Genomic DNA, 69,483 nt, shown 5'->3' with positions numbered 1-69,483 from the left:
ACATCAACAAATTCATCTTTATTGATCTTCGTATTCTTGGTTCAATACCAACTCATCTTTATATGAGAGTATGTTGATATAGGAGAGGAGATGCAAAACAAGGATCGTTCTAATAAATTAACGAGAATAAACCATTTTTTACCATTTTTTACCCATAGTATACGGGTCGTATACTATTATGATTTAAACAATGCACGACATGTCTGTAAAAAATACAACTGATTAGTCGGTCAAATAATGGCCAATAATCCGTTCATTATCTGTTGTTGTCTAAACAATATGACACGCAACGAATTTGACAACCGGTCAAATCACACACTATAAAGTGTAAACTTATCGTGTGTTGTAGTTTGGAAAGATAACCGAATAGAGATCTGAATTAGGCGTGTATTGTTTAAATCTGAATCAGGTTCTCAAACAAACACTACTAAAGATGATCCGAATCAGGTTGTTAATTTTAATGAAGCAATGAAGATTGAATATGCAACCATAGACCATGGTCTCAGACTCTCTCCCCCTCTTTTTCCCTCTCTGATGTCTAAGTTTGATCATATTTGACTTCATCTACATGTGTTTTGAAATAGGCTTTGTTCTTCGTTTTTTGGATCGTTCTAATAGATTAAAGAGAATAAACCATTTTTTACCCTAAAAATATGGGCCGTATACTATTACACGGCCCGTATACACCATGTGAAAAAAAATTACCAGATCATTTTTTACCCTGTTAATACGGGTCGTATACTATTATGCGGCCGTATACAACATGTGAAAAAAAATTACCAGATCGTATACAATGTATACGATGGTTGTATACGGGCCGTATAATATTATACGGCCCGTATACTATGGGTAAAAAATGGTAAAAAATGGTTTGTTCTCTTTAATCTATTAGAACGATCCTTGTTTTGAGAACCCTGATTCTGATTTAAACAATGCAATTATTCCTCTCAATTGAATAGACAGGCACTTGCTTCATAGGACTCACTTGAATCGTCTCGGAAGTACTGAACAACAGAAATAACAGCTTCGGTTTCATCAACCGGCTTTGAACGAGTCTAGAACACTCGTAATCCTCAACCGGCTTTGAAACTAGGCGGAATCTACGAAGAAACTGTTGGAATTTGTGGATTTCGGTTGGTTCAGAAACTTAACAAGAGAAGCAACTAAAAAAGCGGTGAACGGTATTTAACGTACACATCGCATTCGAAGATCCTTGCATTAGACACAATTTGTTGGAATTTATGGATTTCGGTTGGTTCAGATCTCTATTCGGTCATCTTTCCTCTCAATTGAATAGACAGACACTTGCTTCATAGGACTCACTTAAATCGTCTTGGAAGTACTGAATCAACAGAAGGATGAATCAGCAGGCATGCCTTGAAGTACTGAATCAACATAAATAACTGAGAACCTGATTCTGATTTAAACAATGCACGACATGTCTGTAAAAAAATACAACTGATTACTCGGTCGAATAATGGCCAATAAGAAACAAATCATTAAAAATACAACTGTTTACTCGCCATTCTCTTGCACCTTCAACTATGTTGGTTCGGTTTAGTTATTTTCCGTCTGTTTCAGTTATGATTCAATAAATAATATCTGATTGAGAAGCACTAAAACGGGTGCGGTTGTCCAATTCCAGATCAGTAATGTAAGGAGAAGCGTTGAGATAACGGACATCCATCGAATACATCTTTCAAATTTTCAAAATTCAAATCAAACTAACACAAAGTATCTCGATATGGTTGGTGTAAAAGCTCACATTTTACTACATTGACCATGTCTTTTGACAAATCATCTGCTTCCTGAATCTAAATCTGAAAGTTAACTAGACCCCTCAAGTTGTCAATCATAACAACTAAGCGTCTTGAGAAGAGTATGTTGATATAGGAGAGTTTATGAAATTTTCCAAGCATTTTAATGAAGCAATGAAGATTGAATATGCAAAACGCATCCGTTTTGTATATGGAAACAGTGGCTATGGGAAATATAAACCCGGCACGTATTCTGTGATGATTCGAAACATTCCGAATAACTAGCAGAAGAACCCGACACGTCTTCTGCTAGTTACTCTTTTCTTCGATTTCAACAAATCTTTCAAAACCATTCACCTCTTTCAACCTACCAAAACACCGTAAACCCCTTCTTTTAATCTATTAGAACGATCCTTGTTTTGTCATGTACATGCGTTTAATTCTCAAACATCAGCAACCATTTTTCCTTTTCCTTCAATTTCGAGAACATTCTCCCAATCATGAGAAAGAAAAGAGATTTCGAGCAGTTGGTCGATGACATGATAAATAAAGATCTTGACATCATATCCATTTTCAAGTTTTAGACTAGATAGAAGACATGTCGGGTTCTTCTGCTAGTGGTTTCTGTAACCAATTGAGAACCACATATTTGCTTCAAGATTTACGTCTGATGTCCAAGTTTGATCACATTGACTTCATCTACATGTGTTTTGAAATATGCTTTGTTCTTGGTTTAATGAAGTTACATGTAACATCTAGTTATATTCAGATTTAAACAATGCACGCCTCAACTGAGATAACAGACATCCATCAAGCTCAAAAAGAAAACTTGTATTTCCCATAGTCACAAACGATTTATTTCGCATAGCCACCGTTTCCGTAGTAAAAAACGGTTGCGGTTTGCACATTCAATCTTCAATACTTCATTAAAATACCACTAGTAGAAGAACCCGACACGTCTTCATGTTACGGAGAATGTTCTAGAAATTGAAGGAAAAGGAAAAGATATGTTGAAATCGAAGAAAAGAGTAAAAAAGATGACAGCTTATTAAAAGTAGCAATCACCTCCAATCATTTCCTGGTCAAATCACACAATATAAAGTTTAAAGTTATCGTGTGTTGTAGTTTGGAAAGATGACCGAATAGAGATCTGAATAACAAACTGTGGAGAACTTGTTTGTATCGGGTTCTTCTGCTAGTTATTCGGAATGTTTCGGATCATCATAGAAGATGTGTCAGGTTCTTCTGCTAGTGGTTTCTGTAACCAATCCATAATCACCCTTGGTGGTTTCTGTACCTATCCCTGCCGATAACTAGCAGAATCGATAAATAACCAACACGAAGATCTCTACAATCGCTAAGGTTTCCATCAACGGACTGATCGGTAACGTTACTTTACTTGTGCTCCGATTTAAGCGGCGTGTTCCGATCAATGATTATCGACATTGTTAAAGGTGATGAAAAGTTTAGAAACCCTAAAATGATTGTGTTTTTACTGGAAAAAAAACATCATTATATGGCCCGTATACAGTTATACGGCCCGTATACATTTGGTAACATCAAAAACCTCACAAAAATAAATCCATTGAGCCGTATACGTTTTACAAATCGTATACACATGTATACGGCTCGTATAACTATATACGGGCCGTATATAGTAAAATCAAAAAAACATTCCTTGCGCATTTTCCTATTCAAAAACATTCTATACGGGTCGTATAATTGTATACAGCCCGTATACAATAGGGGTGTGAAAATAAGATATAGGGGTGTTAAAATAAGGGGGCTTTAAATAAAACAGTTTTTTGTTTGTTTATAATAAGATAGAATAACTATTATTTTATCATTTGATTAAACTATACACGTGCTAATTATTAATTAAACATTAAATGATAAATAAAATGTTTAAATAAAAGGATTTATTTGAACGGTCACTTTCATAAAACGAAACACTCCTAGCAAGTCGCTAGAGCACACACAAACAACAAACAAAGATTACAAAATAAAATTACACCAATCGTTTCAAGCTAAGTCTTTATATGGTGATCGATTCTTCATCCACAAATAGCCTAACACTTTGATGTTTTCCTTTACTTTGTTGATATTAACCGTTAATTCGAAAAATAACCTCGTTTCTTGCTTTCCAAATACACCACGCCCCCGTGAATATAATCGCTTGTATACCTTTCTTCTTCTTTTTGATCGTTTTTACATAACTATGTATCTTTACCAAATCCTTAACCGAAAAGGCGAAAAAGTTTGGAATTTTGCACCAGTCACTTATAGCTTGCCAAATAACCGTAGCAACCGAACAAGACGTGAGAAAATGATCGCAATCTTCTTCCGCTTTGCCGCATAAACTACACAAGGTGTTAGTGATATTTACTCGTTTTCTTTTAAGCGTTACTAAGGTGGGTAGTTGTCAATAGCCTTCCACATAAATGTGTTTAGCTTCTTAGGAACCCACCCATTACATCTCCATTTAAACGCGTTTGTATTCTGTCTGGAATTACACATAACCGACTTCATAGATGTCACTGTAAATACACCTTTGTCTTCTGGCTTCCACTCCCATTGATCCGGTTCCCACGACAACTTCGCTTGTGTTATCACATCTTCCAGCTTCGTTAAATCATCTAGGTCCTTACGGTTGAAATTTTGTCTTTTCCATTTCCACTGCCATGAGACATTCTGATTATCTATAATCACACACTCTTGAATCTTTACTAGGGGTGAGCAGAAAACTGAAATAACCGAACTGTAACCGAAATAACCGACAAAACCGAACCGAAAAAACCGAATCGAAACAAAAACCTACGGTTCGGTTTTCGGATTTTTAATAACCGAAAATTTCGGTTCGGTTTTCAGATAACCATTTCAATAACCGAAAAAACCGAACCGAAACGAAAAAAAACATATATTTTTATGTTTAAGTTTAAGTGTTTAACCTATGCTATTAGAAATTATTAATTTTATTCTTGAATATTAAGTACTTATAATAAAAACATTAAGATGTTTATTTATAATTCAGATGATTTATTTTTGCCTATAACAAATAACAAAATTTAATATAAAAATTAAACAATCTTCAAAGTATTATAAAAGAAAAAGTCCTAATAAAAATTTTGAAGAAACATAAAAATAGATTAAACGGTTAGGTTTATGTAAACATTTTTAGTTAAAAAGATTAAGTATAATAACTTAAATGTAACCATATAAGAAAGATTATTAAATTTTGAATTATAATCTTACTTACTTTTGTTTCAAGAACCGAAATAACTGAAAAACCGAACCGAACTGGTGTAAAACCGAAAAAACCGAAATCGAAAAAAAACCGAAACCGAATGGTTTTGAAAAACCGAAAACCGACATTTCGATTTCGGTTTTGATTTTGCCCAAAAACCGAACCAAACCGTGCACACCCATATTCTTTACATCTTTAACTCTTTCCAACTCATACAAATCAGGAAAGACTTTTTAAGAGGTTCATCTCCACTTGATGAGCCATTCCGAGGGTCCCTACCGTATGTTTCAGCAGCTTTTCCCCATATACCTCAGTCTACACCTTTTGCTCATTTTACTTCTTCACCACTTGATGAGCCATTCCGAGGGTCCCTACCGTATTCCATGCCGACCTCCGATCCCTACCATCCCTCGCATTTTGTTGGCTATACACAGGATGAGTTACTTTATTCGCTTCAGCTTCGATTTGAAGTTATGAGTCGCAGAGTCTTGGAACTTGGGTCGATACCGCGCCCCTTACCGTGTCCTTGTCAGTCTACTTCTGTTCCCCCTCATTCATCACCGCCTCCTTTTGCACAACCATCTGCTCCTCTTACTCCTTTCCCAGAGTTTGATGCTCGATTCCTCACCGTCGAGTAGCAGGTCCGTTATTTGCTTCGTCATGTGCACAAGCTCGAGGAGGAGCTCGCACATGTTCTCAGTTTGATTTCCCTCCCTCCTCCTCCTCCGCCATCAGTACAGTAGGTTCTTGGTTTTATGCAGATGCATTACCTTTGATGGGGGCACCACTTTTGAGCTGAGCTTGTGAAGCCTTTTTAGAGACCACCTTTTAATTGTGAGACTTTTGTAGAATGGTAGACTTGTTGGACAAGGGTAGTGTGACCCTGTGTTCCCTTTTGATATGATACGCTTTGCAAAACATGTAACAATACTTTGTGGTCAATGATTAATGAAAGCCCAATCGTATGTTCTCATTAAACATGTAAATCAACAACGTGTATACTTGTTATGTTCTCATTAAATATGCTCCCATTTACTTGTTTATGTTATGATTATGCTGTTGCTTGATTGTTTGATATGATAATTTATTATGTGTATGTACATACGACCTCTGGGTAACTATATACATTCTCTTAAACAAATAAGACCTGACCCTTACAATCTTTTTAAAAGATGTCTCCTCAAGAGATCATTCGGCTGACCAAGGCAGAATGGCAAGCGCACATCTCTCGAGCCATAGCTCGACACGAGGTTCTTCGCTACAAGCACAACGGAAGTGCCTCAGGGAATAACCCACCTAACGGTAATGTTTAAGTCACCTAAGACACATTACAATACGTTTGGACATTTCCGGATGTGCTTTGCTGATGCTTTCTGTGATGATGTTGCTTAGGTACAGGATGTACCTACAAGCAGTTTTTGGACTGCAAGCCTCTGAACTTTGACGGCACTGGAGGTGCCGTAGCGTTTGTGAGATGGGTTGAGAATACAGATTCCGTTTTGCGAAGGAGTGGATGTACTCCAGAGCAACAAGTCACATGCGTTTCTTGATTATTTCAAGATGTGGCTCTGTCACGATGGAACCTTCGGGTTCAGATAATGGGCGAGGCTGCTGCTATGCTTTGACATGGGATGAGTTGAAAGAATTGTTGCGTAAGGAGTATTGTTCCCATATGGAGATCCAGAAGCTGGAGATTGAATTCTGGAAACTAAAGATGGAAGGTCCAAAGGTGGCGGAATATGTACAGAGATTTCATGATTTGGCGCGAGTTGTCCCATACCTGGTGGAACCAGAGATTGAGAGGATCGAACAACTCATCTGGGGGATGGCGCCTCAGGTTCTGAGCTTGATGACAGTATCAATGCCTCCAACAACTATCAATGCGAGTAACTTGAGTGTGGCACTCACTAAAGAGGCACTTAGATTGGGAAAACTTTCAACCCCTGACGAGAAGAAGGAGACTCATGTTGAGTCATCTGGAAAGAACAAGAGGAAGCTCATTGATTTCCAAACAGGTACTCGGGCAAATAACAAGAACAAGGCCAAAAGGGGGAAGAATACATGGGTATTCTACCTAAGTGCAACAATTGTCGACGATAGCATATCGGGCGATGTAAATATGGAAAATGTAATAACTGTGGAAAAGTAGGGCATGTCAAGGAGACATGTAGGCAAGGTACTGAACGTAGAAGAGGAAGCCAAGATGGTAGCGGGAACCACGGAGGAAACAACGACAACGACAACAACGACTATCAAGGCAGAAAGAGCGACAAACAAAAACGTGCTCAAGGTTGTTTTAACTGTGGAGAGAAAAGGCATTTCAGGAAATATTGCCCTAAAAACAATCAGGCTGATGTTAAGATTTACTTGGGAACTAAGCCGAGATGTGATGAGTGCAAGTATCACCACGAAGGTTGATGTCTGTGGCCCAAGTGCGGTAATGCAGAAAAGAAGGACACAGCAAGGATGCCTGTTGGGCGAAGGATCCCAGACAAGGAGTAAACGATGATGACAACCAAGACGAAAAAATAATGGTAGAATTCCAGGTTGCTACAGATGTGGGGACGTGGGGCACTTCAGGAAGGATTGCCCAAAGAAGGACCAGGACCGTGGAAGAATGTGCAACATCGGAGCTCGTGAAGCATGCCAGGATCCAGATGTGGTTAATGGTACGTTCTCTATCAACCAAAAGTTTTGCATCTGTGCTATTTGATACCTATGCCGTCTATAGCTTCGTATCCTTAGAGTCTAAGAATATACCTTGCTTTGTAGCAAGTAAGTTAGATATTCCGTACTTGATAAAACTAGCTAATGGGAAGTTGGTAGAAACCAACGAAGTGATTAGAGGCTGCGATACAAAACTTGGAGAGTGTGAGTTTTCGTCAAGATCTTCTGCCAGCTGAAATAGGAAGCTCCGACGTCGTAGTTGGAATGGGTTAATTTTCGAGCAATCGAGCGGAGATTGTTTGCAATGAGAAGATTATCCGCATTCCGATGGCGAATGAATAGACGATCGTGATTCATAGGGAGAAGCAGGATACGCCTCTACAAATTATCAGTTGTTTGAAGACACGAGAGTTCTGCGTAAGGATGTGTCGTTTTCTTGGCCCATGTCGTGGGCAAAGAAGCCGAAGCACCAAAGCTCGAAGATACTCCTGTGGTAAGGGAGTATCCTGAAGTCTTCCCCGAAGACTTGACAGGATTCCCTCCTCAACAACAAGTAGAATTCCACATTGACTTGGTTCCAGGCGCCGCGCCTGTAGCCAAGGCACCTTATCGACATACACCTTCAGAAATGCAAGAGTTATCAACACAACTCTAGGGTTTGCTAGATAAGGGATTCATTAAACCCAACCTCTCGCCTTGGTGTGCTCCAGTTCTGTTCCTCAAAAGGAAGGATGGTAGCCTTCGAATGTGCGTCGACTACTGGGAGCTGAACAAGCTAATCATCAAGAAGTCGGAATCCCTTGCCGAGGATTGCTGATTCATACGACCAACTTCAGGGTTCGAGATGCTATTCCAAGATCGATCTTTGGCCAGGTTATCGCCAGCTGCGAATTTAGGTGGAAAAGTATACCAAAGTACAGTGAGTCAACAAATTGTTTTAAAACGTACACAAATATTGTGTTTTCTACACAATGCACAAAACAGTTTTACACAAAATACGAAACTTTGAGAACCTAGGAGAAATGTACTTAGGACCTCCGGGAACATAGGTCGAAACTCATTAAATGTTATCGCTTAGGAAACCAAGTTTATTAACGCGGGCAAACACCATTATTCTGTCATATATGGTATTATAGTTAATCGAACAAGTGTAGTACCCGAATCTCTTTTAATGAAATTTCCACTGTGCTTCTAGCAAGTAGAATTTTGCACCTCTACTTTTCTTAATGGTAGTTGCATCATGGCAATTTTTCTTCATTATAGCGAATACTCATTGTTTCATTTCTTGGAAATTCATAAGTTACGCATGCACCATTTGTTATGCATGTGGTTTCGTTTCAAATAAGCGCTTCATCAAAGTTCAAATATTATCTTGCTAAATCTAATTATTGAATTGTGATTCGAACGACCTATGTTATTGTAATTGTTGACTCCCTTGCTATCAAGCCAACACACTTTCTTGAAACTTCTTTTCTTTCAAGTTGCATACATGGGTTGCCTTTGTAACCATACCGAAATTCCCTTGTCGATACATGTGTTCATTGTCAAACTTCGCTAAAACCAAGTTCAATTGCTTGAACTTGTCCATTTCGCATCTTCAATTCAAGACACCATATGATGTATTAAGAGCATCATATTCAAATTCATTTTTGCAAATGTTTCTTTTGTCCCGAGTCGTAGTAGACTTGTTTGATCTATGACTCCATTAAGACGCCTGTTGATTTCGACACCTTGTGGTGATGTTTTCACTAAATTGAAATTTGCGCTAATCTTGTTTACGCATCTCATACGCGGATTTAACTGTTTATCTATTGATTTGCTCTAGATCCGTTCTGTTTTATCATAATTAAAGCAGTCTTAACACAATCGTGTGCTAAGACAATGGTATATAAATTCATTTTACATTCCAATGTACCTCCTAATGGTTCATTCATTATCAATCGAATGCCTTGCAGTATGTATTACTTTTTCATCTTCGATCGGAAACGGTAGTTCTTTGGTAATCTATATTCAATTGAAAAATCATACGATGCCGTTTGAATCAAATTTTCAGGTTCGCTTCATTATACTTTCATTTGATTTTAAACATGGTGAACTTGTTCGGTCACCGCTATTATTAATTATGTCATTACGACACCTTGTGGTGTCGGTGTAAACTTGTAGCTTGTGCTAATCATGGTCAACCGTTTCCCACAAAACTACACATACTCTTGTTTGACTTGCCAATTAAACACTCTTAATGCAACTATAACAATGATACACCAGAGTCGATTGTATTTCATTCGGTGTATTCTTGAAATTCAATAATGTCAACATGCTAATTTTATCCATTTATTTGTTTGGAAGTTGACGGATCATTTTCATTTCACTATTACATTTGAGCTTGCTGATTCTAAGTTCATCTAACGGATGTTATTGTTTCTAGAACTCATTTGCATGTTGTAAACAATCGTTTGGAATTCTATTGGTCGAAACTCCTCTTTTATTGAACCTCTGTGGAATAGATTACACTAGATGACACATCTATACGTCACGTATCTTTTGACATCAAATTCTGAAACCATGGTTCTAAAACAAGGTCTCCAAGGCCGAGTACTCCTTGAGTAGTCGCTACAAGGCAGGCTGCCGAGGTGACTTTCTTCAACTCCACCTAATTACCCCGAGTCGATAAAATGCGGTCAAAATCAGCCAGAATCGGATCTATTAGGTCAACTCGGGCCGAGTTTGACTTAAAAAAATAAAACATAATTTCTACGTCTGTCATATTAAAAAATGAATATCATTTTCACGTATTTTGTTATAAATATTAGTAAATCAATGTTATTTAACATATATTTAATTTCCGAAAACTAATTTCTTTATAATTTAACATGTCCGAGTACTCCTCGAGTACTCTCCTCCTAGACCGAGTACTCTCAACTCCCCGGTCGACCGACTAGGGAGCGCCTAGCGACTTTTGCAACCATGTCTGAAACACATACCTTTTTACCGCTGGGTTCCTATTGTTATAATATGTCCTTGGATTCACCTGATTCGAATAAGTTTTGATTCGGTTTCGTGGTTAAGCACTTTGGTATTATTCATACCCATGCACGTTAACGTAACCCTAAGAAGTTAATGTAGTATAAATTTCGAGGACGAAAATTTCTTAACAGGGGGAGAATGTGACAACTGTCAAAATTCCAGGTATCCGTACAGTTATTAAATAATGATTAGTGCTTAATGACTGTGCTGCATTACAAGTAATGATTTGTACTACTTTCTGATTATTGCCATATACATACATGTGCATCACATATTGCCAAATGATATACCATTGTTGTATGCAAACTTTATTGATTCAAATGATGCACGAAACACGGCTAGCACAATTATCAGAAAAATCAGAAAAATGCTGACGAAGTTCAGTAGATAGACAGACATTGTATTGAGATACAGAATGAGCCAGAAACCAAGTATTACACTAGTATAGTGTGTAGTAAAGTAAGGATCCCAAAACTGTCTTCCTAGTGATAGTTTAAGTGCCGGAAAATGCCTAAAACTCACATAAAGTGCTGAATTCAGCAAAAATCAGCAATTTTCAGCATTTAAACAATCTAATATCATGCAGAAATACGGTTAAATGGTCCTGAATGCTTTCCTAAGTGTCGGGAATCAAAAGTGTCACAAAAGGTAACATAAAGCACACTAAACTCCATAGTTTAGCACCCTAACGAACCGGTAACCAACCGGACAACCGGACACTACCCGAAACACCAAATTTTCACTAGAAGCGTTGTTTTAACATTACCAAGCTAGTTATGGTTCCCGAACATCATAACACTACATAAATACCTAGTAACTAAAGTATCTAACTACATACTTGATTTTTAACCTAAGTAACTAACTTAGTTATAAACCTAGTCTACATACCCCCTCCCCCCACCTTTGTAATCGGCCCAACATGGCCCCACATCAAGATTTGATTAAATATTTTATTTGATCTTGCTATTACTTTCCTAAACATTAGGACCATTGGAAAATACTTAAGTTTGGACTATAAGTAAACATAAGAGTTCTCGAACCTCATAACAACACACACTAAAAACACACAACTTTCTCTTTCTCCCTCTTGCTTACCTTCGGCCGAAACTCAACACACACACACACTCACCATTTTCGATCACCCTACATCAATTCCAAGCACATCCAAAGGTGTTAGAAGACATACAAAGGAGCTAGGAGTTTGTAGAAGTTGAAGGACCTCTTTCATTTGCTTTTATCCATCTCTTAACTTCACTTGATCATCCCTAGCCTTGAGCTAGTGGTAAGAACCTTGATCTTTCTATTTTACATCTATTTCAAGTGGTTAAAAGATGATACATAACGATGATCTTGAAGAACACTAAGAACCACAAGAAAGAAGCATGAACATAGCTTGAATACATAAGAAATCTTAATGTTTATGTGATTGTAATACTTGTTGATCATTGTTTGCTTGTGAAAATGATGTTGATCATCATATGATCTTGCTAGATCATGATTAAAAACATAATCTAGCAAGATGAGAGGATGAACTTGGTAGAAGTTAATGAATCATCCTCATTAAAAACATGAACTTGAAAAGAATACATTGATTTCTTGTAAAATGATGAATAAAGTGAGTTGTTAATCATGTAAATTTAGAGATTTCAGGGATGATTTTTCAAGAAACCAAGTTAAAAATATAAGTTTTACTAAATCTTGGTTCTTACATAAATAAACCTTGTTTTAGTGGTTAAACAAGTGTAGAAACACTTATGTAACAAGAAAAATCAAAGAAGAAACATTTTTGAAAAATATGATTATAAGTTGTGAAGATCCACTTTCTTTAAAAATGAAGTTTTTAAAGAATCAATAACACTTTAAAGGGTTTCAAGGCTTACTAAGAACACTAGTAAGTTACTATAAGTTTTTGTGAAATTTCAAATTCATGAAGTAGTAAATTATGCTTGTTTTTGGAAAAATTGGTAAGTAAAGATTGTTTGTTGTTGATTGTTGATTGATTGTGTTGATTGTTGATTGATTGTGTTGATTTTACAAAAGAAAATGATATACCTTCAAGGTATGGAAACCTCAATTTTTTGTGGAAACTATGGCAAAATTTTTCTAAAAATTAAAGAATATTTCTAAACAAATATTTGCAAGAGTATTTTAAACCATGGATTTTTCACATACAGTTTGCCATAACTTTTGTTACAAAAATATAAACATTGGAGGTTGGTTTTTATAAATAAAAGTGACTAAATATGTATTTAGGAAATATATATTTAGAAGTCACCATGTGTGTGATTATTTGTATATTATGTGTATTAGTTATACTATTTTAGGACTTGAAATAATATAACTCATCATAATATTAAAAATTACAATCCAAAATATTACCAAAATCAGAATATGAATATACAAGTTATACACAAGATATTGGTGAAACCGAACTAAGGAATATAACTTACAAAATATTCCGGAAATATTATTCATGTGTATATTTTGGTAAATAATATTTTGGACACCAAAGGAAACAAAAATACGATATTTACAATTATTACAAATTTATATCATATTTTTTACTAGAAGAAAATATATTATTTTTGGTGAATAAAAATATATATGTTTCTCGGAATTAATAGAAGATATATTATTTTTGGGAAGAAAAATAAGTTTGTATATATTTTCCAAGTTAGACTTGAAAATGTATTATTTTGGAACTCATGTGAAAATCCAAATATTTTTGCCAAAGGAAAAATTTTCAATTCTAAGTAATATTTCTTAAAATATATATTTTGGAAATATATATTAATGTATTTTTTTTAAATATTATTCCGGAAAAATTAATACAAAATTAAGTATAAAGAATACTTGACAATTACAAGAAATACGTATTTTCGTACGTATAATTACACTCCAGAATACGACACCGATACATGGCAAAAATATACAAATACAAGAATACGAATACACCCATCATTGGGAAGGAAATACATGCATAAATACTCGAAGAATATCAAGTTAAAAATATTGTTATAACTATTATTCCAAGAATTTAATAAATGTAATTTAAGATAAAATATTCATCATTTTAACAAATAATTATATAACTTGGAATAATAATGAAAACACAAAGAAACGTAACTCAAAGACACTAGTTATTACTAAGTCAAGGCACGACCCACTCGTCTAATAGATCATAGCACGTTGTAGGTAGTCGTGTACACCAGAGGAAACTTTGAGTTACAGGCGGATTCGAAGAACGCAAACCAGTGAGTTCATATCCCCCTTTTCTTTTTACTGTTTTCGGTTTTATAACTTCGGGGTGAAGTACATGTTACAACTGTTTACCAACGTTATTATTTGGTATGGTTAGCTAAGGAAGGGTACTGCTAGATCATGTGAGTGGTGGGTATGACGCTTAAGACTATTAATCCTCGTTGTAGGACCGAGGGAAATGAGTGATAGATCTATTTGGGTGTAGTGAGCCTCGCCCATGTTGGACCAGGGTTTGGCCCATGGGTTGACTATGTCTTACAGCCGGAAGCTTGGTACAAAGTCTGCTAGGTTTGAGCCTTCCTGCATCACGTCACACATATTAATGGCCTTGCAAACCATTAATGATATGTTTTTCCTTGTTGCTTTCATACCAGGGTTTGCAAATACGTATTTACTTACAATTATTACAAAGTTTATTCGAGCTCACACACTAAACACATGAACTCGCTCAACTTTTGTTGATGTTTTCAAACTACATGTATTTCAGGTAATTAAGTAGGGATCTGGCGGGCCTTTGGATGTTTCAAGTCAGGTTGAGAATAGAAGGTGTTATCCGACGTCTGAGGATTTGGATTGGGTGTCTCATCCTAGATAAGACACAACTTTCAAAGCCTGGTTTTATCTAATGTCTTTTGTCGAGTCTTTGTGAACTCTAAAAACAAGTTGCATGGTTTGTACTCGAATTTGAAGTCTATGTTTCAAAAAAAAAAAGTTGTTATGTTTTAAACTTATTTAATGGATGATCACCTTCGGTTTTATCATATAGTTGTTGTTACGATTGAATGCAATGATATTAAGCAAATCACACATAATCACGCTTCCGCAAAAGTCAGGGTCTGACACACAACTTGTTTCGAAAAAAATGTTAACCATCAAATCAATACGTATATCAAACCATTAAATCGTCAAACCAATCAGACTCACGATTTATCATGTTTCGTCTTTATTGGAAAAAAATAGTAGATAAAAATTATGTAATAGTAGAGGGACCATATATATAGGGTTAAGTTATTTTACAAAGACTCTTAATTGTAAGAAGTGTAATAAGGGTTTATATAGTGACAAGTTTATAGAGTGACAAGTGTCCAAAAACCTAAACTCACTACACCACGACCCAAAACCTAAACACCCACCACCACCCAAAAACCTAAACCCCCCACCCCACCTGCAAAATATATATATATATACCTCACAAAAAAAAAACTAACCCCCACCCCCCAAAAACCTAAAAAAACCTACCCCCCCCCCCTCCCGAAAAAAAAACTATACCTCACCAAAAAACCTAACCCACCCCCCTCCCCTCCCAAAAGAAAAAAAAGCCTAAAAGGTTTAGGTTTTTACACTTATTATTTTTAGGAGTTTTGTATTTGATCATAATCCATATATATATATATATATATATATAGGGTAGGGTTCATGCGAGAACCACCCTTATTGTGAGAACCGCGAGAACCAATGTGAAAAGGGGGCAATTTTGTAAATACATAACAAAAATTAAATCAGCTATCACTTCTCCTCTTACTGGACTTCAAACAGCAATTAAATCCTCTTTTTTATTCAGTTCACGTCCGATACTCCAAAAATCTACAAACTTCGTCATCCCAGTTCACATCCAACACACCAGAATCTCCAAAATACGCCATCCTAATCTTACCATTCATCGTGTAATTGAAATTAGGGCAATAAGAACATAATAATCGATCATATATTCGTCATCTGCTCAAAATTAGGGCAATAAGAGCATAATCATCGAAGACTCTGTCACAATTAGGAAGAATCTGAAGAACAAACGTCCAATTGACAGATTATTCAGCATCGCTACACCGTTTCATAAATTTGTAAGTTTATACTCTTTGTTTTGCAGTTTTATATGATAACATGACGCTTAATCGTCGATTCAGATTTTTTTATATGTTAATATGACGCTTAAATCATCGTTTCATATCTGTACTAGTGAAAATTGTGTGATATATATGATTGTTGAGGGATTAGGAGTGACTGTTGTGATAGAACTATATGTAATGTGGTATTTATGTGTTTTTTTTTGTATGTAGTTTTGTTACTGATTAATGTTAGATATGATTGGCGGTAATACGAAATTTGATTTGGTAAGGTTAGGGTTTTTTATTGAAGCAAACTTGTGGGTCATCCGTGTTAATGCACATGTGCACAGTTATGCACATATGTATATTTTGCCAGATTAGGTTAATAAGGTCAATCATGTTGATGCAAATGTGTATAATTATGCATATGTGCATAATTTGTCAGGATAGGTTAATAAGGTCATTCATGTTGATGCACGTGTGCATAGTTATCCCATGCACATGTGCATAGTTTGCGAGAATTTGTCAACTTGCACGTTTATATGTTAGTTTATATGTTAACATTACGCTTAATGGTCGATTCAGATCTTTTATATGTAAATATGAGGCTTAAATATTAGTTTCATATATGCATTAGTGAAAATGGTGTGCTGTATATAATTTTTGAGGGATTAGGGGCGACTTTTGTGATATCACGATCTGTAATGTGGTATTTATGTGTTTTTTGTATGTAGTTTTGTTACTGATTAATGTTAAATATGATTGGTGGTAATACGAAATTCAATTTGTTAAGGGTTAGGGTTTTTTTATTGAAGCAAACCTGTAGATAAAGTCAGTCATGTTAATGCACATGTGCATAGTTGTGCACATATGCATATTTTGCCATATTAGTTTAACAAGTTCAGTTATATTGATGAAAATGCGTATAATTATGCACACGTGCATAATTTGATAGAATAGGTTAATAAGGTCAATTATGCACAAAACTCGTTTCCCAGATATATTTAGAATGGAACAAGATAAACGATGCCTGGTGGCGGACCGGTACAATCAGGATAATAGAAACTTAATGGGGGTTTGGAATTGGTCGAGAAGCCCAAGCTCGGCCGAAGAATTACTGGAATGGCACGAGTGGATCGGCTCCTTGATAATTTCACTTTGTCCGATGGCAAAGATGGTTGGGAGGTAATGACTCTGATTTTTCGGTCAAGACTGTCAAGAACTTCCTGTATAGCGGCTCCGATTTCAGCAGTAGGCATGTTGTGAAATGGTCGAAATGGGTCCCAAAAAATGAAATATTTTTTGTTTGGAGGGCGGTTTTAGATCGTATTCCCACGTTGACTGCACTCCAGGATCGGAACTGTTAGGGTAGAGACGTGAAATGTTGTCTGTGTGAAGATGGCGATGAAACAGCTGAACACCTTCTTTGTTCGTGCAGGGTAGCATCGACTGTCTGTTATCACATCAGTCAGTGGTGCAAGGTAAGTCCTTTTATTCTGTTTTCGGCTAAAGATATCGTAATTGCCTCTGAGTTTTGCAATCTGGATAGAGAAGTGAATGAAGATTTACATGGCATTATGTTCGTGACAAGTTGGTTTATATGGTTAGCCAGGAACAATAAAAGGTTCTCGGAGACTCAACTTAAGCCCGGAGAGATTATCCGTAATAATAAGTCCGTCGGTTTTTTATGATATAAGAATCAGTCCAAAAATAGGTCCGTGAGTTGGGAAAAACGGTGTAGTTTCGATATAAGGTCGCTGCTAGTTTTCGGTCTTTAGGTTCTTGTTTTGAGTTGTTGTTTTTCATTTTGCTGTAGTGGTTGGTTCGGCCGCCTCTGTTTTAGAGGTTGGCTTCTGTGAATAACATTTACATTTAAAAAAAATTATGCACATGTGCATAGTTTGTCATAATAGTTTTGTTACTAATTAATGTTAAATGTGATTGGTGATATTACGAAATTTGATTTGGTAATGGTTAAGTTTTCTTATTGAAACAAACCTGTTGATAAGGTCAGTCATGTTAATGCACATGTGCATAGTTATGTAAATATGCATATTTTGTCAGATTAAGTTAATATAAATGTATTACGGCATATGCACACGTGCATTATTACCTTAAAACATAAACATTGTACATATTGTATGTAATATGTTTACTTCACATGTGCATACATGAAATAATTGATGTAATATATGTAATGTATGCAGGAAAAAAATATTCGAAACTGCTCATGGATTGAAAACAAGGACGTATTTGATTAATAGGTTGACGGATGAAAAATGCTAGGGAAATTGATAGACGAAGAGGCGCTGAAACAGGAGGAGTGTTGGAAGAGAGTTAAGAAATGGAAAGAAGATCAGAAGGTGTGAGGTTGTGAAATAATGTGAATATTATGTAGGTAGTTTGTGGATATGCAATTTATAAAGACAATTTTTTTTCTTGATTTCTTTTGATTGTAATATGTGGGTAGTTTTTACGATAACGGTTGATATAAGAAGTTTGACGTATACGATGTTTTATATGGTGGTTGATGGGTTAAAACTCTATTTGATTGTTCAGGTATATTGGTATGTTTGTTAATATTTGATGTATTATGTTGTTTGGTATAGAAAATGTTGGTATTGCACATGTGCAAAGTTTGATATAGCGTATCATATTACGTATGTGGTACCCTATTACGTATGGGGTACCACATTGCATATGATGATGTATATGTAAAGGAAAACGAATTACATGTAGTTAAGATATTCATGTATGCACAATGTATGCACATGTGCATTGGTCGAAAAATAACAATATGTAGTGAAACATTAAACATGTATGCACATGTGCATTGTTTGAAACAATTACCATGAGGGGTGAAACAGTAAACATGTATACACATGTGCATTTTTCAAAACAGTAACCATGTTGGTAATATATGTTAGGTGGTCAATAATGAAATTACATACGCTTATGTATAATAAGTAATTGATATCAAAGTATCATGTAATACGTATACAGACAGTGCAAAATGATTGTAAACAAAAAGAATATTGCTTAGAAACTGTTTATCGTTATATATAGGATAATCAAGAATCGTTGAATGTTTTATGACGTCTGGATGAATGTCTACACGCCTAGATGAATGTCTATGAGGTTGCTCAGGTTCATATATATATGCAGGGTCTTTAGCATCATCATCAACATCTTCATCAGTATCATTGGAATCAACGTCCTCCTAACTGTTAAACGTACTGTTTATAATAGGGATGTATTCAACATCAACATCGGGTATCCAATATGGTGTGCCATTAGGTGTAGAAGTCGTAATTGTTCCTGTATAAATAAAAATAAAAACATATCAGATTGTGATTAATCTGGTATATAGTGTGATTAATATGGTATATGGTGTGTATACGCACGATGTATAAATATTTAACAAATTTTTTTTGTGATGAGTATGGGGTGTTGGTAATGTGATGCTCATGTGCATAATTATGTACTGTTGGTTAACAGTTTATTTGTGATGATTATGGATTGTTGGCACATGTGCATGTTCATGTTAATGATGGTTAATAGTTTACGGATGACGCATATGGGTGTTATCAACATAATGCACATGTGCATGATCGGTGACGAGTATGGGTGTTATCAACATAATGCATATGTGCATGATCGTTATATTGATCAAGCAGATAAACAAAAAAAAATGAACAATTTATATAAACAATGATACAGAAACATAGAGTAACCAAGCAAATGTTAAATAAACAATGATATAGTAACATAGAGTAGTAAAGCATGTAAATACTAGAAAAACAAGCAATGAACAATGATAAATAAACACTGATATATAAACATAGAGTTATCAAGCATGTAAAAACTATTTCTGTATACTACCTTTAGTCTCCTATCGTATAACTTGTAATTGTTGGTATAAATTGCAATTGCTGTTGGTCCAGATTTGTGGGTGATGTAGCAGTCGATGTTGAAGTATTGTCATCGGAAATTGAGTATTCAGCGGAAATTGAGTGTTCGGCTACAACGACATTTTCTGATGTAGACATAGATTCAATAGTATGGATATCAAAAATAGGTCTTTTATAAGTTGAACTAACTTTGTTAATGTCATTATCAGATTGACAAGGAGGGTATATATGTGATGAATCAGAGGATGCCATCTGTATTACAAAGGGGTTACAAGTGAAATTATGTTTATTTGTCTATGGATGACAAAAAAAAAAAAATCGGAAGGAAGTAATTTGTTGTGATTACCGGATAAATGATGTATTCAACTGAGTAATCGTATAAGTCAAACACGTAATGAGGATGTGTTCAACAGTTTCTTGCTCGTATCCGCAACCCGGGCACAATGTGTTGCTGATCTGAATTCCCCTTTTTTTCCAGATCCATCTTTGTCGGTAACCTGCCTTCGACGCCTTTCCATGCTAACATATTGGATTTAGGTGTAGCCCAACCGTTCCAGGTCATTACAAAGCCACTCGACGGGTCCCCGCTTGTGACACATAAATACTCTCTAACGGTTTTAACATTGAAAGTCGACTTATTTTTCCGAGTGCCAACCCCACCCATATTAACCCGTCTTCATTCTGGTGTCTCTCAGCAACGCCAGAAGCTACATAAACTCCACCAATGCCTCCCAGGTTGTCGGATTGTTCTTCCATTGACAATCCTACACAGTCACTTCCCCTATTTTTTTGTAGTTGTCCGCCACACAAGCCCCTTTATTTGCTGCCATCCTGTACATAATTGGATAGTCATCCATAAGGCACTTGTTCAGAATCCATACATCAACGACATAATCTAATTTTCAACATAATGCACCTGTGCATATAATTTATTACAATATCATTTACAATCAACATAATGCACATGTACATGTAATTTAATGCAACATCATTTACAGTAAATATAATGCACATATGCATATCATTTAATATAATATCATTTACAAAGTATATACATCAATTACAGTCAACATAATACCGTTGGTCACAAATCGAATTAACTGCAACTCTTGATGTTCTGTATTTGTAGATGTATTGTGACCGTCAACTGTATTATCAGCAGATGGACCAACAATGTCAGCATCAGATGTATGAGGAGAATTATCAGAGAATGTATGAAAAGGAACATCAGATGTTTGAGAATCAGATGTGTGAGAATCGACACTTGATGAATCAGAGGATGCCATGTAGATATGAGGAGGATTATTAGAGAATGTATGAGGAGGAACATCAGATGTGTGAGAATCGACACTTGATGAATCAGAGGATGCCATGTAGAGGGTGTAAATGGTGGGTTGTCGTTGTGAATGCCGCCGGAAACACCGTGATTGGATGTCGCCACCGTGAACTCCGGTGAGTTACGTGAACGCCGTCGGCCACCGTCGTCGATGTATACAAAGTTCTGATCAGATGACTGAAACCCTAACTGTAGATCTGAACAGAGTTGTGAAACAGAGGGGAGCGTGTTTTTATAATAAATATCACATAATTACAATTTTACCATGTGTTTACACTGGTTCTCGCGGTTCTCGCAATAAAGGGTGGTTCCTAACGGATCCTTCTCCTATATATATATATATATATATATATATATATATTAAACGACAAATATCTCCAGTAGGCATAATGTCTATACACCAATTCAGGAGGAAACCAATAAATATGGAAAAATGTGAGAATCAAACCCAGAATCTATTGATCAAAAAGTCTTATTCCATTCCTAAAATGCCACTAGGCTATAAAGTCGTGGGCTTAGTTTGTTATATTTAATTATTTGTTATATGAATTAAACATTAATTAAACAAAATTGGGAACTTACCGAGTAATTAAAAAAAAGGAGCGACCACAGAAGACTCGTGTAACACGGGAGGACCCACATCGTTCTTCATCTATCCAACTATATATACAAGCATATAGATATGCAGAAGGAGAACATCACGGAAATTGTAAATGGCTGATATTTTTCATCCTAACAACAACAGCAAGAGCAAGAATGGAGGTCTTAGGGTTTCAGTGTGTGCCGGTGCTCAAGAAGACGAACTCGAACATTCGTTTGTCTCTAGAGAAGGCAGCCAGTACAGTCTCACCACCGGAATATTACCGTCTCTCGGCTCCACTACTAGCAACCGCCGGATCAAACTTCGTAACTTCATCATCTCCCCTTACGATCGTCGTTACAGGTACATATCTCTCTCTCTATATATATGTGTATATCTGTATCTATGTATACACATGATGATATGCATGTGTGTGTGATTGTGTGAGTTCGATTACAGGTAGCGTTAGGTCTTAGTTTGTTATACTTATGAACTAGTGAAATTTGTTAATTGATTGCTTTCGATTTTGGCGCGACCGCCATTGATGACGAAAATTAAGTTCTGATGATGAGGCGGTGAGCAACCTGTGTAGAATGCTGACATTAATCGTCAACTTATAGAGTTCGATTTTAAGAAGATTGACACATACACATACACATACACATACACATACATATACACATGTAGAAGAAAAGCATTCATTCATATTTCTAGAGTTATATATTATATTTTAAATATGTTATTATTCTCTTGTGCTTTCTCTAGAAGGCCGAAAATCGTATACGATTGTACTACTGATTCTATCAGAGATAAGAGAGAACATTTAATTTTTGTTTTTTTAACTTTTCAGAATCTTGATTGATTCTTGAACATCATTTTGGTAAATTTGGGCTGCAAAATTACAGACATATATTTGTAAATCCTTGAGCACCACTCAGTTCAAGGTTATCCTGTTTTTATCACCAATCCACATACAAATTTGTCTGCTACGAGCCTTGAACCCTCAACCTCAAAGGGCACCTTCTTTATGCATCTTGGTATTGCTAGGCTACAAGCTCTTTGGTAGAAAGTAAAACTTAGTACCAATATTCTATACTTGTTATATTTATTTAGTACTCGTATATTAATTTGGTTATATGTTTTTAGTAGCCTGATCAATACGAGAACCGCAATATCCACATAAGCGCTTTTATGAATAAGATGGACATGTGTTTACACAGTTCTCATAGATTTTGTATTGGAAGGTCCTTTAGGTTCTTATATGAATTTAAACAATTAAACCTACGATATAAATTCTGAAATAAAAAAAGAATTTATGTTCCAAGTTGAATAAGATACAGACACGAGAGTTGCATGATAAAAGGAGATGTTTGAACGGAGATAATTACAGATTCTGTTGACTTTTTAGTCTTCTAAAATTACAAGAGGTATTTGCCAATTTGGAATCTTGTGTTGTTTTTGGATGGTGCATACTACACGTAGAGACATGATTCCAAACTTTCTAAGATATTTTTAATTATTCAAACATTACAGACCACAAGAATATATGTACAGAACTACAGAAGTTATATTCCTTTTTACCCTTTTCACAGCACTGCCTAATTTTGAACTGAAAACAATGCTTTTGGCATTCAGTTTTAGAACAAGACAATTAATTGGAAAAGAAATGAGGATTAGTTCTTCATGCGTCTAATTTTGACTCTTTTTGGAAGAAAAGAATGACTTTGCTTAGAACCATTAGTGGAGTCTTTTCAGTATTCTAGATAATTATTGATTTTATTCTTTTATTAATTAGTTTCTGATTAAATAATTGAATAAAACTTTCAGGGCATGGGAGACATATCTAGTTGCGTTGGTACTATACACTGCATGGGTGTCTCCATTCGAATTCGGTTTCCTGGAAAAACCAGAGAGACCGCTATCAATCATTGATAACATTGTCAATGGGTTCTTTGCCATTGATATTATCCTTACGTTCTTTGTAGCATACCTCGACAAAAGTACCTATCTTCTTGTGGACGACCCGAAACAGATTGCTAAGAGGTATATAATGACTTGGTTGGCATTTGATGTCATCTCCACAATCCCTTCTGAACTAGCCAGCAAAATACCCTCTGGATCCTTGCAATCATATGGATTATTCAACATGTTTAGATTATGGCGTTTGCGCAGAGTTAGCGCCATGTTTGCCAGGTACAACTTTCATTGATTTGGATAAACATCATAATTCGTTAATGAATTGAGTCAATTCATATTATGTTTTATCTCTAATGGAATGGTCACCCAGGTCAAATGGGTTAAAGGGTAGAAGTCGCCCAAAGTTCTACTTTTAATGCTTTTAAAATAAAATGCCTGACTTTTAAATTAACAAAAGTTTGAAGTATTATTGACATTATTCAGGTTTTTTTTTTTTTTTTTTTTTTTTTTTTTTTTTGTAATCCTAGTTGGCATTAATATTTTTTTTTAAATTAAAATTCTGTTATCGGGTTAGTGGTCAAACCCCCAAAATTTTACACAAACCTTTCAAACACATGGACCCAAACACGATAGGCGTATTTGTGGTTGACATGAACATGACCATTTAGATATGAAAAAATGCTATTATATATCTTTTGTAGATCAGTACTCTAAAATGACAAATTTACAAGAAAAAGAAATACAAAGGTGTTACTTTTAAACTATAAAATATGATGGCCCATTTTTCCTTTTATTGCATATTGACTAGAACAGTAGAACCTAACCCATCATCTAAAATTCTCTGGTTTGACCCAAAACTAACCTGAACCCGTTTAGACTTTAGACTAATCCCAAACCCATGAATTTCGTGTTAGGTGTTGTTAGAAATTCATACCACTAGATTCGATCCATAAGTAAGTCGAACATTACTCTACGGGCCTCGAAATGGCAAGAGGATAGTTTGAGATATATAGCTTCAATATTTTTTTGTATCTCAATTCCTTTTCCTTTTGGAAACAGATTGGAGAAAGATAGGCACTTCAACTACTTCTGGGTTCGATGTGCGAAGCTTATCTTCGTAAGTACTAATTACATGTGACCTCTATCAATGTTACAGTTGCAAAACTAACATTGTCTATATATGACTATTGCAGGTTACCATCTTTGCAGTACACTGCGCCGGTTGTTTCTACTATTATCTTGCTGCTGATTATCCTAACCCGTCTGGGACCTGGATAGGGACTGATAATCCGAGTTTCAAAGACCAGCGTTTGTGGGATCGTTACGTGACATCAATGTATTGGTCCATCACAACTCTGACAACCGTTGGATATGGCGATTTGCATGCTCAAAATCGACGTGAGATGATATTTGTCATATGCTACATGCTTTTCAACCTCGGATTGACTTCATATCTCATAGGAAATATGACCAATTTGGTTGTCCACGGTACCAGTAAAACACGTCAATTTGTAAGTAATCTTGGTTTTATTGTTTTGTTTACATGTTAATATGTTATTAATTGTTTTTAATCGTTGAATGAACTTTCTTTTACAGAGAGATACGATTCACGCAGCATCGAGTTTTGCGCATAGGAATCACTTGCCTGTACGGTTGCAAGATCAGATGCTTTCACATTTGTATTTGAAGTTTAGAACCGACTCAGAGGGTCTTCAACAACAAGAGACTATCGAGTCACTACCGAAAGCCATTCGCTCAAGCATTTCCCATTATCTGTTCTATTCACTTCTCGACAAAGCCTACTTGTTTAATGGTGTGTCCGATGATGTGCTCTTTCAGCTGGTATCTTCCATCACTTACCTTCAACAAACCAGTATATTTACGAAAACTGCCATCCTTCAGATTATTAACGTGAATGAATATATTTGAAGGTCTCGGAAATGAAAGCTGAATACTTTCCTCCAAAAGAAGATGTTATTTTGCAGAATGAAGCACCTACAGATTTCTACATACTTGTTACAGGAGCAGTGGTGAGTGTTCAACACTTCAATTTCATATTTATACATGAAAATGAATTGATTTACTATAGTGGATGAACCCTTTCTGATAATTTATTCAGGAACTGCTTGTTATGAAAAATGGAGTTGAACACGTCGTAGGCGAAGCAAGACCCGGTGATCTTTGTGGTGAGATCGGGGTTCTTTGCTACAGACCTCAACTATTCACAGTGCGCACCAAAAGATTAAGCCAGTTATTACGGTTGAACCGGACAACGTTCTTGAACATCGTTCAAAGCCATGTCGGTGATGGGACCATTATGATGGACAATCTCCTCAAGGTTCGTCAAAGTTATGCATAATGAAGCATTTAGTCATTTAGTAAGATTAGTTATTAATCTAATCTAAAACACCGTCTCTTTTTGCAGCATTTGAAAAACTTAAACGATCCGCTTATGGAAGGAATCTTGTTAGAGACAGAGAAAATGCTGGCTCATGGGAGGATGGACTTGCCGTTAAGTCTGTCGTTTGCTACACGTAGAGGTGATGATCAGTTGTTGCAAAAGTTGTTAAAGAAAGGTCTTGATCCAAACGAATCGGACAACAATGGAAGAACTGCTTTGGTATGCACATATTCAAATTTTCATGTATTTGATTGCCAATGAATCTAAGCATATTAACAGTTTAACATATAAATTATAAACTAACTTGTTTTTCTGTCTGTTTTGTTTTATTCTCAGCACATAGCAGCGTCACAAGGAAGTGAGAACTGTGTGGTTTTGCTGCTAGATTATGGAGCAGATCCAAATTGCACAGGTGCTTCTTTTTTTTTCTTCTTAGAGTTAACTGCCATTTTCGACCCTATGGTTTGTCATTATGCTAGTCCAGGCCAAAATTCAAATTTGAAGCATTTCCATCCCTGACATTCTTGGAACATGCCAGTTTAATCCAAAAAGTTAACAATCGTTAATTTTGACTGTTAAATGAGGGTAAAAGGTTTTTTATTTAAGTATTTCAAATTTCCATGGTCGTTAACTTTGACTGTTAAACACAGAATAATTAATTGTAAAAAAGAAAATAAAAAACGGAAAATTACCTTTTTACCCATCATTTAACAGTCAAAGTTAACAACCGTTAAATTTTTGGATTAAACTGGCATGTTGACGGAAATGGTACAAATTTATAATTTGGCCTGAGCTAGCATAATTGGACAAATCACATGGACGAAAATGACAGCCAACTTTTCTTCTTGTGATTCATTTGAAAGATTATATGTTTCATCATCTGTGTGATTTAATAGTATTTGACATAGGTTTACATTTATATTGATATACAGATTCAGACGGGAATGTTCCATTATGGGAGGCTATGATGGGTAACCACGAAACAGTAATCAGGCTTTTGGCGGATAACGGGGCCACCCTATCAACAGGTGATGTTGGACAGTTTTCTTGCGTTGCAGCCGAGCAGAACAACTTAGATTTGCTCAAGCGAATCATTCGTCATGGAGGAGATGTCACGCGTGCCAGAAATGATGGATCGACGGCTCTTCACGTTGCAGTTGGTGAAGGTAACACCGAGATGGTGAAATTTCTGTTAGACCAAGGAGCCAACATTGACCAACAAGATCATCTCGGTTGGACCCCCCGAGACTTGGCTGACCAACAAGGACACGAAGAAATAAAAACCATATTTCTATCCTTCAAATTACCAGATGACCACCAGTTCACCAGACCACCACCGCTTGCGACGATCCCTGAGAAGAAACGTGTTCGTGATTCTGCACGTATGAAATTTCTTGGCAGGTTTAAAAGCGAGCCGATGATGATCCAATCCGGTCTTCAAGATGCAGATGACGGGTCTTGGAGCCGATCACGCCGGAGACGAAGAAGAGGTGATAGTTTCCATAACTCACTTTTTGGGATAATGTCGAATGCTCGAGAGGGTGAGAACAGTATCGACTTAGTGTCACCGAGGCCTAAAAGCATAGCTGTTTCAGTTGGCGGGAGGGAAAACCCCGGTCGGGTAGTTGTAAGTTGCCCTGAGAAAGGAGACGTTGGAGGGAAACTTGTCATGTTACCGAGAAGCTTCCAGGAGTTACTGGATATTGGTGTAAAGAAGTACGGTTTTTTGGCATCAAAGGTCCTAAACAAAGATGGGGCGGAAGTAGACGGAATAGAAGTAGTTAGGGACGGTGATCATTTGATATTCGTTAGTGATTCTAGCCGGACGGTTGAGGAATCAAATTAACAAGATGGTGAAAATCTAAAAGATAACACCATCAGTTCTAATCAGTGTATTTGTTTATCTCTTGGTTTATAAGTTTCTTACTAATATAATGAGGGCTATTTTAGTTACCATGATCATGACAAGAGAAGGCAATATAAAAACCACACAAATAAAAAACTAAAAAGGATCACATACATTACAAGATAAGAGGACTTCACCATGCGTATCATACAAGCACTAGCATTTCAACCATCTAACCTTAGAACAAACCAAACAACAACCATTGTTATTATTACTGTCACTATTATCGTTTTACTATTACTGTTACTATTAGTATTAGTACTATGATAATATTTCAGATGGGCATGGTATTTAACATACTTAGGCGGTCCACATGTTTGGGTATTCTACGGGAAAGTTACATAAGCTTGAACATAATCAGGCGGTCCACATCTTCCGGAGCCAGTTCAGGAGGGGTGTAACATCCATGAAGATCCTCCACTACATACTCCTGCAAGTGAAAATAAGACTATTTTGAGTTTTTCCTGCCGAGCCATTTTGGGTCGGGTCAGGTAGCAAAACAAAACAGATTTTGAAAGGGTGGGTTTTTTTTTTGTTGAAGATTATGAAAACTGAGAAGAGGATATTCACCTGAGTAAGTTCTTTCTTGGTGAGAATGTGGTAGTGTCTCTGCCAAATCCTTTGCATACCCATGGTAGCCGCAAGAAAGCCATAGGCAAGACCAAGAACGGCGAATATAATCACACTAATGATAACCAGAATAACAATTACTTCCATTGAGGCAGGAAAACAGTCCAGCATTCCCCACCCGAAACAGAAATTCTGGCAGCCGGCGACACGCGGGTCATTGTTGCAAGATAGACAATGAAGTACCATCCCGAAAAACCCAACCAGCACAAAGAAGAAAAACACACCTGTTCGGTAACTTTCAACTGGTCATAACGGGTTCATGTCAACCTTAAACAAATCTTGTCCATCTTTCTTAGATAGTTTGTGTTAAATAAGCTTACATAAAGTATACATTACAAAATAATCAATCCTAAAGCCCAAAGTCATAGCCTGGCCCAATAACTTTATATGATATAAGAGAAAACATACCGATGCAATAGAATAACGGTATAGGATGTGTCGACAACATAAGGTCCCAGTTTCCCCTAAGAGAAATTTTGAAAGATCCATTTTTATCGACAATGTATGCAACACCTCCAATCAGCCCAATCACCTGTATGAGTGACTTGTCTGATTACTTAAAGTAGGCGACTAGTAGTAGCGCGAAATGCATGTTATGATAAACCACGTCCCATAAGGGGATATAATTAGCCAACTTAATGCAACATTAATAGTTTTGTAGAATGAGATTTCAACAATCTTATATTCTTGTATAGCATTATATTCTTGTAACGCAATAATATAGTATACATTTTAGCAATTAAAAGGGGAAATTAGAGGTCTCACCATTTGCATAGCCAGAAAGACAAGGAAAACATCCCTTGCAACAAATAGCCTGAATTTTATCTTGGGCCAGGAGTGAGCGTTTAGCTTAACGACGCGGAGGTGAAACTGAGCTTTGCAAGTTGTGCAATGCGAAAAGGCAAACCCTTCCTATTGAGAGTAACACATAAATGCATTCAAACTAGAATGGCTTAGAATATCTTGTTCTCAACAAAATATAGGGGTATCAAAGGCTTTTACCTTGACAGATCGCCAATGGTCAAGGCATGAACGATGAACGAACTGTTGGGTGCCTTTGCACAAGCATGGAGATATCAGATCATCATCTATAGAACAAGAAATACAAATTTAATGACAAAGTAGTTGGGTAATTAGAGATGTTTCTTACCAAAGAAGTCAGAATCTAAAATAAAAAATAACCGAAACTAACTTCAGTATCCTCAGTTGGAAATAACCATGCCTATAGCACGTGCACACGACGTGATGCTGGTGCACGCGCCTGACGCACACAAACAAGACTTGAAGCCGGCGCACACGCTTGACACACACACACACGACTTGATGCTGACGCACGTGCATACAAAGTAATCCTGACGCACGCGGACAGGACGTGATATGCTAACGTAACATACCAACTTTGTTGGATTCTTAGCGAAAGCATCCACTATGAAGACAAATGCTTACTACTCTTTTAACACTTTTACAACTATCTCCGATGCTAGTGGTATGACTGAAAACATCGAATATACTCGTATAAACTCATCGAATAAACTCGTATTTGTAACAAAAAAAAATCATACAACTTTTATTTCCTTTCTCATCAATCACATAACTCAATGAACAATTATGATAAGAATCGTCCGAAAGACTAAAACACTAGCAAAACAACAATGCAAATCCCTTTCTAGAACAACCTTAATGGTTATAGATATACTCGTATACCTAATACACACAAATATTAACTTTAGATTCAAACATATCACAAAGATACACAAGTAACAACTTCACACAAACACATATCCCATATCCGATCATACAAGCGGTTCAAGCATTTCAAGTTAGAGACAAATTACATACCAAATATATAACATACGCCGAATGATCAGGAACAAAATTATAAAAGTATAATCACAAACTAAACAAATTACTCAATATAGAAACATAACCTCCTAACACAAACAAATTAATTTCAAAATTACAAAATAACATAACATAACATAACATAACATAACATAACATAACATAACATAACATAACATAACATAACATAACATAACATAACATAACATAACATAACATAACATAACATAACATAACATAACATAACATAACATAACATAACATAACATAACATAAACATAAACATAAACATAAACATAAACATAAACATAAACATAACATAACATAACATAACATAACATAACATAACATAACATAACATAACATAACATAACATAACATAACATAACATAACATAACATAACATAACATAACATAACATAACATAACATAACATAACATAACATAACATAACACATAACATAACACATAACATAACACATAACATAACATATACCTTCCTCACCATCACATTCAAGACAAATACGACAAGCGACCATCGCTCCGGTTTCAACATCATCAAACTTCATCTCACTAGAACCAGGAGCCACAACAACTGAACCAGGAGCCGCAACAACCGAACCGGAACCAGCACCAACATTCTGACAATTCAGAACCATATCATCATAACCACTAGCGTTTCCGAAACCACTCTCTTCTACTAGCTCAATCTCACCGCTCATTTTCGCAAGTTAACCAATGTTATCTGCCAAATGCAAATGAGAAAACATGTAGTAGTGTTGGATTTATAGTGAAGTGATCATGATAGCTATATTTAGCATGTAGAGTTGAAGATGATTATTGTATGTGTGTGAATATACCTGAAATTTGTGTGGATTCATTGAGGAAGAAGATGGTGGTAGAGGACGTACTCAATGTTAGTGACCTCATGGAACCGACTAATGATACGTGAATACTCATCTATTTCTATTTATATCCGGAAGGATATAAATGCCAAGAATAACTCACACACTTTCTGTTTCGAGACTTTTTGACTGACTGAAGTTTGTTTATAAAATTAAAATAATGTTATGAATGTTGTTGAATTATTTTTATAAAAGTGATGGTAAAATAGGAAATCAAAACAGTTAGAATTTTACCAACCAGAAATTTCTAAAGTTAATGTTATAATTAAGAGAAAATCCAATAATTTTATCTTTTTTTACTCTAATCACTATCTTTTAAAATCTTAAATATTGTTAATAATAATAATTATAAGATCATCCGGTGTGGTTTAACATAACGTTCCATCACGTAGATCATAGGCTTTAACAAAAACACCACTTAACTATCACATTGTGGTTCAACTACATATAAAGAAAAAAAAAAAAAAATTTGATTAATGTACTTGGGATGGACCCATCTGATTTAGCCCTCAAGGGCGTTACCACATTAACAAAGAAGGGGGATGTGGCTTTGACACCGCCCTTGCTTTTACTGGACAAATGAATGGAAATACCAAGACACCCGATTTGGCTCTCAAGAGTGTTAGGCCGGAGGGTATGGGGGGCGTCACCCAGCCACCTCATCACCGATAGCGTCCCACCGGCATCACCACCCATATTGTGGCAGTTAAACTAGGGAGCTATGGAGTTGTCCGCCACTATGGTAACGGGAAGAATGAGATGATCAGATGGGCCCACATAATTTAATCCAATCAAATCTTTTTTTTTTATTTTGTTTAATATAGGTTTCAAGCTAAAATTATTACCCATCAAACACCAAACATTTGTATTCGATTAAGTTTGAATTGAATACAATTAAGTTTGAACTACTAGCCAATGGTTTAACACCTGTATGAACTTTCAGAGGAAGCGAGTTAAATGTATGATTGAAATTTTGAAGGAGCTAAAGAATATAAATAGTCCGACTCCTTGTACGAAGCATATCTCAGCCATGACTACAAATAAAGCAGTGATATTTTGATAAATATTAGGTTAAAACAATTGAAAAAATAAATAGAGAAAGAGTATTATGATCTTTTCTCACTTGAACTCATTCCCCCTTTGATTTTCAAATGGTTAAAACTTTCTCATATGTTAATATTTTTTTTTAAATTACACCGTATTAACGAGCATTTCATTCCTTTTAATTCGAGTAGCCTATTAATATAGTTTTCTTAAAAACGTTTACAAGATTTTGAATACCCATTACATGATTACGTGATTTTGAATACCCAACACATGACTACGTGATTACATGATTTTGAATACAGGATTTTGAATAGCCATTACGTGATTATGTGATTTCATTATATTATTTTATGTGAAACCCCACTAAGTGATCACGTAATGACGTAGCAATAGTTGACTATGTATTATTACGTGACTACGTGATTTTGAATACCCATTTTGTGATTACATCATTTCATTATAGCATTTTATGTGAAACCACACTGAGTGATTACGTAAAAACAAAACATGTAATACATAATATTTTAGGTCCAATAACGTATTAAGAATAAAATAAATGCAAAACTTTGGCTAAAGCAACCTATAGGCTATAATAACTACATAATGCCGTATATTAGAGATCTAATCACGTAATAAAGCATAAACAATCAAGTTCTTATTATTAAATGTGTAATCACGTAATAAACATAATTGTAATAACACTAGTTATATTGAATGTGTAATCACGTAATGTATTTATATTGAATGTGTAATCATGTAATGGATATTCAAAAATCACGTAGTCATATGCTGATTATTCTAAATCACGTAATCACGTAATGGACTAATGGATATTCAAAATCCTGTTATTTTTTTTAAGAAAACTATAGCAACAAGCTACTCGAATTAAAGAGAATGAAATTATCGTTAATACACTGTAACTTAAGAAAAAAAATATTAACATACTAAAAAATTATAGCTGTTTGAAAATCAAGGGGAAATTGTTCAAAGTGAGAAAAAACCTAATTACTCTTCTTGCCAATGACACTTGTCCATCTCTCATTCTGGCGTATGCTTCGTAGCAAATATCCTCTTGTACATGTTCAAATGGAGGCTTCAAAATCTTCAAGAACAAAAAGCCAATGAAGGTGAAAGTGATGACTTGGATAAGAGACTAAAAGAAGAATCCGAAGAAGAAGACGACAGACAAAGTCCATTCTGACGAGGAGTTTTATTTTTTTTTTTGTTTTCTTTTATGGAATTTTTTTTCAAATAATAAAATACTATATTTATCTCATTAGTTACAAAACGCCAAAAAATACCACAAAAGCCATTGAATACAAAACGCCAAATAATAAAACCTATTTTTTCCTATGTAAATTTTTCTATGTTACTGTATTTTATCATCTTGGTCTACAAAAACGCCATTAAATATAAAAACGCCAAACTTGCAAAGATGGGATGTCTTACACCTTAACAGATAAAGCTGAACAAAACAGTAAATACAAACAGTAACTGACAAGATGATTACTTTATTACTAGCATTTATTATAATAAAATCTCGCCTAAACTACACGCCAAAAAAATCCTATAAAGAGAAACGTCTCTGCACAATCCATTGATCACACCCAAAAACAACGTCATGTTTCCTAAAAACCACTCACTTTAAAACGCCAACAAATAGTTAAAAGAACCACATATGGCAAATCTCGTTTCTTGGATATTCAATATTGTTATGCATGAAGTTTCACTGAATGGATTCTTACATGTGGTGGGTATCTCTATAAGTTCTTGAGTTAATTGCCAAAATTGTCCCTGAGGTTTGGGCACGTTTGCCATGTTCGTCCAAAATGATACTTTTGTACCAAATTGCCCCCAAGGTTTGTAACTTTTTGCCATTTTCATCCAAACCACTAACTTAGTTTATTTTTTCTATTAAGTTGAGGATATTTGGATGAAACTGGCAAACATAAAACCACAGGGACGATTTTGCCAATTTACTCAAACCCTTTTTAATTTCTTTTATTTAGTTATTTTTGTTACATATATAATAAAAAAAGAATAGTTTTGTCACATAATTTTTATAAATTTTCATCCAAATCACTAACTCAGTTTATTTTTTCTGTTAAGGTGAAGGATGTTTTAAATTTTATAAATTAAGACAGAAATTAATTTACAGCTTCTTTATATAAATCAATTTTATAAAGAGAAAACGTCATTGGTGTGCAACATATAACAATCGATTACAACTTTTAGTATTTATCGGTTGTAGAGATAGAAAAAAAATTGTAAAACGGTTACATATTTTTTAAATGTGTTGAGCACCTAGGAAATATGTTGATAGAAATAAATATTTATTTAATTAAGATTATGAAGGTAACTAACTAATACTTATTCTGAGTGGTTTGAGTAAAGAAACTTTTGGTTCATAGAATTATAATTACAATTTGGTGGGTAATTTTAAGGTTTGGTAACGATACGTTGTTTGATTGGGGGGGGGGGGGTGACGGGTGGTCCTTTGGACAACCCTTAAGCATGTTAAAATATGAAATAATCCTCCAATTAGCCGTGTAATTATCTTGAATTAGATAACTACGATGCTTATGTTTCAGGTACGATTTAGGAGTGAAAAGATGGATCAAAAGCAGTTTTTGATGGTTTTGGTGGAAAACGGGTCGAGAGGAGAACAAAAGACAAAACAAAGGAGACAAAGTTGCTGAGTACCGTAAATTACGGTTCTACCGTAATTTACGGTAGACATGGATTTGGTTGTTTTCTGCACCGTAAACCAGGCTCTCCAGGCCGTAACAAAAAGTTGTCCACCGTAAATTACGGTGGAGCCGTAATTTACGGTGGAGCCTGTACGGAAAATGTGTAACTGCCATGTTTTAATCGGTTTTTGGGTGTCTTTTGGTATTATCTCATCATTGACGGTTCTTGGACACTTTGGGGGCGAATTTGGAGCACTAGCTTGCTTTGTGAACATTTCCAATCATTCGGTTTGTGTTTTTAATTTGTATGAACATTAGATTGATGTTGATGATGATTCACCGAGCCATGTCCGGCTAAACTCTTCGGTGATCATCCTAGGTGAATGTTTCTAAGACTTTTGTGTGTTTAATATCTGCATTTCTAGAATGATATCGTGCGTTGCTTGAATGTCATGGTGTATGTTTGATTGTTTGTAGTGTGTTAATCCATATTGCAATTTCTAGTCTTGATCGTACGTTCTTGGTGCCGTTGGCAACCGAGATATCACGGGAAGGGTTAGGGTTGGTTATTGGTTAATAGGTCATCGGGAAACAACCTCGCGTTATCTAATCCGAGTACTTTGTTCCCTTTTATCACTTCAATCACATATACACGAGTTATGTCTATGTAACTCTTTCTAGTGAAATTGCACACAACTGTTTAACGAAACTGAAACCTAGGGTGATCATTGTTCTCTCCTAATTGTTTACAACCAACTTTGATTTGACTTAGTTCTTAATTTAGTTTTCTTAAACAACAATCCACAATCTTGAATTTTAATTTTCTGCAATTTAGTTTAATTTTAGTTAAATACAAAGCTATACAATCAACACATTTTCCACATACTCCCTGAGTTCGATACCCTACTACCGCTAACTACAGTTGTTTAGGGATTAAATTTGCGTGACCCACGACATCACGTCAAATTTTGGCGCCGTTGCCGGGGAGTAGTGCGCAACGTGTGTTAGTTTAATAGTTTTGTTTGTTATTTTCGGGTTTACGCTGGTTGTGTTTAGTGTGCAGGTACTTCAGGTGTATGCATACTAGAGGCTCTCAAAGGTCATCACCGCAATCGTTTGATCCGGAAATTGAAAGAACGCTACGACAAAACCGAGTTTTAGTGCGAGAAAACAAAATCATTGGTTCACCCACTTCACCCATTACACCGAGAAACATCATGGCTGATTCTCAGATTCCACCTACAACCAGTCAAACAACCTCATCCTTTATACCTACTTCCACCCAACCATCACCAAACACTACATTACCTAATACCACTGCTGGATTTACACCAACCAATTCCACTCAACCAATCACCACTCAAACTGAGCCTACCATCACTTACGATCCATCCACCACAATCCCACCATTATCTCACTTCTTTCCCCCAACTACGGGTCAATCATCATCTACCTTCACAATTGCACCCAATTCAACTGTTGTGCATACTACTTCATCTTTTAGACCACAACAACAACAGTCGGGTTTTCAGTATTCGACCATTCCATTTGGGCAAACTTCAGGAATTCAAGGGGGTGGTTATGATGAGGGATTCGAAGACTTTGAGGGGTATGAAGATGATGGGTACGGTTATGGAGATTATGGTGATCAAGGGGATTTTGGGTATGTTCAAAGTCAATCTCAAGGGATGGCGAGTGTTGGTGGAATGCAACAACAACAACTTATACCGCAACACATTCGGCCAAGACCACAAGGGCCAACAATCCAACAACCTATTCCATTGCAACAAGTTAGGCCACAACATGTATACCCACAATTTCAAAGGCCAAATCAATACCCACCGATGCCCCAACAACCAATTGCACCACAAGGGCCTATACCAAGACCAATGGGTCCTATTCGTCCAAGGGGCCGATTGGGTGTTCCAAGAAGGCATCTTAGGGAACAAGCAAGGGGAATAGAGGCACATTTCAGGCCAATCATTACTTAAAACCCTTCACCGGTGGTTATCCCTCACAACAACCAAGGGAGAACTTTTGAAGTAAGAACAAACTCGTTGCAAAGTTTACCGAAGTACAAAGGGTTAGCAACGGAGGAGCCGTATTTCCATCTAGAGGCTTATGACTCAATTTGCAACACTTTTGGGAGTCAAGGTTTTTCGGCCGATGAAGTCAAGTTGGTCTTATTTCAGTTTTCTTTGGAGGATAAGGCAAAGAAGTGGTTCTACACTTTGCCTTCGGCATCAATATATACATGGGGGGAGATGCAACAAACCTTTTTGGATGAATTCTACACCGCCCAAAAGACCAATGATGCGCGGAAGGTATTGAGAAGCTTTCAACAACAACACGGTGAAATGTTTCATGAGGCGTTTGAGCGTTTTAACATGATGATTAAAAACTGCCCTCATCATGGAATTGAGTTATGGGAGTTGATGAACGCCTTTCATGAGGGGTTGAGTGCCGAAGACGCACGTGATTTGATGTCTATCACCGGAGGGACGTTTGGAACGAATTATGAGAATGAAGATTGGGAGTTTTTGGAAAGCATGGCAACTACATCAAAAAGGAAGGCCCAAGCTTCAAGGAGAGCCCGACCAACCACTAACCGACCACAAGTGCACGCCATAGATGATGGTAATGTTCAAACCACTAATCAAATATATAATGTTTGTGCTTTGTGTAATGAAATAGGTCATGCGGCTGAAAACTGCCAAGGGATGTTGGAAGGGCAATACGAGGAAGTCAATGCGGTTCAAGGTCAAGGAGGAGGTGGTAGGAACTACAACAACATGAATTCAAACACCTACCACCCCGGATTGAGAAACCATCCGAACTTTAGATATGGGAACCCGTCAAATCAAGCGAACCCGAATTTTCAAGGTAGCCAAGGTAATTTTGGTTCACGGCCATCTTACAATAACCAAGGTGGGTACCGAGGCGGGAATAACCAAGGGTATCAAAAACAATACCAAACGGGTCAAGAACAAGGGGGATTTTCGGGTGGAAACGAGGTGATGGAGATGCTAAAGAGCATGCAAATGGAGATGCAAAAACGGAACCAATTAGACGAAGTGCGAATGCAAAAAGACGAGGTTCGTGATAAAAGCATCCAATCACTAACAACTCAAATGGGTCAATTAGCAACCGATGTGGCGGAATTGAAGAAAGGTAAGGGTCAACTTCCAAGCGACACTAAGGTAAACCCTTCACATGGTTCGTCACGAGGTAATGTTAATATTAACCATGTTAGTGTTCTAAGAAGTGGGAAAGAGTTTAAGGCCAATTTGTCACCCGAATTGGTCGAGGGGGTGGTTGAGGATATCACGGGAATGGAAAGTGATGATGAACTTTCACCGGTTAAACCAAAAGAACCAATTATTAAAAAACCGGGTTTGGGTGAAAGTGAAAAGAATGAAAAAATTGAGGGTGAACCGAGTCAAGTTCCATTTCCATCGGCCCTACTTGACCCGGGAAAGAAAAATTTTATTGTGTCAAGAGTTCCTCAAAAGGAGGAGATGTGGGATATGTTCAAACAAGTTAAAATAAATCTCCCACTCCTTGATGCAATAAAACAAGTCCCCGCTTATGCAAAATTCTTAAAAGAATTATGTACACAAAAAAGGCAAAACAAAAAGAAGTGCCTAAGCGGGTGGATTTGACCGGGCAAGTAAGTGCGGTGTTGAATGGGGAGCTTCCTCCTAAGCTCCAAGATCCGGGCACGCCATTGATTAATGTACAAGTGGGTAATTTTCAAATGGCTAAGGCGTTGCTAGATCTCGGAGCCGGAGTTAGCATTTTACCGGGGGGCTTATACGACCAATATGACTTTGGTCCATTAGCAAGGGTGGAGACGACGGTTGTTTTGGCCGATTTGTCTCATAAGTTGCCTCGGGGTATGGTTCAAAATGTTATTGTAAAAATTGATGAGTTTTATTATCCGGTGGATTTCTTAGTGTTGGATTACTCATCGGCGGACCCTAAACAACAACAAAACATAATTTTGGGTCGGCCATTTTTAAGCACCGCACATGCTATTATCGATTGTAGATTTGGTACAGTTGATATGGCATTTGGAAATCGAAAAATGCGTTTGAATGTTTTTACTAACAATTCTAATGCTAACGGTGTTGATGAGTGTTTTATGGCAGACATAGTAGATGGATGCAACCCGCATGAGTATGAGGAGGATGGTTTGGATATTTGCCTGTGTGACTTTTCTGAACAGGTACATGCTTATGCACTACGGGTTGAAGAGGAAGCACAAGATGCTATGGCAATGAAAGAAGGTAGACCACCATGGACCCACCAATTCGAGGGTCTACCGGTGGAAATCGATTCGGGTACTAAACCATCATTGGAGGAACCACCAAAGTTAGAGCTCAAGGACTTGCCTAGCCACTTGAAATATGTATTTTTAGGGGATAATGACACTTTACCGGTCATTATTGCCTCTAATTTGGAGTTGGCACAAGAGCAAAAGTTGATGGAGGTGTTAAAAGCGAACAAGGGTGCTATTGGATGGACGATTGCCGATCTCAAAGGAATTAGTCCATCCATCGTCATGCACAAAATTATCACAACCGAGGATGCCAAACCGACACGAGAAGCTCAAAGGCGGTTGAACCCGAACCTAAGAGAGGTAGTAAAAAAGGAGGTAATTAAATGGTTGGATGCGGGAATCATCTATCCGATCTCGGATAGCGCTTGGGTGAGTCCCACCCAAGTTGTGCCTAAGAAGGCCGGCATTCAAGTAGTCAAGGATGAAAGTGGTGAACAAATTGCCACCCGACCGGTTACCGGGTGGCGGGTGTGTATTGACTACCGGAAATTGAATGCCGCCACTTCTAAGGACCATTTCCCGCTACCTTTTATTGACCAAATTATTGAAAAATTGTCGGGTCAAAAATATTATTGCTTCTTAGATGGGTATTCGGGTTATAATCAAATTGCCATACACCCGGATGACCAACACAAGACCACCTTCACATGTCCATATGGCACTTTTGCCTTTAGGCGAATGCCATTTGGTTTGTGTAATGCTCCGGCAACTTTTCAACGATGTATGATGAGTATTTTCTCGGACATGGTTGGAGAGTCGCTCGAAGTATTCATGGATGATTTCTCCATTTTTGGCACTACTTTTGATGCTTGTCTTAACGAATTGCAAAAGGTTTTGAAAAGGTGCGTTGAGAAAAATTTAGTGCTAAGTTGGGAGAAAAGTCATTTCATGGTGCAAGAGGGCATTGTGTTGGGACATGTGATTTCGGAAAGAGGGATGGAGGTGGATAAGGCAAAGATACGGGTAATATCATCTTTGCCACCTCCTAAAAATGTTAAGGGTGTAAGGTCATTCTTGGGACACGCGGGTTTTTATCGACGTTTCATTAAGGGATTTAGTGTTATCACCAAACCTTTATGCAATTTGTTATTAAAAGATGTCCCGTTTGATTTTACTAACGAGTGTATGCAAGCTTTCACTGTTTTGAAGGAACACTTGGTTAAGGCACCTATCTTGCAACCACCCGATTGGTCAAAGCCGTTCGAGATAATGTGTGATGCAAGCGATACCACTATTGGTGCAGTTTTGGGTCAACGGGTTGACAAGAAGCCGGTGGTTATTTATTATGCAAGCAAAACTTTATCCGAAGCGCAACTTAACTACACCACAACCGAGAAGGAATTATTAGCGGTGGTGTATGCTTTGGATAAGTTTCGCTCGTATATTTGGGGAAGCAAGGTAGTGGTTTATTCTGATCATAGTGCGGTTCGGTATTTAATGGAGAAAAAGGATGCAAAGCCACGGTTGATTCGATGGGTCTTATTGTTACAAGAGTTTGATCTTGAGATCCGAGACAAAAAGGGATGTGAGAATGTTGTTGCGGATCATTTGTCCCGAATCCCGTTGGAAGGTGTAGATGATGCAAGTGAAATCAATGAACGGTTCCCCGATGAACAATTGTTGGCCGTTTCTACTTATGTTGCCCCTTGGTATGCTCATTACGTTAACTATTTGGCCAAGGGTGCGATTCCAAATCATTGGACTAAGAAGAGACGACAACAGTTTTCTAGTCAAGTGAAGCAATATATATGGGACGAACCCGACTTGTTCAAAATCGGGGCCGACCAAGTGATAAGAAGATGTGTTCCCGAAACTGAAGTTTTAGAGATATTGACCCATGCTCATTCATCCGCATGTGGGGGCCATTTTAGTGGGAATAAGACAGGCTATCGGGTGTTATCGAGTGGGTTTTATTGGCCCACGATTTTCAAGGATGCTCGTGAGTATGCCCGAAATTGCATCAATTGTCAAAGAATGGGAAGCATTTCGAAACGTGATGAAATGCCGTTGCAACCAATTTTAGTAGTGGAGGTATTTGATGTTTGGGGAATAGACTTTATGGGTCCTTTCCCAAACTCAAATGGGTTTTTATACATATTGGTTGCAGTTGATTACGTGTCGAAATGGATTGAAGCTATTGCCACAAGGACCAACGATCATTCCGTTGTATGTAAGTTTGTGCAATCCAATATTTTTTCTCGTTTCGGTGTACCTCGGGTGATAATAAGTGATGGTGGTTCACATTTCAAAAATTTCAATTTTGGAAAGTTGCTAAAAAGATATAGTGTGAATCACCGTGTGGCTACACCGTACCACCCGCAAACGAGTGGTCAAGTGGAGGTATCTAACCGGCAAATCAAAGAAATTCTAATGAAGACGGTTAGAACGGATAGGAAAGATTGGTCAAGTAAGCTTGATGACGCATTGTGGGCGTATCGCACGGCTTTCAAAACCCCACTTGATACCACTCCGTATCGAATGGTTTACGGGAAAGGATGTCATTTGCCTATGGAGTTGGCACATAGGGCATATTGGGCAATTAAAACAGTGAATGCGGATTATGATGAAGCGGGTCGGGCGAGGAAGCTTCAACTAAATGAAATTGAGGAGATAAGGGACCAAGCGTATGAGTGTGCATCCGCATACAAAGACAAACTGAAAAAAGTTCATGATGCGAAGATAAAGAAGAAGAACTTTGAAGTGGGTCAAAAAGTGTGGTTATACAATTCAAGGTTGAAAATGTTCGCGGGGAAACTCAAGAGCAAGTGGATGGGCCCTTATGTTGTCCGACGAGTGGGAAGGTTCGGAGATGTTGACATTCAAGACGAGCGAACATTGAAACAACAAACGGTGAACGGTCACCGGTTATTTGGATGGCAATGACATCAACAACTTGGAGCTTGACAAAGCGGGCTACATCTTACGCCCGGTCGAGGAGGAACAACCATAAAAGGCCCAGGTTTGGTGGTAGTGTACATAGTAGTTTTGTTTTGTTTTGTTTGTATAGTTGCACAATTGCCTTAGTTCCTCGAAGTCCGTGTTCGAAACAAGTGTGGGGATATTCGGGTTGCGAATTGCTCTTACATTGTGTTGAGGACAACACGGGATTTTTGAGGGGGTAGGGTAATTTTTACAAGTTTTTGAAAAAATTAAAAAACATAAAAAATCGAAAAACTTAAAAATCTAAAAAAAATTGGTCACATAAATCTCAATTTTTGTCAAAAGGTGAATGCCCAGCGAGCACCGTAAATTACGGTTCTACCGTAATTTACGGTGGGTAAAAAAAATGTGTGGACTTTACGGTGTAAACTTCCTGTGTTACGGTAAGAATTGGAAGTCCAGGGTTTACCGTAAATTACGGTAAAGCCGTAATTTACGGTGGGGGTTGAACTTTGTTGAGGGTTTACGGTAAATCTCTACTGAATTACGGTGCAATTTTGAATTCAGGTCTCACCGTAATTTACGGTGAGACCGTAAATTACGGTACGCACAAAACTTGTTTCCGTCAATTGGGTTCCGTATATACATAAAAAAAAAAAAATAACAAAAATCGAAAACAAACAAGCATGGTCACGTGATTAATCCCTATCCACCCATTTACTCTTCACTTTTCCACCATCTTCTTCTTCTCTAAGAACCCACATCCTCCATTCTTCTTCCACCTTCTTTCTCTCATAAAACCTTCAATCCTTGTCCAAATCAAGTGGAATTTTGGTCTGAATCGACTAATTTTTCACAAGCTTTGTGATTGTGAGGAGAGATTTCAGAGAAAGCGCGATTTTGGGGTCAAAGTTTGAAACCCTAGGTTGAGATAATTTGGGGGTTTTGGGATTTTTAGTTTCACAAGCATCCTTACATCTTGAAACAAGGTATGAACACTCACTTTGCTATATTATGGTGATACATTGTGAAAAACAAGGTGATTTAGGATATGTGTTCTTGCCCACTTGCTTGTTGTTAGGATATGAGTATGAAATTGGTTATTGAACATGGTTGATGGTTGTAGATGTAGGAATTGTTGTTAAAGTAGTGAACTTTTGGGATGCTCTACATTGTAGAGACACCATGCCCAATTTTTGAAAAATTCTTGATACACTTTTGGTTCACTAACATCTACAATCATGGCAACAAGCAAGTGTGGGGATGATTTTTTGAAGAGAGTGTTTAATTTTTGTGTTTGTTTTTGTTGTTCCCTCATGTGTGTAGGAAATGGCAAAGACAAAGGAAAAAGCGGGTTCAAGTTCATCTTCCTCCAAAGGCAAAGGCAAGGGCAAGGAAAAGGAGCAACCATCAAAGAAGAGGCAATATATGGGTAGGGTTAGTGAAAGCGAAAGTGAAGGTGAAGAAGAACAGATGGAGTTAGACCCAAGTGATAAGCCGGTTTGGAATTCGGGGTCGTTGGATGACCAACCCGAAATCTGGCAGCCAACCCTTTATAACGACTGCATGAACAAGTTAAAAAATAAAGCAGCTGCATTCATCTGTGAAAAAGAGGTTGATGAACCCCAGTTTGGCCAATTCGGGGTGTTTGATAAGTTCCGTGCTTTGGGTTGGGAAGGAGCACTCAAGTGTTTTGATAAAGATAAGAGCAATCTGTTTATGACTGAGATTCAGGAGTGGATGGCAACACTTAAATGTCACAACTTCCACAGGCCATCACAAATGAAGTTGGTTGGGATGGTACATGGGGTACCAGTTGAAATGTCATTCGATACGTTGAAGAAGCTGGGAAAATATGATAGTCTTCCGGCTAGGGAGTACATGATTCCCACGCTTGATGATTTATTGCTCAAACCCGAGAAGCACGTGACATGGAACAGCATGTTAGCGGATTTGTTTTTGCCTGGTAGGTACGGTGGCGTGTTATACCGAAAAAATCTGAAGATAGAAGCCAAGCTATTGCATACGATCTGTTTGCTTAATGTCATCCCAAGAAGAGGGGATAAAGAACAGGTGAGGTTTCCAGAGATACCTGTTCTGTATTCATTGATGCATGGATCCCCACGCTTTCCAATACGCTACCTGATTATGCACCATTTGTGGATATGCCGGAACAAATACGGGAGAGACATTGTCCCGTACTGTCGCATCATAACGGGTTTAATGAAACAGCAGAAGGCACTCACATCTGAAGACCGGGGTTTAACGAAAAGGCACCAGCCTTTTACTTTGGATAGGTTGGGAAACGTTTGGACATATACTCAGTCTGAACGTTATCACAAGCTGAAATCGGAGGGTCAACGGTGGAGGGCATTGAAATTGGGTGCAAGGGAGTTGTTACCGGGAGAACCGGATGAACCTGAAAGCGATGAAGAGTTGATTCCGAGTGGGGATGATGATTACGCAGACGAGCCACAGGGTGGTGCAAATGTTGGTTTTGGGGTTTTTCATGGTGGTCATGGTGGTACGTTATACGACTACGTGCAGCAACCGTATGAGCCGGGGTGGGCTTATAGTGGTTCAATGCAGGAGGTGATCGAGAGCCAACGCCCGCCGGCGGCCATCTTTGATACTTGGTCGGGTTCGGAGAGGTCGTTATTTGATCAAGGCACGCGGAATAGCGCTAGTATTGAGCGAGCGCTCAAACATAGCTTCGATCGCAATGAATCATGGCACCGTACCCACGCATACTCTCGAGAGGTGGATGCTAATAACAGATATCATGATGATCAAATGAGGCGGATGCGTGCGGATTGGCATGCCGGAAGGCCGGTGGTTGAAGATCCACAACATGTGGACTATGCTTCATTGCCGCCTTATGATGGTAGCATTTCTTATCCGACTCCACCACTCCACCATTCTCAGTGGCTTGATCCAAGGCGGCAAGAGGGACCACAACAACAAGAGGGAAGCAGTAGCGGCGCATTCGGGTTTGGAGAGTGGAATGATATGATGTCATCCATCTTTGGGCCTCCGGGACCGCGCTACTATTGATCAGGTGGTATTCTCTCTTTTGTATAGTTTGTATATATTTGTTGGTTTATGTTGATTATGGTTGGGAGGATGGGTGGTGATTGATTATGTGGTTGATTATTGGGTTGGCGATGGTTGGTGGTGTTGTGTTTAAAATGAAAAACATAAAAAAAATATAAAATGAAAAAATACAAAAAGAAATTTGGGGTTTGAGATGAGAAGCTTTTTGTGGATGTTGAAGTGGGTTAGTGATCAAAGCCTCCCAAAGCCATACATTGGGGTCAATGTATCCCAAGTGTGGGGATGGGGGGAATTTTTTGAAGATTTTTGAAAAATTTTAAGCCGAGCAAAACAATGTGAAATCTTGACGCCCTAATTTATCCCAAGTTAATGCACCGGCAACCCTTATTACCCTTTTCATTCTTGGTGAGAGTTGTAGCCACACGTGTACATAAATAATCTTTGATGAGAGTGGCTACGGGTGGGGGTGCGTTAGAACTTGTGCTTGATGCGATTTGAATCTTTAGTTAGACATGAATGTAGAAAGGATAAGGGCATTAGGTAGCCTCGTCGTTGGTGTGAGCGAGTGTGGGATTTGGGGGGTTGGACCTCATTAATTATACATATGAGCATGGTTGCGAGAGGGGCGGGGGTTTGGACATTTAGTTGCCCATTTTGTGCCTTTAAAGCTTATCATTTGCTTCCCCTAGCTACTTACTTGAAAATTCACCCAAATTTGACCCGGTCTTGTAGTATTAGTGATAGAATTAGTAGTTTTGTGAGTTTGAAGTAGTTTTGGTTAATGTGTTATTGTATGATGCTTTGAAAAAAAAAAAAGCAGAAAAAAGAAAACAAAAAAAAGGGAAAAGCAACGAAAAAAAAAAGGAGAAAGAGTTTCATGGTCTTGTATATAGTAGTGCATATTTGTTAGTTGGTTTTATGTTTGTAATAAAAAGACCGGGTCGAATTTTCGTTACTCATATATATTCCATTTCCTACCTTATACACCTAGCCACATTACAACCTTTAAGTCCCTTTGATTTGCATTCATGTTTGACCCATTATAGGAGGATGATTGATTCAGGTACAAGCTTATGATTGTGCATCCACCCGTTTGCCTAGTGTGTGTCTAGCTTATCGTTGCTAGTTTCCACTTGTAGCCGAGAGGAGAGAATTTGTGAGGGGTGTATTGCTTGGGTGTTAAAAAGGGGTTGGTAAAGAAATTGCATGTTTTGTTTGGTTTGGTTTGATCACTTGTTTTGAAACCATGTTGATGAGTTGCTTGGGACAAGCAACGGTTAAGTGTGGGGATGTGACGGGTGGTCCTTTGGACAACCCTTAAGCATGTTAAAATATGAAATAATCCTCCAATTAGCCGTGTAATTATCTTGAATTAGATAACTACGATGCTTATGTTTCAGGTACGATTTAGGAGTGAAAAGATGGATCAAAAGCAGTTTTTGATGGTTTTGGTGGAAAACGGGTCGAGAGGAGAACAAAAGACAAAACAAAGGAGACAAAGTTGCTGAGTACCGTAAATTACGGTTCTACCGTAATTTACGGTAGACATGGATTTGGTTGTTTTCTGCATCGTAAACCAGGCTCTCCAGGCCGTAACAAAAAGTTGTCCACCGTAAATTACGGTGGAGCCGTAATTTACGGTGGAGCCTGTACGGAAAATGTGTAACTGCCATGTTTTAATCGGTTTTTGGGTGTCTTTTGGTATTATCTCATCATTGACGGTTCTTGGACACTTTGGGGGCGAATTTGGAGCACTAGCTTGCTTTGTGAACATTTCCAATCATTCGGTTTGTGTTTTTAATTTGTATGAACATTAGATTGATGTTGATGATGATTCACCGAGCCATGTCCGGCTAAACTCTTCGGTGATCATCCTAGGTGAATGTTTCTAAGACTTTTGTGTGTTTAATCTCTGCATTTCTAGAATGATATCGTGCGTTGCTTGAATGTCATGGTGTATGTTTGATTGTTTGTAGTGTGTTAATCCATATTGCAATTTCTAGTCTTGATCGTACGTTCTTGGTGCCGTTGGCAACCGAGATATCACGGGAAGGGTTAGGGTTGGTTATTGGTTAATAGGTCATCGGGAAACAACCTCGCGTTATCTAATCCGAGTACTTTGTTCCCTTTTATCACTTCAATCACATATACACGAGTTATGTCTATGTAACTCTTTCTAGTGAAATTGCACACAACTGTTTAACGAAACTGAAACCTAGGGTGATCATTGTTCTCTCCTAATTGTTTACAACCAACTTTGATTTGACTTAGTTCTTAATTTAGTTTTCTTAAACAACAATCCACAATCTTGAATTTTAATTTTCTGCAATTTAGTTTAATTTTAGTTAAATACAAAGCTATACAATCAACACATTTTCCACATACTCCCTGAGTTCGATACCCTACTACCGCTAACTACAGTTGTTTAGGGATTAAATTTGCGTGACCCACGACATCACGTCAGGGGGTGGCACTCGCTTCTGTTTTTCCTTATAAGCAAATTTAAAAGAGTAGAAGATGAATTATGGTACATATGATAAGATTTTTTTATTTGACATTTTTCAATAAGGTAAACAGCATTTTAGTTTTATAAAATTTAGAGGTTTAAGTAGATTTTATTTTTATAAAACTGATCTATATAAAAAATTAGAAATTAATTTATGTCTTAGTTTATAAACATCCTTCGCCTTAATAGAAAAATTAACTTAGTTAGTGGTTGGATGAAAAATTATAAAAATTATGTGACGAAGCTATTATTTTTTTCATATAAAAATTGCATATATATTCTTTTTTATTAAATATGTAACAAAATTAATTAAATAAAAGAAATTTAAAAGAGTTTGAGTAAATTTCCAAAATCGTCCCTGTGGTTTTATATTTGCCAATTTCATCTAAATATCCTCAACTTAACAGAAAAAAATAAACTAAGTTAGTGGTTTGGATGAAAATGGCAAAAAGTCACAAACGTTGGGAGCAATTTGGTACAAAAGTGTCATTTCAGACGAAAATAGCAAACCTGCCCAAACCTAAGGGACGATTTTGGCAATTAACTCTAAGTTTTTGCTGAATGAGATGTTACAAATATTCAAGAAAATGATACTGATGACTGTGATATGTCATTTTGTGTGCTTTGTTCTTGATGAATATATGGATAGCATGAAGGGATCGATACCAGTGTAAATGCTATTTTGGACTCCTTGATCATAATAGTATTCACACAAGCTTTGATCTATAACAATATGTCACCAAACAACACTAGATCACACCAAAAAAACAGGATGCCATCGATCAGCTTCGTCTAAAAGACGGGCGTTATGTAGGAAAATCGCTCAACTAGCTAAGGTATTCAAAGGTTCAAGTCACAAAAGCTTCAAAAAGAAGAGGCTGATGACATTGAAGATTTGGATGAGAAACTGGATTAGCATTTTTTATTTTTTTTTCATTTTCTATTTTTTTATTTTTGGGGGATCATTTTCTGTTGTTTGTTATCTAATTCTCCACTGATAAAATACATTATATTTGTAAAAAAATGTTTACAAAACGGCAAAAACTACAAACACCAAACACCAAACGCCTAATAGTATGAAAGTGAGAATGGATACTGGCTAAACACGTTGTTGCTATATAAAACGCCAAAAATGCCAAAACTTATTATGAAATTACTTTAACCAATTATTATTAAAAACTCCAAAAATTAACTAAACGCCATTAAAACAATGTATAAAACAACGCGTTCTAAACGCCATAAAATACAAAACGCCAAATCCTGAAAAGATGGGACGTGTTATAGCCTTAACAGATGAAGCTAAACAAAAAAGTAACTGAAACGACGAAAAACTTTATTACTAACATTTATTATATTAAAAGTCATGCTATCGTAATGGAATTATTTATCTTTTCAAAACGCCATAATTACCTGTCACATTATAGGTCTGCATCCTACATGGCACGACAATTGATACACAAAATACACATAAAAAAACTACTGGTGTTTTTTACTGCAAAAACATATATCTACCTGGCGCCAAAGAAAAAGCTTATTATATAAGTACAACAGGTAAACAAAGCTTAACACTCCACACATTCACTAAACACGACACACGTTGTCTAAACGCCATAAACTTAAAAAAATGGCTCAGGTTATTGTATGGAGGTTTGAGAGGTCAGAGAGACGTTTCGTCCTAAAGTTCTCTGACAGGAGAAGGGTGAAAGTCAAGACAATCAAAGCCATACTTAGTATGGATGAAGCCGTTCAGAGGGATGTTCTAGACCTTAGGATTCCAGTGGCCTACGATTGTGAAAGTACTCTAACGATAATAAGAAGATTAAAGAGAAAATTTTCAGCAGATGATGATGATGATGATGATGATGATGACGATACTGATCTACCAAAAGTTACTAGTTGGAGTTTGGATGAACAATCAAGAATGGTGAACTGAGCTATTAACACGGGGTGGATTATTCATTGACAATGGATGAAGTGCTGAACACAGATAGACTACATCTTCTTGAACAGCTCTGTGATTTAGCACCTTCGAACGATGCAAGATCCAGCGTTGTGATGATATGTAAGTATAGGATGTAACAAAGATGAGACGAGATTATGACGTTATACGCAAATGCACAAGATGATGATGATGATGATGAGAATGATGAAGAAAGCGATGGTTACATCTCTGATGTAATACCATCCTCAGAAGACTATTAGTTTTTGTTTGATTTCGTCTTAGTTGTACTCTTTTAAATTACTAATGAATTTAAAAACGCCATGAACACCAAGAAATTTACTTTAATAATATATACATGGGGTTTATTGAACTGTTAAAATCTACAAAAACGCCTAATGAATTTGGGGACGCCATAAATGCCAAAATATTTATTATGTATTAATAAAAATGATTAATTAATCGAGACAGATCTAAAAAACAATAAAACGCTAGCTAGTTATTGAATCTAACTATATATATATATATATATATATATATATATATATATATATATATATATATATGCGGCACATCTATAGTTGTATAGTTATCAATATTTAAGTAGATATAAATGACATCAATACTATTTCATTATATATAATCTTATAGTGATATTGGTAATAAGAACTAGCTGATTTTCTCATGTGTTGGAGCAGGAAACATATATAAAAAAAGTTTTAGATTTAATTACGCAAAATAAGTCCCGTCTAATCAAAAGATAAAATGGTAACACCCAATACTAGAAAATTGGTTTCTTTGCTACAAAAGTTTCCGAAAAATTTCCCTCAAATCAATATTTGCGATAGGTTCCCGACAAATTTCAGACGAGAAATAAAAACAAAAAAAAAACACTAAAATTTCCCAATATTCTGACAAAATAGTCACAAAATATATATTTGTCACAATTTCGTCACAAAGTTAAGTATGTTTCTGACAATTTTCCCACAAAATGTAATTTATTATTTATTAAGTTTTATTTGTAAATACAGTATACTAAAAAATTTAAAAACTAAAAAACCAAATATTGCGTAAAATGGTCGCAAGTTACGACAATTTTCCCACAAATCATAACTTTTATTTATTAGTTATTGTTATTTGTAAATACGGTAAAATAATGTGTAATTAAACGCACCAAAAAAACTTTACTTCAAATCATGACCTGGCCTACTATAAAAACAAGAATATCCTTTGATTGATACATCCATCCGTATATTTAATGTCCATTATTGCAAGATCATTCAAGATTTTGACAACCCTAGTAGATTATACGTTTAAAAGTTTTACGACTATGAAAGTACATGTAATACCACATGAATACGAGAGGAGGGTGCCGTGTCAGCATCACACTCATGAAATACCACACCTCTCCCGTGAAACGAAGAAAGAGAGCCGAGAAATAGCTTGGCGTGATCAGGCTCACGGTCATGGGCACAACCCAGTCAATTCCTATGGCCAATCATTTTTTTGCCAGATGGGTGTAATATGCAACTCTATTCTGGCTCTTAGGCACTTGCTAAGAGTCGGTTGGTATCAATAAAGTGCTCCATTTTGCTAGTTATTAAATAATTGTGATGTTCTAATGTTAGATGCACATTTTTTTATTATCATATTTAATTTAAGACTTAATTTCATTTTTCATAAAAAAACTATGTTTAAAGAAGTTCGCCGCGTTACGGCGAAATTCTTTTGTTATTTAGTCTGTGTTTACATGTGTTTTGAAATCACTACGAGCGCGTTGCGAACGGAACTGCTGACAAGAATAAAAAGAAAATGTAGAAAAAAACACTAAAAGATAACCGAAAGAAAAATCAACCAAAAAAGTTGTATGGTAACGATGTTGTTCGTACGAAACCTGTGGTCAGAGATAAGCAAATGGTTCTGGGTATCGGTACCAAATTTGCCGAACCGAAAGATCTTAAGTAGCAATTCGGTACCGACTTTAGGCATTCCTGGTACCGGTTCAATACCGTTTTTACCTTCATATACAGGTACCGTAACCGATATTTTCGTTATCAGTACCGATTCTGTATCGGTTGGCACGGATCTCATCCCTACCCCTGAAACTAAAAAAAAAAGAAAAAATTAAAAGTTGAAGAAAATCAACAAAAAAAGTTGTATGATACCGTTGTCGTTCGTAGGGCACCCGTGATCAGGGATGAGCAAATGGTACTGAATTTCCCGAATCAAAAGATTTTCAATATCAATTCGGCACCAACTTTGGGTGTTTTCTGTATTAGTGTTGGTTTTTACCTTCATGTACCGTACCGAACAGGACCGTACCGGTATTTTCGATATTAGTACTGGCTCGATACTGTATTAGTGTCGGTTTTTACCTTCATGTACTGACACCGAACAGGAGCGTACCGGTATTTTCGATACCAGTACTGGCTCGATACTGTATTAGTGTCGGTTTTTTACAATTCATGTACCGATACCGAACAGGACAGTAGCGGTATTTCGATACCAGTACTGGCTCGATACCAGTTGACACCAAGGTTATCCCAACCCGTGATATTAAAAAATTGATTAAAGTTAAAAAGTAAAGAAAATAACTATTATTATAATATTAATATATAAAAGTATTAAAAACTATATATTATTATAATATTAAAATTACTATTTATTAACTTTTGGTGTTTTTAGTATTAGTCTCAGTTTTTACATTCATGTACCGATACCTAACAGGACCATACCGGTGCTTTCGATACCAGTACTAGCTCGATACTGTATTAGTGTCGGTTTTTACCTTCATGTACCAATACCGAACAAGACCGTACCGATATTTTTCGATACCAGTACTGGCTCGATATCGGTTGACACCAAGTTTCTCCCAACCCGTGATATTAAAAAAATGATTAAAGTTAAAAAGTAAAGAAAATAACTATTATTATAATATTAAAATAATAAAAGTATTAAAAAACTATATATTATTATTCATTAGCTTCTATTTTTAATCTATACTATATAATAAAAGAAACATGATTTGGGACACGTGTCATTCAATGAGGGCATCAATAATTTATAAATAAATTTCAAATTTTAAATTAAAAAGATTTAGATATTATATTCAACTTATTAAATAAATGATATTACACCGTTGTTTTGTAACATATTAAATTTATTCAATAAGTGGTGTAATACAATATTAAAACTTATTGTCGATTTTTTTTATTGTTTTGTAATTAATAAAGTATAAATTAGCAATATTTGTGTGCATAGAATTTTTTTTATTGTTTTGTAATTAATAAAGTATAAATTAGCAATATTTATGTGCATAGAGGTATGTACCTCATGTTTTGGGAGGTTTTAAAAAAAATTATGTTTCACTTCTAACCCAAAACTATTTATTTTTCTACTTTTAACACCAAAGTTCTCATATAGTGAAATTTAACTTCACAAATTTTGTACTTTCAACTTTGGTCACCACACTTTTCATATTTCGCAGATTTTTCGTCTTAAATTTTGCGAGTTAACACGGCGTTACTTGTGTGTGGTTCAACGGTTTAACATTTCGTTTTACGCTTCGTACTAGATTTCTCGAGTTAACACAGCTCAACGTGTGTGTGTGGTTCAACGTTTTTATGTCGTCTATCGTTTCCCCGTTTTACAGGTTCATTACAACGCGCGGGGTCCTAAATCGACTTAATGTATTTTTAGATAAGTTAGATATATGTGTTTTAAAACAAGGTAAACTTTTAACATACATTTTTTCCTATTGTAACTAAGATGTAGAGGTCTGTGAAAGGTATCTTCACGTTCAGAATGCCGTAACTTTTTTTTTTTTTAAATTTAGATTTACTTAGTTGTCGTATGGTGTCTCATGTCTTTGTTTATTTTTTCCACTTATATATATATATATGTTTTATTGGTTCAATTGTACATGTAAAGTATTACACTATACATAGTATTTTCTCAACTATAGTTAATTAGTTTTATTGATTTAACTTTTGTCTATTCATTTACATTACTTTTATCTGTCTAGAAATCCCTTTTTTAGACCTTTCAAATGGTATGGGACATATTACATTATCAATAGTTTTTATTGGTTTCCTTACTATTGTGATAAAAGTAATTATTTCGTACAATTCATATTGGTTTATAGCTTTGAATACGAGCATACCTTATATTAATGTTAATGATAGTGAATTGAGGAAACCATATTTGGATGGTAGAAAATATAATATTATGTCAACATTAACCCGTCAGAATAATCTATTATCAGATAAAATCAGACACGTTACCTTTGAACAAGAAAATGTCACAATAAATATTAGTAGTGGTACAAAATTTTAAGTTCCTATGACAATTCCTAAAACAATAACAAATCATATTATTATGAATGCCTATACAAACTTTAATATTTATTTCGTATTTGGTCTGCATATTACTCTATATTATATATACTTAGATCATATTATGAATATATTTTTTTATTTCACATGATAATTATGATTCACCCGTGTATTACACGGGGCAATAACCTAGTTATACAATACTCTAATTTACAACAATTGTGTGCAATAGAGATAGTACATATTGCTTGTAATGTTGTACGATGGTTTTTGGAAAACCTCAGGCACACCCTCATCATCACTCCTTCACCCCACATCAACCAAACTCATCTCTTCCCTTCCTCCTCTTATATCATAAAATTGACATTAGGCTTTTGTTAGACGACCGTAAGCTCAGAGATCCATCGATATGCTGGAAGCGAAGCTTATCTATAAACAAGAAACATCCGGCTATAAACAAGAAACATCCGGTACGACGTTCAGGTGAAATAGAGGGAGAAAGAAAGAGATGGAGAGAGATTAGAGGAGGGAGACGGCGTAAAGGACAAGGAGGCTGCCCATCGTCGTTAGAGGGAGTCTTCGCGTTGGCATCATTGCCATCCACACGCTTAGCCTGATTGTATTCCGGCGAACCTAGGGTTCTGCCGTGATTTTCGACGGTGGTGGATAGGGTCAAATCGACCACCAAAACCAGCGGCGGCTAGGGTTTCGTGGTGTAAGGGGTTGCTGATGAGATTCAGATCCCACTCAGGCAGATTTTTGTTGAGTTTCTTGAGAGGTATTGTACACCTCTCTTCATCACCAAACGCAGTGAGTAGTATTTTCATCTAGATCTTTTCTATTATTATCATGGCTGGCAATCTTGACCCGTTATAGGAAAAACAGGTTGAAATGGGTAACATTTTTCCGTATTTGGTTCAAGATGGGCAGATACTTACCAGACAATGGGTTGAAACGGGTAGATAAACAGTAAGATTAATTTAGGATGGGTCAAAACAGGTTTATAAAGTAAGTTCCACGGGTCAGAGCGGGTTGATAAAGTAAGTTCCACGGGTTAGGTACTGGTACTCCTTGGTGTGTTTGCGGTTGTTGTGTAATTAAATGATTACAAGTTATAACCACATGCAAGATTTATAATAGGAAATACAGTGATTGCATGATAAGAGATGTGTGATTTAATAGATTACAAGTTATAACCATATTATAGGTTGGATAAGTATTGATCATTCGCTCTAATTAGTAATTAATTACATTCATGAAGAGCTTTTAAGTCATGCAAAACAAAAGCAAAAAAAAAAGGTTTGGTAGGTTCTAGCAAACATTTAGGTACAAGTAAAACCTGAATGGAACGAAGTTTATTATCATATATTCATAGTTAGTTGAACACCACTAGTGAGACTTTATTTATAGACAATTTTAGTGACTCAAACATTAAAATAGACTTTGTGAGACTTTTGCTGTGGAAGATCACATTCAGGTAGTGTTTATGACATTTGTTTATGATCATTGTCCAAATTCATGTGGATTGTGGAGTAGAATAGGTTGATATGTAGTTAAACTGATGGTAACCATAGGAAAGGTTTATAGTTGTCAATTTAGTAATATAAGAGCTGTGAGATGTAATCACGCCGGATTGATTATGAAACTAGATGAAGTTTATGGCCAAAGTTGTATTATATCCAATTACATACATTAAGAACTTTTAAGTAGAGCCTCTTTTTTCTGTATATCTAACGTCTGCTGGAGTTGCAAACCATTGCCTGTCATGCAAAATGGAAGCAAAAGGGTCTAGATACGTTTTAGCAAGTGTTTAATAAAAGCTAAGTGGAAATTTATTATTAATTTTGTTATGTGTCAAAAGTTATCCGAACATTACGTAAGTAAGTTCCACAGGTCAGAACAGGTTGATAAAGTAAGTTCCACGGATCAGGTACTGGTACTCCTTGGTGTGTTTGCGGTTGTTTGGCAACTATTGTTCTGATTGAAGATGGATGAGGAGAAAGAAACGGATTGGTAGTCACAACATTAGAAATCAAGAGGTTTTGAAATCTGAATATTAGATATATTTTGAAAGACAACCCGTTTTGACCCGAAACCCATTTCGACCCAAACCCGCCTTGACCCTAACCCGCTCTAACCCGAACCCATTTGAACCTTTTTTAAAATTGACCTGTTTTAACCCGAACCACCTTGACCCGAACCCGCTTTGACATGTGACCCGACCCGACCCAACATTGGTTTAAAAAAGCGACATTTAAGCAAGCTTAAAGTGCGAGGCGATGAAGTGCTAGGGTTGTCGCTTTTTTTTGCTCTGAGGCGACAAATCACGTGAAGCGTTTTGAAGCGCGCTTTAAGCCCGAAGCGCCATTGGTTTGAAGCGACGCTTCAGCCCAATCAGGTCGGATTTAGGTTCTTAATTTAGGCCCAATAGTCTCTAATAGGGTTTAATTGAGGCCCGCTACCCTAAAAAAAGAACGTTGGTAAACATCTTCAGCCGCTCCCTCCCTCTTCTCCATTGATTCTTCATACTTTCTCAAATAATCGACTTTAATTTATGTTTTAATTATGTTTTTTATGTGTTAAATGTGTTTTTAATCATGTTTTTGTGTTTATTATTGATTAACAAGTAGCATATGTCATATTGATGTGTACAGATATTTTTTTTTATTTTGAGCGCTTCGTATACGTGAAGCTCTCGCTTCGCGCTTGAAGCTTCGCTTAAAGCTTTTGGAACCAAAACGCTTCGGAGTGCCTCGCGCTTTTTTAAACCAAGGACCTATGTTGTCAAAAGCGCAAAAAGCCTAGGCGCAAAAATGGGTTTTTTGAAAAAAACGCTGCTGGGGCGCAAAAAGGCGCGCGCCTAGGTGCAAAAACGGTGCTGAGGCGCAGTGGATAAGCAGGAAAACTGAAAAAAATGAAACCGACTATTAGCTACATGATCTTAAATGGCATATATGATAGTTTTTTTTTAATTTTATATGTGGAATCTTATTTATTTTCAAAGCATAACATATTTTTTATATTTTTTTCTCTATGTGCGCTTTTCTTAAAAAAGCCCACGCTTTTTTTGCGCCTTCCGCCTAGGCTCCGGGCGAGGCCGATGCGCCTCGCCTGCGCCTTGTGTCTTTGACAACATAGCCAAGGACCCAACCCGCCCGTTTTGCCAAGTCTAATTATTATCGGTTGTTCATTGATCTTAGTGAGTTATAACTTTTAAAGGTTTGCTTTGGTTTTTCACAACTCATATAGAAAATATATAGTATGTTTTTAATCGTATCATTCAACATTTACTCATTTCGGTTTAGAAATGCGATAAATATTTCAGGTGGTGTTTTAAATGGAGTTCAACGCAGAGCTTCGTAGAAACTCAAGGTATTTGTTTTGTCTATATATTTGATTTGTTAAAGTCTTAAACCCGATTTTAATTTTGATTACTATTATCATTAATTAAAAGTATGACAACTCCTCTTGTAGCATGATAAATGGCAATCGCCGGTTTTAGATGTCAAAAGGGGTCGGTTGGGTGGTTTACGTTTTGGCTAAAAATAGGCAATTTTCCATACAGGTAAAAAATGGTTTGGTTTGGACCTTCTGGTTGAAGTTTCTAAAGAAATAGTTTTATTTCTTGTCTTCAATGTATACACTAACCAAACTGTTGGTAAAGTGGGTCTCCTATGGTACAAGCTCCTCTGCTAGGTGTATCTTGTGTACACCAAACCTAGCATCAAAGAATGATCTATTTAAAAGAATTGTTTTATCTACAAAACTAACAATTTTTTTTTACTTTTTGCAAGTTACTATCCTCAAATGTTCTTTACAGTGCACTGTTATTAGTTTTATTATTAAATAAGGTAACATCTTATCAGGCTAAAAGCACCAAGAAGATTGTGCTAAGGTTACAAGCATGTGTCCCAGCATCCAATTAAGGTTAGCTTTGAATCTCTTTTGATGTTTTTTTATTTACTTTTGTTGTTATTAATGTTGCTTTTTTTATGTTTTGTGCAGAGATGCAAACATTTTGACATTGTGGAGACAAGAAGGCCAATGGAACTAAACAAAAAAAGATGCAAACATTTTGGCATTGGTGCAGAGATGCAAACATTTTGACATTTGTATACGTGGTATGTGTTCAATTCATTGACTAACTAGATTGATTACGAAAATGTATTTTGCGCAACTTATGTAACTAACATGTTTGGTATTAACATCCTAAGTTGCGACCATAATACATATACAAATCTAGGCATAAACTTGGTTGCAGTTCATGTATCTAACTTAACGGAAATATAAATCTAGCCCCCGCCGCATTGCGGCGGGTTGCTTTTCTAGTATATATCTAACTACTATAATAAAAGAAACTACATTTTGAACACGTGTCATTCGTTGAAGGTATCATCAAATCTATATTTGTCTAAATAAATAAATAATAAATTAATATTAAATCTTATCATACTTTAATAAAATATTATCCTCAAATCTAAATTGTTAATTTAATATATTTTTAAAACAAATACCTCTCTTATCTACTTTTCTTATATTAAATATATAAATAATAATTAATATTAAACGTTGTCCTAATTTATTAAAAATATAACGTTTTTTTATTATTTGGTATACAAAATTATGTTTATTCAACTCGTGCAAAACGCGTGGTTTTTAAGGATATAATTTTTTTTATTATTTGGTCGATTTTTCAACCCGACTATACACGTGTATTTTAAAGATACGACGTTTTTAGTATTTAATATACAAAATTACATTTATTAGGATATAATTTTTTTTTTATTATTTGGTAGATTTTTCAACCCGACTATACACGGGTTTTTAAAGATACGACATTTTTAGTATTTAATATACAAAATTACATTTATTTAATCTGTGTAATACACATTGTTTTTAAAGATATAACTCTTTTTTAGATCTATCCAACACGTGTAGTATACGGGGTTTTTAAGGATGTATTTTTTATGATTTGGTAGATTTATTCAACCCGATTGTACACGAGTTTTTTAAAGATACGACGTTTTTAGTATTTAGTATACAAAATTACATTTATTTAAACTGTGTAATACACATGGTTTTTAAAGATATAACTTTTTTATCATTTGATATATAAAATTACATTTATTTAACCCGTACAATATACAGGGTGTATAAAGATATAACTTTTATTATTTAATATATAAAATTACATTTATTCAACCGTATAATACACGGGGTTCTAACCTAGTATATATATACATATATATAATTTATAGTCTTTAGCTTAAAAAAAATTAAATACAAGGTTTTCTTTAGTTTATTTACTAGTTTAGAACCCTGTGTATTACACGGGTTGAATAAATGTAATTTTATATATTAAATAATAAAAATATATATCTTTATGAACCCCATATATTGTACGGGTCATAGTATTATACAAATTAAATAAATGTAATTTTGTATATTAAATGTGTATTACACAAATTAAATAAATATAAATTTGTATACCAAATAATAAAAAAAATTATTTTTAATAAATTAGGATAACATTTAATATTAATTTATTATTTATATGTTTAATATAAGATAAGTAGGAAAGAGAGGTATTTGTTTTAAAAATATATTAATTTAACAATTTAGAATTGAGGATAATATTTTATTAAAGTATGATAAATATAATATTAATTTATTATTTATTTAATTAATATAAGATAATTATAGATTTAAGGATACCCCGTGTCTAAAATTTGATTTCTTTTATTATAGTGGATAGATTTTAAATATTTTGATTTAAATCATAACGAAAATGAACTTGCTTAAAAATGTATTTTTAGTCACGTAAGTTGGAGATATTTAAGTACCAAAGTTTTTATGTATTAGGTGCATGTACCAAACTTTTATTTTTAACATTTAGCAAAATGTTCATAATTGTTAATGAGTTTTCAACATTTACTCATGAAGCATATTTGCCCCATCATTTGTTAGAGGCTACTTCTAAATTTAGATCTAAAACGAGATAAAAAAGGGTTAAACTTCATTAACAAGGCTATGAAATTAAATTCATGTTAAAGAGGGGAAAAGACGAAAATTTGTGGAATTTGCAGACAATGTTTTCAACTTGTCATAATCCTACAAGGTATCACTCTAAACATAGAAGAACGGATAATGATGTCTAAGGGTGTTAGGAGTGGTTAAACACTTAAGAGTGGTAAACTAAAAAATCAATTAATGAGAGTGTGCCACGTTAATCAGTAAAAAATGTTTAAACTTTGGTGAAAAGTGTTGGCAACGGTTTAGACATTTGGTGAAGTGGTAAACTTAAAAAAAAAAGAAAAAGGTGTGATTGGTTGAGATTGGAATGGACCCCACCCCACACTACCATCTCTCTCTCATTCCTCTCTTCCCTGCGTCGGCATGCACTCACCACTTCGTTAAATGTTTGATCGGTAAACTTGGATGGCATTGGTTTGCCACTCTTTACCACTTCGGTAAAGTGGTTTTACCGATGCCACTCCTAACACCCTAAGCAAGTTGAGTTTCTTTGACACGTTTTTTTTATAAATTATTTGATATTTAGACTCATATCAGCTCGAGTATACGTTAATTAATTTTTTTTTGAACGACAAACTCACTTTATATATATATATATATAAAGAGCCAACAAGAAAGAAGCTGAGAAGACAGAACAAAAACATCCAAAACAGAAAACAAGAAACAAAAGAGAGATTACAACAAATCAGAAATATCAAAAGATTTCCAATTATCCCAAATCGGCGACTTCAGCTTCGAGCGAATACCAATCCACAGAAAGGCTCTTTAATTAACTCCACTGTTTTGTAAATCGGAATGAAGCGGCCATCGAAAGTCATCTCGTTTCTCGCCTTCCAAATCCTCCAAACCGTTGCCATAGTGACCGTGTAGATAATCCTTTTCCATATCTTCCCACCCGGCAGATTCTGAAGAAAGTAAACAAGCTCCTCCATGGTAGAAATATCAACTGGGAAGCTTATTCTCATCCAAACTAAAAGGTTCCACCATATACTTCTAGACCAGAGACATTTAACAAAAAATATGGTCCGGGTCCTCTTCGTAAAGACCACACCGCGGACAGGAGATATCCACAAGAGGAACGCCCCTACGGTTCAAACTAACTCTAGAAACAATCTTTCCAATCAACACTCTCCACAGGAGATAATTAACTTTAGGAGGAGCCAACTATTCCAATCAAAAACTAACAAATTATTATCGGCTTCCACGTTGGACGACAAAGGTTCCGTTAGAGTCCGAGCGCCACTTCCATGATTTACCTTCCGCAATCTATAATTGTTAATTTATTGATTTTGATTTTTGTTTCTATATGAGTTGAGACCGGTAAAAAGTCAACTTTTAATCAATGATTATATTTTTTATGTTTGTTGTTTCATTTCAAATTATTTAGGATGATTCTTATAGTTCATATTTTACGTGGGTTTGTTGAAAGTTTAAAAAAAATATCATGATATATATAAATTGGTAAAGAAATACAAAAAAAAAAAAAAAAATACTATGATAGGTTGACTGGAGAAAAAAAAAAAAAAGATAATTGTATTGACTAAGACCATGGGGTATGGTGGGGTTTGGGTTGGGTTTGGGTTGGGGCATTTATTGACACGTGGAATGGGAGCCCCCCACCGCCTGGTTTCTTGTCCGCGGGGTATGGCGGGGCATGGGTTGGGCTTGGGTTGGGTGCACCGGTGGCAGAATATTAAAAAAAATTACAAAAAATTTATAAAAAATTACACAACATTTATAAAAAAAACCTACAACTTCATTAAAATTTTAAAAATTACATAATCCTAAAAATTACATAATTTCTAAAAATTACAAAATAACAAACCTAGAGCGTTAAATAAATTTCAAAAAGGTCGATCTTGTCGAACGCCTTTCGCTCCTTGCCTCGAAACTCTATGTTCGCCACCGCCACCCGGTCCTCGTGGCTCAACTCGCCGCTCGTAACGGCTTCGTAGTAAGCCTTGAAACGCTCGAGCTTGGGTCGTAGCTCGCGCCATTTATGTTGGCAAGCGTTGAGGTTGTGGCGGTCGTTACCGACGTTATGTCGGTAGGCTGCGAATGCTTCCACCCAATATTTTGTTTGGCCCGGTGGCCGTCCCTTCATAGCGTCAACGACGCTTGTCACGAGAGCCATTTCTTCTTTATGGGTCCAGGATGCCATAGCGGGTTTGTGGGATGGGAGGACCAGTGGGTTAGCCGGTGGGGTTAGGTTCGTGGGATGAGGGGACCAGTGGTGGGTAGCCGGTGGGGTTGGGTTCGTGGGATGGGGGGACTAGTGGGTTGGGGGTTACAATATATAGGGGGTTGTTGGGTGACCGGGTGGCGGTTTGCTTTTCCCCCTAACCGTTAGAATTTTAAATTCAAAATTTGAAACTCCGCTATGACGTGGCGGGTGAGCGAATGGGAGGCAGCCAGCTAGCATGGCCATACCGCCCCACGCCACGCTTGAAAGCCACGCCCCAATCCAAGCCCACCCGGGATGGTGGCTTGGGCGTTTTACCCCAACCCACGTCCCAACCCAAGCCCCATACCCCATGGCCTAAATAAAACTGTTAAAAAGTATATTAAAAGAATAAAAAGTAATTCATTGATTGAATAAAAAATAAAAAGGAAGTCTAATATGTTAGTTAAAAAATAACTTCAATTTTACAATTTAGACCCTTTGTTTTTTTTTTATTTTTAACCCAAAGTTTTTCATCTTTTACAATTTAATCCCAACTCTTTTTTATTTTCAATTTTGGTTCACCATACTTTTCATCTTTCCCAAGTTTTTCGTTTCGTTCTAAATTTTGTAAGTTAACGCACCGCAACGTGCGCGTGGTGTTCAACATTTTTTCGTATACTTTTTCCCGTTTAATTGGCCCGTCGCGTCACATCTATTTTTCTGCGTTTGACAAGTTCGTCCAACACGCGGGTCTTGGATGGACTTAGTTATTTTTTTGTATGTTTAACGTTTCGGTTTAATTTCTCAGCAACGAGCGTGCGTGATTCAAAGATTTTATGTCTGTTTTTCGCTCGGCTTTATTTTTCCCCGTTTTTATTTATTTTGTTTTTACGAGCTTTTTCCGGTGTTTGTGGTCGCTGACAATGGTATAGTATTGCTACTACTTAACACAGTTTTATTACAACCGCTGCAACGCAGGGGCTTAATACTAGTAATATAATAAAAGATTAAAACAAAGTTAGTTAAAAAATTAAAAGTTAGTTTGTAAGAAACACGTGAACATTCTTTAAAAGAATATTTTCATAAATTCTTTTTTATAATTTTATACTAGGTTAGAACCTCGTGTATCCTACGGGCTGAATATATATAATTTTATATACTAAGTAATAAAAGGTTTCGTCTTTTAAAAACATGTGTATTGCAGAGATTGAACAAACACGTGTATTACACGACTTAATATAATCAGTTAACACACAATCGTCAATATATGTTTTTAAAAATTTGAACTTTGATGTACTATATACTTTTTATAACATTTTGCTTTGTTTTTATTATTATTATTATTTTAGAAACTTGTGTATTACATAAATAATAGCATTTTTTGTTTTTTATTTATTAATAGATTAGAAACGTGTGTGTTACACATAGTTGAATCAATAAAATATTAAATAGTTATATTAGTAAGAAGAAAAACAAAAGATATAACTAAAAAAGAAATATTAAATAAATAATAGATAAACCAAAAAGAACTCAATATATGTTTTTGAAAAAATAAATTTTGATATACTATACACTTTTTATAACATTTAACTTTGGTTTTTTATTTATTATTATGTTAGAAATTTATGTATTACATAAGTTATAACATTTTACTTTGTTTTTTTTATTTATTATTAGATTAAAAACATGTATGTTACACATAGTTTGAATCACTGAAATGTTAAATTAAATAGTTATATTAGTAAGCAGAAAAAAACAAAAGAAATAATTAAAAAAAAGAAATATTAAATAAATAACTGATAAACGAAAAAGAAAATATACAATTATATAGTAATAATCATTGAAACAAATATAATTATATAGTAATTATCATTTAAATTAATATTGATAAATAACCCGTTATACCAAACAATATATATTGATTCTACTCTATGACAAAACGATCCATTTGTATTTAGTATATGGATATATTATATACCTACTAATATCTTGAAGATAATTTATGTGAAGTTAATAGCTTATTTTTATATATTTTTGAAAATTTATTGGAATAAAGTAACATATTATTCGTTTCAAAAGTAAAATAAAGATAACGAACTTTTTTTTAACTAAAAAGATGGATAACCTTTGCAAAAATGCAAATCTTGTGACTAAAAATTGATGCACACAACAAACTAATTAGCAACTTTAACTTATATCATGAATCAAGACTCTTATCAACATCTTTAAACTTAAATTGTTTTTAAATTGAAAATATGGATAAGAATAATCCTACTTTTTTGAACAATATCATGTGTGATTAGTGCAACACAAAAAAGAAATTAATTATAAGAAAATAAGTATTTGAGTTAAATGCCCGGATAGTCCATGTGGTTTGCCCTCTTTTCATCTTTAGTCCCTAACTTTCTAAAATTACAGCTATAGTCCTTGACTTTTCAATTTTCGTTCCCGGATAGTCCCTGTGCCTAACATCCGTTAGTTTTTCCAGTTAAGAGGATGTGAAATGACAAAAATACCCTTTCTTTTAACAGGGAAAACCACAGGGACTATCCGGGCATTTAACAAATAAAAAAAATATAAATCTAATTAATAAATCAAATGTCAAGTGGGCCCCACAACCTACCCCACCATCACCATACCCCCTATCAGCTTCTTCATCTCCCCAACATCCATCACCCACCTGCAAATCTCCACCCCGTCGCCACCCATATCCCCTCCTCTGCTGACAGACCCACACCACCCCTCCTGTGCATACATATTTTGAGAGAGAATACAAATTGAGAGAGAAGAAAGCGATAGGGAGAGAAAGAAACAGAGGTGGCCAGAGGAACCTGAATATCGCGTCAGATTATGGCGATTGTTACCAGAACAACAAACCAATACCAACATGTCCGACAAATCCGCCTCTCACCCACCATACTCCCCCGCTCCCATACACCCGAATCTGGGTCGGCAGTGGCGGACTTTCCAGCCTACACCACTCCCCGGAACCGACGCGACTGCTTCCTTTAAACCTCCGAAATGAAAGCTCAACCACCATACATCCTCCGCCAGGTACGGCTCCTCAACCCCACTGGTTTACCGTCATCTGTTGTGTGGTTTAGTGATAGTCCGTTTTCAGTTGGGTTGTTGTGGTGATGGTTGTCGGAACAAAGGGGAACCATCAGCCGGCGATTTTCAGTTGGGTGGTTATGGACATGGTGGACCTGGTGGTGGTCGTCTGTTAAACGAAGGAGAAGATGGCGAGGGGTGGGGTAGGTAATAGGTTATAATTTAATGATGGTGCCCATTAGTAATTTAAATTATTATTAATAAGAATTTTATATTATTTATTTGTTATTATTCTTATTAGTGGTACTAAGGGCATTTTTGTCATTTCGCACACACTTAACACCAAAAACTAACCTTCATCCATGTCAGGAACTATCCGGGAACGAAAATTAAAAAGTAGGGGACTATATGTGTAATTTTAGAAAGTTAGGGACTAAAGGTGAAAAAAGAGCAAACCACAGGGACTATCCGGGCATTTAACTCTAAGTATTTAAAATAAGTAGGATATAGATAAGTATGAGAGAGAGGCGGGAAAAGAAAAAATAAATAGCTCCAATGAATGACAAATGTCTCGTATAGGTTTACTTTATTATATAGTACTAGCGGTAACACCCGTGTGTAAACACGGATGGTTTCTTAGAAAACCATGCATAACACATATTGATAGAAAGTAAAAAAATAATTAGTGTAGACTTACAAAATTGATATAAACTAATGGTCAATAGGTTTATTCAACAGGAATTCCATTATGTTGATAACTAAACAACTGTTGTCTATTAACTGTTAAAAACCTATGTTGCTTTCCAACAGACTTTCCTAAAAACTGTCATTCATTATCTCCATCAGAGCTTGCCAGATTGATAGATAGTAAGTATCAGATGTTAGTCAACACATGTTAAAAAGGCCAGTCAACAGAAATTACAAAGGTTAGTAAACAGATGTCAAGAGAATAATGTTATTAACAAAGAATTTAGTACTCTCATTAAAAATGAGACCTGCAAACTTGTTACTACAACGCCATATATAAACATTTTTCGCAGCATGTGTTCTCAGGATAGGCTTAATGCAGAGCAAGTATCAGATGCTTTCAAAAAGTTGCATTGCTTTCCAATAAACATTTCCTAACAACAGTTCCTCCATTATACCCAACAAACGTTGTCAGGATGACAGATGTTTAGTATCATCATAGATTTTGTAAAACTTCTTTGTAAACCACATTAGTAGTGGTTGTACAGACTCCTTTCTCTTTAGCACAAATCAAAACTTTCAACCCCTTCTTACTTTTTACTCTAGATACAACAACATAGAGCTGGTATATTTATAGACTTATAAATAGATAAGTTAGTCGGTAATACTTAAAGTTTAGAGTATAAAAATACAAAAATATACAATTTATTAATCTATTGTAAAGGAAATAACATTTGCATTCAAGCATGTTCTTTCTCCAAAAAACAATATTTTAAATCAACAATCGTTTCAATCCCCTTCAACCTCCACAAAACACTATTTTAACCCAACAGTGGTTTTAAACCACCGTTTTAACCCAACAACGGTTTTAACAACAGTTTTCTCCACAACACTCTGCTTTAACCGAACAGTGGTTTCAAACATATGTTTCCATCTGTTGACTGGTCAACAGATGTATCAACCACTATTTTATTTTCAAACATCTGTCCACAACAAAACACTATTTTAACCCAACAGTGGTTTTAAACCACCGTTTTAACCCAACAGCGGTTTCAACAACAGTTTTCTCCAGAACACTTTGCTTTAACCCAACAGTGATTTCAAACATCTGTTTTCATCCATCTGTTGACCAAAGTCAACAGATGTATCAACCACTGTTTTATTTTCAAACATCTGTCCACAACAACAGAACTTTCATCATTTAAACAGACCATTGCCAATATTACAAGCTTTTAAACTCTCAAACCTGAATATTCAGTTAATTAATTTAAATAACAAACACGCTTAATAATTTTAACACAACTAATTATTATATAAAATATGAAAGTGTCAAACAGAGGTAACTATATAATAAACAAAGTTCAAAACAGCAAACAACATTCAGTAAAATACAACATAATAATTTCTAATCAATGGGCGAAACAGTAGTCTCGATAAATAAAGCTCCTTCCGGACCATTATAGTTGTCAACATGTTGGATATATTTCAAAACTTGATTGCTCAGATCAACTTCAACCATATCCCCCCCCCCCCCCCCAACTTCAACTTCAACCTTAAATGCTTAAAGTTTAGAGTATGAAAAATACAAAAATATACAACTTATAATTCATTCTGTAAACAAAATACCATTTGCATTCAAGCATGTTACTTCTCCAAAAAAAACAAATTTTTAACTCAACAATCGTTTCAATACCCTTCAACCTCCACAAAACACTATTTTAACCCGACAGTGGTTTTAAACCACCATTTTAACCCAGCAGCAGTTTCAACCACAATTTTTACCACAACGCTCTGCTTTAACCCAACAGTGGTTTCAAACATCTGTTTTCATCAATCTGTTGACCAAAGTCAACAGATGTATCAACCACTGTTTTATTTTCAAACATGTGTTCAAAACAACCGACCTTTCATCATTTAAACAGACATTTGCAAATATTACAAGCTTTTAAACTCTCAAACCTAAATATTCATTTAATTAATTTAAATAACAAACATAGTTAATAATTTTAACACAACTAATTATATAAAAACTACAAGTGTCAAACAGACGTAACTATATATTAAACAAAGTTCAAAACAGCATTTAGTAAAATACAGCATAATAATTTCTAATCTATGGGCGAAACAGTAGTCTCGATAAATCAAGCTCCTTTCGGACCATTGTAGTTGTCAATATGTTGGAGGTATTTCAAAACTTCGTTGTTCAGATCAACTTCAACCATATCCCCCCAAATGCTTGTTATCAGCCACTTGTTGTTTTCAATTATATTAGTCCTTCGGCGCCTATCTACATAATCAACTACACGAGGATTATTGAAAGCAAACACCTTGATTTAACCTTCTTCTTCATATCTGAGCAAATCAGCAGTCAGCTCAGCAGACTTTCCAATAACAATCAAATACAGCCTCTTTGCGATGGTCAAAAAATGCCCTTGGCAAAGATTAACTACGATACTCTCGGGAAAATGAAGCATTCTGAAAGTCTCAAAAAGAACATCGAAAGCAACGATGTTCCTCTCACCTAGTGGATACCAATAATTTAAAACCATGAAATATATGGTTTTATCAGCATAAATTCTTGGAGACCATGAACAACTGCTTGAACCATAATTATTTACGCGACCGAAATTTATTGTTCTCCATGACTCACGACGTCGTGAGTAAACACGAGCAGTAGCCACATTACGTATAACAACCTTCCTTCATAATTTTCGCCACCCCTAATATATTTAAAGTGTCCTTATATGTATTAAAACATACCCCATATGTGAAAACCGAGCCCAAACACCCTTATATCATTAAAAATTAAATAAAAACAAGATTTTAACCTCACTCGCGAGCCGCGACGTGTTGGCTGAGAGCTACGCGGGGCGCGATAGCCATGCCATGCAACGACACCCTGAGCTGCCACGTGGCAGGCTCGTGTCAGGACTACAGTTGGCGAATCAGCAAGCCTACACCCTACAACTCTAGGTCGCGGGCCGCATAAGACCTTGGTGTGGTCTTCGCGGGGCGCGACAAAGCTCGAATCAGCCCCTATATATAGAGGGCATCAGCTGATCATTCGAACTCGCTCACAATCTTTCTCTCTCTCGAAATTCTATATAATTGAAGTAATATTCGGGTAGTATACCCCCTAATTAGCTTAGCCCTGCCTCGTTGTAAGTATCATAACCCCGGTTACGTATTAGATACGCTGCCCGATTGATCCAGGGTTCCGTAACGGCTGTCGTGGTTCTGCCCGACGTAGTCGTTGGAATGCCATCTTGGTGAGGGTATTACTAATGTAAATATTGGGTTATTATACTAACGCGTGTGCATTTGTGTAATTTATATATAATCACCAGGAAATCCTTAAAGAAAACCCTAAGACAGCAATGTGAGTAATCCTTCTTTTTTGTAAACCTTTTTGTGAGTAATCTCCTTTTTGTAAACCTTTTTGCAACTATTTCACAAAACCTTTATTTATTTAAATTAGAGTTAATTACATAGTTAGTCCCTGTGGTTTGCACAAAATAACATACTTAGGTACTAATAGTTTAAAATCACCTT

The 69,483-nt window shown here is 36.0% G+C and overlaps 2 protein-coding genes, 2 long non-coding RNA genes and 1 other non-coding gene across 6 annotated transcripts; 2 read left to right on the top strand and 3 right to left on the bottom strand.

The window, feature by feature from the left end:
- Positions 1-21,712: 21,712 nt before the first annotated feature.
- On the top strand, positions 21,713-27,877 carry LOC110865583 (potassium channel AKT1). The gene is made up of 10 exons (XM_022114879.2): positions 21,713-21,966; positions 23,431-23,796; positions 24,580-24,637; positions 24,714-25,031; positions 25,117-25,362; positions 25,452-25,550; positions 25,640-25,858; positions 25,946-26,140; positions 26,258-26,333; positions 26,854-27,877. Exons 1-10 carry the CDS (start codon positions 21,737-21,739, stop codon positions 27,765-27,767), a joined length of 2,721 nt encoding a protein of 906 aa, XP_021970571.1. The 5' UTR covers positions 21,713-21,736; the 3' UTR covers positions 27,768-27,877.
- Positions 27,878-28,111: 234 nt separating this feature from the next.
- On the bottom strand, positions 28,112-31,043 carry LOC110864040 (E3 ubiquitin-protein ligase MARCHF8). The gene is made up of 6 exons (XM_022113185.2): positions 30,796-31,043; positions 29,460-29,545; positions 29,223-29,369; positions 28,866-28,989; positions 28,398-28,681; positions 28,112-28,257 (listed from the first exon to the last, which is right to left on the bottom strand). The coding sequence occupies exons 1-6, from the start codon at positions 31,019-31,021 to the stop codon at positions 28,165-28,167; spliced, it is 960 nt and encodes a 319-aa protein (XP_021968877.1). The 5' UTR covers positions 31,022-31,043; the 3' UTR covers positions 28,112-28,164.
- A 6,211-nt stretch (positions 31,044-37,254) lies between these two features.
- Positions 37,255-37,360, bottom strand: LOC118480007. Its single transcript, XR_004861648.1, has one exon. It is a non-coding gene; the product is annotated as a small nucleolar RNA R71 (small nucleolar RNA).
- A 16,873-nt stretch (positions 37,361-54,233) lies between these two features.
- On the top strand, positions 54,234-61,387 carry LOC110865584. Of its 2 annotated transcripts, XR_002550834.2 has the most exons (5): positions 54,234-54,774; positions 57,322-57,368; positions 57,863-57,923; positions 58,002-58,117; positions 60,634-61,387. It is a non-coding gene; the product is annotated as an uncharacterized LOC110865584 (long non-coding RNA). The 2 variants fall into 2 exon arrangements; XR_002550831.2 differs by lacking the exon at positions 60,634-61,387 and having other exon boundaries at positions 54,239-54,774; positions 58,002-58,329.
- LOC118479917 lies at positions 56,565-57,295 on the bottom strand. Its single transcript, XR_004861517.1, has 2 exons — positions 57,143-57,295; positions 56,565-56,772 (listed from the first exon to the last, which is right to left on the bottom strand). It is a non-coding gene; the product is annotated as an uncharacterized LOC118479917 (long non-coding RNA).
- Positions 61,388-69,483: the final 8,096 nt, after the last annotated feature.

This window comes from Helianthus annuus, chromosome 6 (assembly GCF_002127325.2).
Source record: "Helianthus annuus cultivar XRQ/B chromosome 6, HanXRQr2.0-SUNRISE, whole genome shotgun sequence".
Classification (NCBI taxonomy): Eukaryota; Viridiplantae; Streptophyta; class Magnoliopsida; order Asterales; family Asteraceae; genus Helianthus; species Helianthus annuus.
The sequence above is the reverse complement of the archived record's forward strand: the minus strand, read 5'-3'. Positions and strand labels throughout refer to the sequence as shown.

Bases quoted from the DNA above. Each gene is read 5' to 3' on its own strand.
- LOC110865583 (XM_022114879.2), top strand. From the start codon at position 21,737: ATGGCTGATATTTTTCATCCTAACAACAACAGCAAGAGCAAGAATGGA. The intron at 25,363-25,451 runs GTATCTTCCATC...ATATATTTGAAG, and splicing joins ATGATGTGCTCTTTCAGCTG to GTCTCGGAAATGAAAGCTGA. The intron at 25,859-25,945 runs GTTCGTCAAAGT...CTCTTTTTGCAG, and splicing joins TGATGGACAATCTCCTCAAG to CATTTGAAAAACTTAAACGA.
- LOC110864040 (XM_022113185.2), bottom strand. From the start codon at position 31,021: ATGAGCGGTGAGATTGAGCTAGTAGAAGAGAGTGGTTTCGGAAACGCT. The intron at 28,990-29,222 runs GTGAGACCTCTA...TCACTCATACAG, and splicing joins TCTTTCTGGCTATGCAAATG to GTGATTGGGCTGATTGGAGG. The intron at 28,682-28,865 runs GTATGTTTTCTC...GTTACCGAACAG, and splicing joins ACCGTTATTCTATTGCATCG to GTGTGTTTTTCTTCTTTGTG.